This window comes from Triticum aestivum, chromosome 1D (assembly GCF_018294505.1).
Source record: "Triticum aestivum cultivar Chinese Spring chromosome 1D, IWGSC CS RefSeq v2.1, whole genome shotgun sequence".
NCBI lineage: Eukaryota > Viridiplantae > Streptophyta > Magnoliopsida > Poales > Poaceae > Triticum > Triticum aestivum.
In genome coordinates, this window is record NC_057796.1 from 460,526,632 (window position 1) to 460,597,068 (window position 70,437).

The 70,437-nt window shown below is 46.3% G+C and overlaps 4 protein-coding genes and 1 long non-coding RNA gene across 6 annotated transcripts; 2 read left to right on the forward strand and 3 right to left on the reverse strand.

The window, feature by feature from the left end:
* Nucleotides 1–6,778: 6,778 nt before the first annotated feature.
* On the reverse strand, nucleotides 6,779–11,205 carry LOC123175432 (uncharacterized). Its single transcript, XM_044590208.1, has 14 exons — nucleotides 11,170–11,205; nucleotides 10,861–11,047; nucleotides 10,652–10,773; nucleotides 10,229–10,552; nucleotides 9,895–10,022; nucleotides 9,421–9,488; nucleotides 8,986–9,042; nucleotides 8,788–8,853; nucleotides 8,534–8,686; nucleotides 8,332–8,462; nucleotides 7,987–8,253; nucleotides 7,711–7,841; nucleotides 7,081–7,128; nucleotides 6,779–6,972 (listed from the first exon to the last, which is right to left on the reverse strand). Exons 3-14 carry the CDS (start codon nucleotides 10,742–10,744, stop codon nucleotides 6,888–6,890), a joined length of 1,551 nt encoding a protein of 516 aa, XP_044446143.1. The 5' UTR covers nucleotides 10,745–10,773; nucleotides 10,861–11,047; nucleotides 11,170–11,205; the 3' UTR covers nucleotides 6,779–6,887.
* Nucleotides 11,206–11,556: 351 nt separating this feature from the next.
* LOC123182943 (uncharacterized) lies at nucleotides 11,557–13,176 on the reverse strand. Its single transcript, XR_006492376.1, has 5 exons — nucleotides 12,918–13,176; nucleotides 12,362–12,657; nucleotides 12,134–12,252; nucleotides 11,772–12,041; nucleotides 11,557–11,688 (listed from the first exon to the last, which is right to left on the reverse strand). It is a non-coding gene; the product is annotated as an uncharacterized lncRNA (long non-coding RNA).
* On the forward strand, nucleotides 13,169–16,834 carry LOC123182942 (thymidine kinase). The gene is made up of 4 exons (XM_044595643.1): nucleotides 13,169–13,883; nucleotides 14,561–14,705; nucleotides 15,968–16,089; nucleotides 16,280–16,834. Exons 1-4 carry the CDS (start codon nucleotides 13,549–13,551, stop codon nucleotides 16,533–16,535), a joined length of 858 nt encoding a protein of 285 aa, XP_044451578.1. The 5' UTR covers nucleotides 13,169–13,548; the 3' UTR covers nucleotides 16,536–16,834.
* Nucleotides 16,835–24,222: 7,388 nt separating this feature from the next.
* Nucleotides 24,223–27,416, forward strand: LOC123175448 (uncharacterized). Its single transcript, XM_044590209.1, has 2 exons — nucleotides 24,223–24,624; nucleotides 24,707–27,416. Exon 2 carries the CDS (start codon nucleotides 24,719–24,721, stop codon nucleotides 27,272–27,274), a length of 2,556 nt encoding a protein of 851 aa, XP_044446144.1. The 5' UTR covers nucleotides 24,223–24,624; nucleotides 24,707–24,718; the 3' UTR covers nucleotides 27,275–27,416.
* Nucleotides 27,417–43,213: 15,797 nt separating this feature from the next.
* On the reverse strand, nucleotides 43,214–48,030 carry LOC123182944 (U4/U6 small nuclear ribonucleoprotein Prp31 homolog). Of its 2 annotated transcripts, XM_044595645.1 has the most exons (9): nucleotides 47,774–48,030; nucleotides 47,221–47,259; nucleotides 47,052–47,114; nucleotides 46,826–46,963; nucleotides 45,330–46,222; nucleotides 45,092–45,162; nucleotides 44,890–44,992; nucleotides 44,215–44,290; nucleotides 43,214–43,680 (listed from the first exon to the last, which is right to left on the reverse strand). In XM_044595645.1, the coding sequence occupies exons 2-9, from the start codon at nucleotides 47,221–47,223 to the stop codon at nucleotides 43,570–43,572; spliced, it is 1,458 nt and encodes a 485-aa protein (XP_044451580.1). In that variant the 5' UTR covers nucleotides 47,224–47,259; nucleotides 47,774–48,030; the 3' UTR covers nucleotides 43,214–43,569. The 2 variants fall into 2 exon arrangements, with proteins under 2 accessions (XP_044451580.1, XP_044451579.1); XM_044595644.1 differs by lacking the exons at nucleotides 47,221–47,259; nucleotides 47,774–48,030 and having other exon boundaries at nucleotides 47,052–47,156.
* Between the last annotated feature and the right edge of the window lie 22,407 nt (nucleotides 48,031–70,437).

Here is a 70,437-nt window from a genome sequence, read left to right on the forward strand (position 1 = left end):
AAACGGAAAAGAGAGGGCGAATAAAACGGCAAGGGTGAAGTGGGGGAGAGGAAAACGAGAGGCAAATGGCAAATAATGTAATGCGGGAGATAAGGGTTTGTGATGGGTACTTGGTATGTTGACTTTTGCGTAGACTCCCCGGCAACGGCGCCAGAAATCCTTCTTGCTACCTCTTGAGCACTGCGTTGGTTTTCCCTTGAAGAGGAAAGGGTGATGCGGCAAAGTAGCGTAAGTATTTCCCTCAGTTTTTGAGAACCAAGGTATCAATCCAGTAGGAGGCCACGCACGAGTCCCTCGCACCTACACAAACAAATAAATCCTGGCAACCAACGCGATAAAGGGGTTGTCAATCCCTTCACGGTCACTTACGAGAGTGAGATCTGATAGATATGATAAGATAATATTTTTGGTATTTTTGTGATAAAGATGCAAAGTAAAGAAATCAAACTAAAGACGGCGACAGAAATAGCTAAGTGTTGGAACATTAATATGATGGAAAATAGACCTGGGGGCCATAGGTTTCACTAGTGGCTTCTCTCAAGAGCATAAGTATTACGGTGGGTGAACAAATTACTGTTGAGCAATTGACATAATTGAGCATAGTTATGAGAATATCTAGGTATGATCATGTATATAGGCATCACGTCCAAGACAAGTAGACCGACTCCTGCCTGCATCTACTACTATTACTCCACACATCGACCGCTATCCTGCATGCATCTAGAGTATTAAGTTCAAAAGAACAGAGTAATGCTTTAAGCAAGATGACATGATGTAGAGGGATAAACTCATGCAATATGATATAAACCCCATCTTGTTATCCTCGATGGCAACAGTTCAATACGTGCCTTGCTGCCCCTACTGTCACTGGGAAAGGACACCGCAAGATTGAACCCAAAGCTAAGCACTTCTCCTATTGCAAGAAAGATCAATCTAGTAGGCCAAACCAAACTGATAATTCGAAGAGACTTGCAAAGATAACCAATCATACAAAAAAGAGTTCAGAGAAGATTCAAATATTGTTCATAGATAAACTTGATCATAAACCCACAATTCATCGGTCTCAACAAACACACCGCAAAAGAAGATTACATCGAATAGATCTCCACGAGAGAGGGGGAGAACATTGTATTGAGATCCAAAAAGAGAGAAGAAGCCATCTAGCTAATAACTATGGACCCGAAGGTCTGAGGTGAACTACTCACACATCATCGGAGAGGCTATGGTGTTGATGTAGAAGCCCTCCGTGATCGATGCCCCCTCCGGCGGAGCTCTGGAAAAGGCCCCAAGATGGGATCTCACGGGTACAGAAGGTTGCGGTGGTGGAATTAGGTTTTTGGCTCCGTATCTGGTAATTTGGGGGTACGTAGGTATATATAGGAGGAAGAAGTATGTCGGTGGAGCAACATGGGGCCCACGAGGGTGGAGGGCGCGCTCCCTACCTTGTGGCTTCCTGGTAGCTTTCTTGACGTAGGGTCCAAGTCCTCTGGATCACGTTCGTTCCGAAAATCACGTTCCCGAAGGTTTCATTCCGTTTGGACTCCGTTTGATATTCTTTTTCTGCGAAACTCTGAAATAGGCAAAAAAACAGCAATTCTGGGCTGGGCCTCCGGTTAATAGGTTAGTCCCAAAAGTAATATAAAAGAGTATAATAAAGCCCAATAATGTCCAAAACAGAATATAATATAACATGGAACAATCAAAAATTATAGATACGTTGGAGACGTATCATGGAGCCACGAGGGGCCCACGAGGTTGGAGGGCACGCCCAGGGGGTAGGCGCGCCCCCTGCCTCGTGGCCTCCTTGTTGGTTCCTTGACGTCCACTCCAAGTCCTCTGGATCACGTTTGTTCCAAAAATCACGTTCCCAAAGGTTTCATTCCGTTTGGACTCTGTTTGATATCCTTTTTCTGTGAAACACTGAAATAGGCAAAAAAACAGCAATTTGGACTGGGCCTCCACTTAATAGGTTAGTCCCAGAAATAATATAAAAGTGTATAAATAAGCCCATTAAACATCCAAAACAGAATATATAATAGCATGGAACAATCAAAAGTTATAGATACGTTGGAGACGTATCAACATGCGGTGCCCCCATGTGTGGTTTTGGTAATTGATGACATTCTCTAAGGACTAATGGTTTCATTGAGTTATATTTGAAGAATTTGTCCATAGGCATTTCTTGAAGTCCATGTATTGGTTTCAAGGAGTTTATGAGTTGACCAAGGTGCTATTAAGGAATTATCTAAAGATTGGTCATGTGAGAGTTGAGCTTATTGCGAGCATGTCTTGAAGAAGAAGATTGTGTGATCATTCATGCTTACCTTCAAGGCGTCATCCAAATGAAGAGAGTTGGAAAGGTTCAAGGTTGATCAAGACTAAGTCAAGAGTGAATCAAGTTGATCAACTCACAAAGCGTAGAATATGTACCGAGAGGGATCAAGTGATCCCATGGTATGGTAAGCATTGTCCATTATGCTTTGTGTACTAACCCATGATCTACGTGTGAGTTCTATGTGGGGTTAGGTTTGTTTCCACGGGTTTGCATCAAGAGGAAGATCTCATACAACCCATGGAGGATGACATCAAGTGGTGATCGTCATCAAGTTTGCGGTGTGCAAGTTCAAGTGGAGCATCACGAAGAGATCATCCTTGAAGCTTGCCGTCCATTGTGGTGTCAATGGACTTGTGAAGATGTGCCAAAGAGTGGCTCACCCATAGTGGAGTATGGGGGAGCAATCAACTAGCCTTCATTGAGCCAACACAATCACGAAAGGTGGTCCAACTTGAGGGAGTCAAGATCATCATCATCTAGCTCAAGTGGACTTCGTGCAAGGCAAAGGTTTGCCCTTGATAGGTTTTATATTTTACCGGTCTCCTGGTGGTAGTGGGGAGACCGGTTATAGGATCGATTGTCGTACTATCAAGGGGGCTTCTCGATGAGTAGCTTGATCGTATCGTTTGTAGAGAGCTCAAACCATTGCATCCTTGCATCATATTTATTCGTTCTTGTTTGGTTCTTCTCATTGTGATATTTGGAGCTTATGGTCATTATTGGATGCTACTCGTCGTCATCTTTCCAACAAGCTTGAGTTTGCTCAATTCGGAGCTCATATGCAGAAGTTGTGGCAGTTTAGGCTTTATTGCATCCTCTATTTTCTCTGTTGTGTTCCTGAAAGCCTCAAGCGTTAGTACTGCTCTCTAGAGCGGTAGTACCGCTTGTAAGCGGCAGTACCACGGCCCTGTGCCGCGCGTACTACCGCTGCTTCTGGGGATGCGTCTTTTCGTGTCGGGTTTCACAGTAGTAGAGTGGTAGTACCACTTATAAGCGGTAAGCGGTACTACCTCTCCACTCGAGCGGTAATACCTCTTATAAGTGGTAAGCGATACTACCTCTCCTCCCAAGCGGTAGTACCTCTTATAAGTGGTAAGCGGTACTACCTCTCCCCAGAGCGGTACTACCTCTCTAGCAGAACTACAACTCGTGTTTTTCTCTCTCGTTGGGCTTTTGACCGTGCTAAGCGGTAGTACCGCTCCTCCAAGCGGTAGTACCGCTTGTGCACGACCTAAGCACATAACGGTTGGATTTGGGAGGTCCTATAAAAGGGGGTCTTCTTCCCCATTGAACCTTATCTCTTGAGCTCGTGTTCTTCCCCCATGGTTGACCTTCTTCGAGCTTGCTAACTCTCAATCCCTCCATGGATTCTTGCTAGTTTTTGAGGGAAAAGAGAGAGGAGATCTAGATCCACATTTCCACCAATCACTTTCTCCTCTATGTGAGGGGAACCCTTTGGATCTAGATCTTGGAGTTCTTTGTGTTCTCTTCTTTGTTCTTCCTCTCGTTTTCCTCCATAGCTTTTGTTGCTTTGGTGGGATTTGTGAGTGAAGGACTTGGGCACTCTGTGTGCCCTTGCCATTGAATTTGGTGCATCAGTTTGAGTTCTCCACGGTGATACGTGGAAGTTACAAGTTGAGAAGCTTATTACTCTTGGGTGCTTGGTGCCCTTGAGCTTGTTCCTCTTGGGTGCTTGGGCGCCCTAGACGGTTGGTGGTGTTCGGAGCTCGATCATTGTGGTGTAAAGCTCCGGGCAAGCGTCGGGGTCTCCAATTAGGTTGTGGAGATCGCCCCGAGCAATTTGACGGGTACCGGTGACCGCCCCAAGGGTTGCCAAAGTGTACGGGTTCGGTGATCGCCCCCAAGGGTTGCCATTTGTACGGGTTTGGTGACCGCCCTCAAGGGTCCCTTAGTGGAATCACGGCATCTTGCATTGTGAGAGGGCGTGAGGAGATTAAGGTTGCCCTAGTGGCTTCTTGGGGAGCATTATGCCTCCACACCGCTCCAAACGGAGATTAGCATCCGCAAGGGTGTGAACTTCGGGATACATCGTCGTCTCCGCGTGCCTCGGTTATCTCTTACCCGAGCCCTTTACTTATGCACTTTACTTTGTGATAGCCATATTGTTTCTTGTCATATATCTTGCTATCACCTAGTAGTTTATCTTGCTTAGCATAAGTTGTTGGTGCACATAGGTGAGCCTAGTTGTTGTAGGTTTTATGCTTGACAAATTAACCGCTAGGTTTATTCCGCATTTGTTCAAGCCTAAACCGTATTTATTTTAAAAATGCCTATTCACCCCCCTCTAGGCGACATCCACGATCTTTCACCCGGAAGATAGCCTGAACCTCGGGGCTCTGCGAGATGTGGAGGTGCTGCCATGGACACGACGCGTCCATTCTTTGGAGCCAAAGCCAGCGCATGCATAGGGATATGCCCATGCGGTGAAGGTCCGTAAGCCCGAGGCCCCCAAGCGAGGTAGGGCGGCACACCTGCTGCCGGTTGATGAGGCAGTACCCGCTTCTTGTGTCCTTGCGTCCGTAACACAGGAAGTTTCGGATGAGCCGGTTGATCTGCTTAAGCACAAGTGGGTTGATGTCCATGGCGCCAGCACTCAGTGGCGGAGCTTGGCCTCAATTCTAGGGGGGGGGCAGTGAGCTGGGGGGCAAATAATATATGTTTTAGGCTAATTTTCTTTGACATATAGGCCAAATGTTAAGGGGTATAGTAGAAAAATTTCATGGGCTGGGGGGGCCACCACCCAGGTTGGCCCCTGAGAAGCTCCTCCACTGGCCGGCAGAGTGCGAGGCGGTCGCCGCGGGACATCATGGACGCCCACCAAGGAGATAGACGACGCTCCAGCTTGTCGACCAGCGGCTACAATGTGAAGGCGCTGACCTTGCCACCATCACCATCACCACCACCATCCTCTCGGTCGCCACCCACCACCGACCACCATCACCATTCCGAAGAGAGCCTTTGGCTTAGGTCAAGTTCTCCCCACGAGTGAGCTCCCAATACTTTCTTGCGGCCATTATCGTTGTCCAAGAATAACATATAGCATCATCTTCAACTTGATTGTAGTTGTGAGTTTGTGACCTTGACGACCTCGTGCTTGCTTCGGTCACCTCCTCAAGTTTGTCTCTATAGGCCACCTCCTCTTCTTCCATATCCTCTTCGGCCACCTTTGAATGAGCCCAAATTGAATCATAATTGAGATCATCTAGCCCCATCGTAGCCGAGGACTCCAAAGTCGCCAAGAATTCGGTCGTGTTCATCTCCACACTACGACAGCAAAACCAACAAACTCCATCATCATCGGCCACCAAAAATCACTGTCAAATTTGTTGGCTGAAATTTAAAAGATGTTTTTTTACCTTGTTGGCATTTCGTCGAGCACTTGGGGCGGCGACCCTTCTTGCCGGCTACAGCGCCCGGATGCGCTAAAGCAGTGGCTGTAGGGAGACGCTGCACGAGACCGCGACCGTGGATGTGGCGCTCTTCGCGGTCTCCTCGGCGAGGGCCGACACCGCAACTGTCGGTTTTCTAGCTCTCTTGTCGCCGGCGGGAGCGTCGGGAGGGCGGCCGACCGTCGCTAGAGAGGCAGTCGCCACTCCGGTGGCCTTTGGCGCGGTTGGAGCTAGTGCTTGTGGCCGGTGGAGCTTTTTCATCCCCAATCTCTTTTCTCGGCGCGGACGACAGCCTGGGGGTGGTTTCTGGCAGCAACAAGCCTACGGGGTGGCGGAAGGGTCTTGGCTATCAATTCTGGCAACAGAGCCGGTCATCGGTGGCGATGGCGGCACGTGGGGGCGGTAGCGGCGGGAAGGACGCAGCTGCAGGGGGGGGGGAGAAAGAGGCGCGCAACTTTTACTCGGCCGCGCAAGCGTCGTGTATATTTAGGCGGCTTGGAGGGCATTTCCGGCGCAAGAGTAAAAATTATACTCATAGATTTTAGGAGTTCGGATAGGCGTGGCATAGAGGAGTAAAACCGAAATTTACTCCTTTATAGATTTGGGATCGGCTAGAGTTGACCTTAGTGTCCTAGAGTACATTGTCACTTCTGGTACTTTGTTTTTCATGTTTGCACATTTAGCAATTCGACATCTTATTTGGATTAGTGTTGTGCCAATAAGTTTTCGATCAAGTTTTCCGTGATGGGAGGCGGCGATATATGTTTTTGTTTCTTTTTGGTTTTGAGAACAAGATCCAGGCATGCTAACACTATAGCTGAGCCGGGCCTGGGATTTCATCTCTTGTTCCTCTGGTTCATTCTGAAACCTGACAATGCTTCATAATTGACCTTGTCAAAGAATGTTCCCATGATTTACCTGACGACAATCATTTGCAGATTGAGTTAATCTTGTACCCCTATAGATCTGCGTTGGCTCTCAATCACTGATTGTTTGTTTGAATTTCAACAGCATCGTATCATCTAAAAACTAGGGGTCCGGCAGTACAACACTTGAGAACCATCATCCAAAGCCTGACAAAACCATCCACCTCCTAAGCCAAACAAAATACAAGCACAAAATAAAACACACATTTTAGTATTTTACTCCAACTCAAAGCTTGCAGGAGGGCGCGGGGGTTCGGGGTAACGACTCGGATAAACCCAGTAGGCGTCGGGCACGGGCCAGCTGTGTGTTGATGAAACAAAAAATCCCAAGTCAGAAAGCTCAACAATTTATCTGCGTGCAACACAATGAAAATGTATTGAGACAGGTCGCAAGGATGCAAGGACCTACCTGTGAAATTCAGACTCTTCTGTAGCCTCGACAGCAGCAGCAGCAGTCCTACAACAGATTCATCAAATTTGTTTCTATTAGCATATACAAAGATAACAGGGTTAGACAGATATGTATGATGCGGTACGTTAATATTGTTAGTTATTACCACTGAACTAATATTGTTATAATTTCTAAGAAAGATGAGGAGACCTATGTAACTTTAAATCAATTCAGTGAGTGCAAAATTAAGTAAAGAGGACACATGGCTTTCTAATTCAAACTGCGAGTAACAAATCAAAGATGATAGACTAACAACCAGTCTGATCCAAATTCAGTAACTGTCGGTTGGATTTAACTGCAGAAGATCAAAAGGATCTTGCAAGCCCACTCCCCCAGCACACGAATACTGTACATCAATAGCACTTGGAGCAGTTGCACCAGACTTAAAAAAGAAAATTATCAGGAGTATTACAATTTTTTTTTTTTGAAAAACACATATCTTTATTCATTTGCAATAACAAGCATCGTTTATGAGGATTGGTACAATTTCACTCAAAGGCTCCTCAAACCAGTCAAAAGTTGAAGAAGCTAACTTAGCAAATGAATATACAGGAGTATTACATGAATATACAGGACACGCATACATACCGTTTTGCATCAAAACGCCTGATGACTTCCAGGATTATATCCCTTGGCAGATAAGGAGTTTGTTCCATGTCATAGAAGTTCATGCCAACAAAGTTCCCATCAAAATCAACAAGGGGCCCTCCAATCCCAGCCTGTATATACATGCACAACAACCAAGTTGAAACAAACGATTAAATAAGGGGAATAAAATCATATTGTGTAGTTCATGCTTTCATGAAACTATTTATCTCCAACATGCAGGAAAGACATAATTAAGAAAAGTCAGCAACAGTGTACCTTGGTAATTGTACAAGTGGACATCCGAAGCTCTTTGCAATCAAATCTGCTACTTTCACCAGTCACAGCCCCGTTCGTGGCCATTAACTCGCCTGATTCGAAGGCGCGCCCTAGAGCTACTACCTCATCAGTTTTAGATGGTTCATCAAGGTTTGCCGCACAATAACTGCAGGCACCCTCGATGCTGACAATAGCTGCATTATAGTGCAAGTCATAATGTTGCAATGTCCCGTCCACACGTCTTTCGCTCCAAAGGCACACTTCAATCTACAATAATGAAGTGGGACATAATGAGTAGCACCTCAAATGAACAAAAACAAGGAAATAATGACCAGCGGCACCAACCTTCAATCCAGGATGAATGTTGTTTTCTTCACCAGAAGTTCTAACTAAACTTGCTGAAATCAGAACTCTTGCAGTGGATCCATCGCACACTATAATTACACCTGTGCAAGCAAAATGCTTTCTTCTTTTCTCTGCATTAACAAGTGACCAAGTAAGGGAAAAGAAATATTTGAACCTAATGAGCTTACAACAGTACAATCACCCTTGTCGTGCTCCCCAGTAGAATCATATTCTACGATGAATGAAGCAAGTGCCACAACACTTAGAGACATCTTTGAAGCAACTGTCCTGGTTGGTTCACTCCAATTACCGTTGCCGAATTCATCGTCAAAACCCTCTTTCAAGTACATGCCATCTGGTTAAATAAGCATGGCACATCAGTGGATTTGCCAAAACAAAGCTGTCAAAATTTGAAACAGCCGGGAATAGTCCTCACGGTGGATACAAACTACTCACCATCAGCAAACTTTGGCAAGGGATGACCAGCAGTCCTTAGCATCTCATTTGCTCTATCCTTAAAGTCTGGTACATCAGGTTGAAGCGATCCATGACAATGCATTAGTAGTGATCAGCATAATCAAAGTAAATTCTGGTGCAACAAAGGTGAAGCAATTCACCATGCAACTGCTGGCAAAATCGAAAGCACCCACTCACCATCACCGGAAGCAGGCCAGGGAGCAAGTATACGTTCAAGTTGGTCGTCAGTGAGTTCTGCTACAGGGTGAAACAATTAGTGATCCGATGATGATTAAAAGCTTAGTAATAGCCATTGTTCGGAAGATTGTAATTTGATGACTTGCTAGTTATAGTTAGCATAATAAATAGGATAATCATGATACTGTAGATGACATTATGAGTGAACTGCTTGGATCTCCCTTTTGGTTCAGGGCTGAATGTGTGTTAGTATATCCATGCACTAGTGTGAACTGGCTAGCAGACCATGTGTTAGTATGATTAAATCCATTAACTTAAACTAGCCTTGTGCAGGGCATGAGAACCCAAATATAATTATTTGCAACTAACATTAGAAAATGATAAAGAACTGCCAGCTAGTGCATATAGTCTCAAGGGTGATTGTGCTTAGCTTACCTTTCGGACTGTCGCTATAAGATTCTTCTGTCTCATCTGTACAGCGATGATCTTCTTCACTTGCAGCCCTGAATGTAGTAATTGATGCAAAATTGAAGGGTCACCCTCAGGCAGATATCAAATAACTAGAACAAGTGAATGGCCATGATCGAAAAAACAGAGTTTGCAAAAAAGGATAAAATAAAATGAGAAACACGGTTCTAAAGGTTCATTTTCAGGCATGAACGTCAAATAACTAGAACAACTGAATGTCCATGATCGGAAAATACTGAGTTCACAACAAAATAAAAATATCGAACATGAGCAACACAGTTCTGTAACAAGAACAACACAGTGTGACATACACGAATGGATGCAAGAATAAATAATAACAACATTGCAAGAAAATGAACAGCCAATTTACATGTTGTAACAACGAAGGAGGACTATAAAAGTTGTTCGGCATAAGTGTTGGAACTTGGAACACAATCTTACCAGAACATCTCAAGCCCAAGGAGGTCAAAAATTAGATTACTTGGTAGGAATGGAGTTATTTTCCCGCCATAGTAGTTCATTCCAACAATATTCCCATCACAATCAACAAGTGGTCCTCCACTGGCAGCCTAGCACATAAAATAATTTGACACTCAGATTAGCACAAAAATGAATCAATACCACACAGGGTTTTTTTTTTTTTGCAGCTCTTGGGGCATCAGAAAGTTCACTGCACATAAAAACGATAAATGACATGCCACTAATATTATGAATTCACTGTACAATTGTTGACTTCAACTATGTAGAAAAATCAGAAGGAACATCAACAGTGCACCTCGGTGATTTTGCATGTGGAAAAATTAAGCTCTTTGTCTTGAATTGCACCAGTCAGTGGCAAATTAAGCTCTTCGTTTTGAATTCCACCAGTCAGTGACCCTCTGGTGTACACTAATTTGCCTGAGTCGAAGCACCGCCTTACAGCTAATACCCCGGCCACCGAATCAACTTGCATGTTGTCATCGAGACATGCTACACGAAGATTATGTGAGCGCAGGAAGTGCAGCAAGGAATTGGTGCCGACAACGGCGAGATCGCAAAAGGACGAATGATAGTTGAGCCACCCATCTACCACTTTGCCATTTGGAAGGCGCACCTTGATCTGTAACGATACAGCAAAAGCAACACACATGTTTAATGCATAGCCATTACCAATACCCTAAGCAAGCAGGCAAAGCGCAGAAATATCGGCAGCACAAACCGTCAATGCGCTCCAGTGTTTGTAACCTACTGATCCAAACAAACTTCCCGTGGTCAGAAAAGAGGCCCAAGGCAGTTTGCTGTGAATAACCATGCCTGTGCATTCAGATTGCAATGCCTCTCCTGCATAAGAAAATAATTATTTCAGTCATTAACTACTGGTGGTTAAATACATACACAGAAAATGTGCATATATGGTGGTATAATCACCATCAAATGAAGCAAGGGAGACAATGCTTGGAGACAACTTTGAAGCGAGTTCTTGACTGAGGTCACACCATTCGACATCAGCCTCGTGGATAGGAGATGCATGAGGTTCATGGTTCTTATCTTCACTTTGCCTCACTTGAGCCGTTTCGACACGAGCTACCTATAATGGAATCTGCGTTGGAGGTACCTATAAGGGACGAGAGGCTGAACTGAAACACACTGACTTCATATATGTACACTTCAGCGCGAATTGATTAACAGACCTATGTTAGTATAACCATTAGGAAAGAGTGGTTGTGCTTAGCTCACCTTCTGAACTGAAGCTCGATGGTGCGGGCTCCAAACAGTCCCTGCAGTAGAAACTAGTAAATTTTATCAAATGCAAATAGTCTTTTTTTTTTGCAGGATGTATTTGGTTTCAGTCCCAACTAACTGGCACAACCAATATTTTGGCATGACGACCAAAGCAAAGGCATGTCCAAATTTTTGGTAAGTTGATGTTGTTTGGATTATATTTTGGCCAAATTGCTAGGTTTCTAATTGGTTTGTAGCCAGTCCAAAGAACAATCAAATCAGGCTGGGCAGCCATTTTTTGTACAGCCAGCTTTGGTTGTGAACCAAACACATTCATAGACTTCATTATGCGTTCTGTACTTTTCACCGGTGCGATTAAAGGATTGAAGTATAGATGACATACCGTATCCCAACTTTGCACAGACATTTATAAATTTGATTGATTGGTACGAATGGGGTTATCCCTTCTTCCGTACAGAGGTTCATCCCAACAATACTCCCATCAACTCCAACAAGAGGCCCACCTCTTCCAACCTAGCCAGCACAAAAAATAGCCTGTGATGCTTGCCTCAAAGGAGAGGGTTAGAAAACTCAAGGCAGAGAAATCGACGGCGCACCGCAGTGATTTGGCACGTGGACCGTTCGCCCTCGAGTCCACTTGGACTGTCAGCCAGCATCCCACGGATGACCGATAATTTGCCTGTCTTGTACCGACAACTAATAGCAAACAGGTCACCGGAAGACTCATCGACTTGAGTTCTGTCACGGATACGTGCTGCACAAAGATGAGGGTAGGGCCCAATGGTCACAACAAGCATAGCGGGAGTCGCGCTGTAATATTGCAGATGTGCCTTCGCCGCTCTCCTGTTTGGTAGACGCACTTTGATCTGCAGTGATACGACAAGAGACAATGTGCATGCTGCTGAAAAACAAGATATGCAAGCGATGGAATGCAAAATTTAAAATTGGCAGCACCAACCTGGCATCCAGGGAGAAAAACTGAGTCTCTAGTAACCAGATCTATAGATGTGAGGAAAGATGTAGCGTATTGATCGCTTTCGACAACTATGCCCGTGCATCGAGAATGGATCCCTGTACCTACACAAGGGCACGGTCACCGCAGCTTCGGTCATGATGATGAATAAACATGCTACAAAGATGGAGAAGCAATTTGCACATATAATAGTAGTACTACTACTACGATCACCGTGATACGATACGAGCGGGACGATGCTCAAAGCCAGCTTCGAAGCGGATTCCTCGCTGAGCCCTCCTTTGATCAGATCTTTTAACGCTTCGTTCCGATGCGAGTCTCCTAGTTGACAGAAGCATTATATATTTATATATATGTGAAGGCTCTGAACAAAAATCTGTAGAAATAAGCGCGGCAGAGAAGGATTGGCAAGAGGTGGCTCACTGGCCCTCTGGCCCAGCTTGCGTGTTTCCTGCCTTGGACTTGAGCTCGCTCTGCTGCTTCTCTTGACTTTCAGCATGTCTCCGGCCCTTGAGAAAAAGGGAAATTCAATATTTAAGCCATTGAGATACTCGGTACATTATGATTTTCTTTTTGAAACAGTTACACAATCATCTCGACGTCACAAGAGCCATGCTGCTAACTCCAAATTAACCAGGATAGTATATATACAGATTAATAAGTGGAAGGGCATGCAGATGAGGAGGAACGGCCGGAGTTGAGAGAGAGATGGGCATCATCGTTCTGGGGTACAGGAGGAGAAGAGAAGAGAAGAGAAGATGGGGCTTACATCATGCCGTCCGCCGTGCTCCTCTGAGCCAGGTCGCCGGCCGCCGGAGGGCGCGCTCCTTGCCGGCTGCTGCGTGCGGGGCGGAGTTACGTTTTTTTTTTGAGAAAAAATAGGGCAGAGTTTCGTGAGGGCCAACCTGGGCCGTGGCCCGCCAAAGCAAGCCTTCTTGGAGCAGAAGAACAACTCGTTCCTAGGCCCAAGCCCACACCTGTCACAGAGTTCGACGAGATAGCAGCCCAGCGCCCCGCGCCCAGGAGCTCACAACCCTCGCAGCACTCAGCACACCGCAGCCGCCGGCCGGCCGCCGCCCCACGGGTGACCGTCACGCCGCCGCCCACCGTCCACCGTCCACCGGCGCACGCCAGCCGCCGCCCACGGCCACCCCTATAGATTCGGAGACCGGCTCGCCTCCCCGTCACCATCCATCCACGCGTTCCCCTTCCCACCTCCCCCGCCAGGCCAAGCCGCCGCCACCCTTCCCCGTCGTCCCGCCAAAACCCTAGCGAAAAATTCCCCATTCCCTCCACGAAAGATTCAAACCCCGCCCACAATTTTCAATCCTCCTCCCGCCGGACCCGATCCCACCCCCACCTACCCACCCGAGAAAACTACCCATTAAAATCCCTCCCGGATGCGCTCCATTTCTTCCGCCATGAGGTCGCTCCTCCTCTCCGGCCCCTCCTCCCCCGCCTTCCTCCCCCGCGCCACCGCCCTCTGCCCGCTCCTCTCGCTCCCTTTCCGGCCGGATCTTTCCCGCCCCAGGCCCCTCGCCCCCCCGGCTCGGTCTCTCTCTAAGAAGGCAGCGCCGACGGCGGCGGCGGCCAGGACTCGGTTAGACGGCCGTGTTCCGGCGATGGAGGCCCGGGAAGCGCAGTCCGGCGAGATTCACGTCATCGTCGGCCCCATGTTCGCTGGCAAGACCACCGCGCTTCTCCGCCGTGTCCAGGCCGAGGCCGGCACCGGCAGGTACTCACCCCCGTCCAGTCTCCCCTCTCTTGTTTACTGATTCATTTCGCTGACTGCCAGTGAACCCCGGTTCCTGTCAGTCAGTCAGGGTTTCTGATAAGACCAAAGAAAAATCAACGCTCAGAAGAGTGTGTATTAAGCCAAGTACTCCCTCCGTAAACTAATATAAAAGCGTTTAGAATACTAAAGTAGTGATCTAAACACTCTTATATTAGTTTACAGAGGGAGTAGTATATAATACTAATCTCCTTCTTATATAAATCTAATTGTCAATAGCTTGCATAGAAAACTGGTGGCCTGTCAGAGGTTCGCTGGTCACTGATGGAATAATTCATGATCTTGGCTAAGTATATAATAACTAATCCTCTTCTTAGTATAACTCTAATTGTCAATAGCTTGCATAGAAAACTGGTGGCCTGTCGGAGTTTCACTGGTCAGTGATGGCATAATCAATGATCTTAGCACACTCAAACTGATATTTTCTTTCTTTCTGAAAAGGCTGTTATGTTATGAGTGATTTTCTTAGTCAGCAAGAAGATTGTTATTGGAGAGATTTTGATGAAAAACAATGCTTCTTGCTCTTTCTGTCTCCTGAATTCCATGCTTTTTGACTTCACCATTTATGTGGGACAATTCGTTGTGGTAGAATTTTGACATCTTTGCCCCTTGCAATACAGGACTGTGGCACTCATAAAGTCTGACAAAGACAATCGATATGGATTGGATTCTGTTGTGACCCATGACGGCACAAAGATGGCATGCTGGGCTCTACCCGAGCTTTCAACTTTCCAAGATAAACTAGGGAGAGAGGCTTATGATAAGGTGTGTCAAACACTTTCAGCCTTCAATTTGGTTAATCATGCTGTGCACTGTGAATTACTACTGCCATGCAAATATTCTAGTGGTTTGAATGGATGCTTCAAACATCACTCTGCTATTGTTTGGTAGCCTTATTTCTCGCGCAATTTATCGTTTCTTGCACAAAAATTATACCTTTACAGTGCTTTCTCAACAAGGTAGAAAAGAGAGTGATCTAGATTGTTGCTATCTGTGCTTGTGCTAGCAGTGAATTCATAAAAGTAAATGTGCCATCAAGCATTATTTGAAAAGGAGATCTGTATGTCTATGCAAAATGCTATAATTTGGACCTGCCCAGATGGAAAAGTTTAATATTGGAGTGGTAGTTGTATGATCTTGGGGTGCGTTTGGTTGGATGCCACTATAATGCACAGTTAAGTTAGCGAGCTTTTACTTTGTTATGCTAATGTCTAGTTCTCCGAACTTGTCATGTTTCACCTCGTTTGACATATAACCCACATTTCAAGGTCAATTTATTTTGTCACACTGAGGAAGGTGAATCCACCCAGTCTGTGGCTACGAAAGTTGCTTTTGGTCTTGGCCTGAAATAGTAGTACTGCTCCTGTTTTCCATTTAGCTGAGATTTGTGAATAAAGAAGTGAACATTGAGTAATTGTGGCAAGGTAGCTGACTGGAAAACTTGCTGCGTCCAATCAAAATATGTTATGGTTGACTTTTCATGGTTGCTGGTAGCCATTTGTTTTTCAATAATATATTTGCAAGCCTGTAGAAATTGCCAAATGTACTTGTGTTTATTTGAACAGTCTATGCCTGAGAAGCCATTACTGATCAAACAACAAAAAATTCGATCTACAAGCATCCTATGTTGAAAATTGACGAGCTTGTATTCAGAGGACCTAGTTTTGTCACATGATAGCAGGAGGCAGTTGTCATGCTTAGTGTTCATCTACTTACCTGATTTAGTAAATTGTCAATGATATGGATTGACTAGCTAATCTGTTATTCAGCCATTCTTAAAAAAAATCTGTTTGTGTGCGAACTTTCTTTTATCTGGTTATCATCACAACTTATCGTACAGTTGCTACGTGAGATGGTACCACCTCCTATCTGTACCGTTGCTGTGGGAATTGGCCTGGAAGCTTTAGCCAGCCAACGCTGGTTGAGATAAGAGCTGTTAGTTTTTTCATGTCATTGTGTAGCATGGTGGTATTGAAGCTGTTGGATTTGGTTGTCTGTAAGAATCTCATCAAAATTTGCTGCTACAGGTAGATGTCATAGGTATCGATGAAGCCCAGTTCTTCGATGATCTTCATGATTTTTGCAGCAAAGCTGCTGATCATGATGGAAAAATCGTTGTGGTTGCAGGGCTAGATGGTGATTACAAAAGGTACTTGCTGAATGATTTATCTCGTAAAACTTATTTAGTTTCCCTATGACTTGGCCATTTGCTGAATCTCTGTACATCCCCTAAAAGGCTGTTAAATAGATAAAATCATCCAAATGGTCCATATTTCATTCAGAAGGTATTGCAATTTTTCTTATCATGCCTACTGTTTGATGATTGAGTTGTTTCACAGGAACAAGTTTGGCTCAGTACTGGACATCATTCCCCTGGCTAACTCGGTCACCAAGCTAACAGCACGGTGTGAGCTGTGCGATCGCCGGGCGTCCTTCACATTGAGGAAGACACAGGAAACCAGGACCGAACTCATTGGTGGAGCCGATGTGTATATGCCTGTGTGCAGGCAGCACTACTTGGACGGGCAGATTGTCATCGAGGCCACAAGGATTGTTATGGATATTGAAAGATCCACGGAAGTAGCTCGCTGCTAGTTAGGGGTGTGTGTGGCTTATCCAGAATATCCCTCTCTTCAGTGTGTCATTCATCCAACAGCGTGTTGAGATGTGCTACCAGTGTGTACCTGTTATTGATCATCTGTGGCAGCATGCCAGCCTGAGTTTCAGATTATGAGGCGTTGCCATATTACCATAGGAGAACTTAATTAAGTTGCGATTTGAGCAGATTGTAAATATTTACCAGTTGGGAATGTTGGTGCAAATAGCTCTTCTTTTAGAATACCCACCTGTTGCGACACAATGGGTTATAATACAGTTTCTGGCTGGGAAGGGAATGCTTAGTAATATGCGTTTGTTGGTTACAAACATTGGTTGGCATGAAATTGTTTGTCTCTATGAGGTAGAATGAGAAACTGAAGAGGTAACAAATGGTTATGTATTTATTTGTGAGCATGTCTTATACACTGTAATTTGGATGCTCCAGTTTGGAAATATTGTGTGTGCAGAAACAATCTTTTGGTATACACATCAAGTGTTAGTCGAAATGACACGATCTGCACAGCTTAGGTTACCTTACCTTTACCTTTGGTTGGACCCAATTCTGCACAGCTGTTCTGCTATCCGTTTTGCCTCGAGCTGTGCTTGCGTTTGTGACTGGTGATGATAACGCAGTGCCGTAGTGCTATCTAGTACTATTCTGTCCCACAATATAAGACGTTTTTGCTTATATTATGAGATAGAGGGAGTATTTAACAAGATTGCAAGAATTATGGAGCAGAGGGAGTACATTTTTGCTACGTTTTGCTAGGTATAGACATAGCTGTGTTTGCTTCGAACGTAGTTGTTTGCACGTTCAGAATGTTGTGTGATGACTCGAATTTACATTAACTTTCTGCTGTGGCAGTGTGGATCTATCACTTGAGAGAGCGGCTTCATCTTGGAAGCAAGGAGTCCATTTTGCTTCCAGCATAAGTGGTCCCAATGTTGAACTACTCTGATCAAAGCCCCAGCGTTGGCTGCTGCTCCTTTCTTTGTGCGGGTTTTTTGTCCGATATTGTTTTTCTGTTAGAACTCAGGATTCCTTGACTGTATAATTTTCTTTGTCAATTTGTTTCGAGCTGATGATGTAAATGTCGAAGACGGAACAATGTAAACTTTTTACCAAATCAATCAGTTTTGCAGTCTTTGCACTTGTCACTGAAATCAATAGTACGGGTATATGTATCTACACATTGGAAAAATGATGTGTAGCCCAATGTATCAGCTACCTAAAAGAAAATCATCAGCAACAAATTTTTTTAAGAGTATCAGCGACGACTTGGTACCAAACAAGTATTATAGTAAAACCAAAAAGGAAAAAGAAAAACGAGTGCTAGCAGACGCTGGGCCGACCGAGTCTGGCTGTGAGTGGGCTTCGAATTCATTTTCCTGTGACCCGCCACGCTCCCACGCATTTCCCCCAAAACCGCCGCCGCCCACCTCTGGTCTCAAAAAATGCCCTCTCCGATCGCGTCGGCTCCGGCGGCGGCGGCCTAGCGCTGGGCGTCGACGCCAGCCGCCTCCTCCTCCTCGCGTGCTCTTCCATCCCCGCCGCATAAACCGCCAGCCATGGGGGTGGAGGCAGACGCTACTGGTTCTAAGTCGAGGAAGAGGAAAGCAAGAACACACGAGGGGGACGTCGCGGAACCTACATCGGAGGACCGTGGACAGCCCCTTCCCGGATCGGATGCAAACGGAGGAGGCGCCGGCGTCGACCGCATCAGCGACCTCCCCGACGAGGTCCTCGGGGACATCGTCTCGCTCCTCCCCACCAAAGAAGGCGGCCGCACCCAGGTCCTCGCCTCCCGGTGGCGCCACCTCTGGCGCACCGCCCCGCTCAACCTCGACCACCGCTCCTTCTTACACGACGAGGAGGGCCTCGATGTCATCATATCGCGCGTCCTCGCCGCCCACCAGGGCCCCGGCCGCCGCTTCTCCGGCCCCGTCTACCACCTCGCCGGCGACCGAGCGGATGCCTGGCTCCAGTCCCCCGCCCTCAACAACCTCCAGGAGCTCGAGCTGTGCAGCTTCAGCCACAAGTTACCGCGTCCACCGACAACGGTGCAGATGCCGCCCTCGGCCGCCTTCCGCTTCTCCGACACGCTCTATGTTGCCGTCATTGGAGATTGCCACCTTACCGACGACAACATCACTCAGGCGCTTCACTTCCCCAAGCTTCAGAAGCTCGCGCTGCAGCGGGTCAGCATATCCGAATCCTCGCTGCACACCATGATTGCCGCTTGCCCCGCTCTCACTAGTAGAAAAAGGGCTTTAGTCCCGGTTCTGGAACCGGGACTAAATGGTCGTTACTAAAGCCTTCCTCTTTAGTTCCGATTCTTACACGAATCGGGACTAAAGGCCCTCCACCTTTAGTCCCGGTTGGTAACACCAACCGGTACTAAAAAAAATTACGATTTTTTTTGAATTTTTTTATTTTCAAATTTCTGAATTATTTTAACCTCTAATCTCTAATCACTCCTCATCACTGCTCAATTTAACCTCTAATCTCTAATCATCCCTCATCATTCCAAATCATCTAACTTCCCGGACGGTCACCCATCCTCTCACTACTCCAGCCTGAGCACGCTTAATTTCCGGGGTTCTATTCTCCCTCGTTTCCAAGTCTGCACTTGTTGTTTTTCCAACAATAGTAAGATGTCAATCGTATTAACCCTCAGGAATTTAGCTTGAGCATGAAGTCACACATTTCACTGTTTGAGTTTGAAACTATTGTTCTAAAAAACAATAATTATTTAGTAACACTAATATTTCTTGAATAAGTAGTTTGACCATAGTTTGACCACAGTTTGGCCAGATTTGACCAAAATTCAAAAAAACTGAAATAATTATTTAGTAACACTAATATTTCTTGAATAAGTAGTTTGACCACAGTTTGACCAGATTTGACGAAAATTCAAAAAAACTGAAATAATTATTTAGTAACACTAATATTCTTGAATAATTATTTAGTAACACTAATACTTCTTGAATAAGTAGTTTGACCATAGTTTGACCAGATTTAACAAAAAATCAAAAAAAAACAGAAATTTGAGCATAACTTTTTTTCCTTTTAGAATTTGAGGATTCTAAAAATTTGCAAATAGACCGTAGGCTGTCAAAATCGGATGCGAATTTTCGTGCTGAACATTTTGATATATTATACGTTTTTTTCTGACATCGTATGCAAAAGTTATAGCCGTTTTACATTTTCCCTACACTTTTTGCAAAACATGTCCAAATTTAAGTTTTAAAATTTTCCTAACTAGTACATGTAGTAACATAACTACATCTGGAAGGATTTTAATTTTTGAAGTTTTTATCATTTTCTTTTGCTTTTTACAAAACTGAAAAGGCGATCCACGGCGCGGGGGGGGGGGGGGGGGGGGGGAAATGGGACCTTTAGTACCGGTTCGTGCCATGAACCGGTACTAATGCCTCAAACCCCATTAGTACCGGTTGGTGGCTCGAACCGGGACTAAAGGTCTAACCTTTAGTACCGGTTGGTGCCACGAACCGGTACTAATGGGCATCGCACCCTTTAGTCCCGGTTCGTGGCACCAACCGGGACTAAAGGTCCCATTTGAACCGGAACTAATGCCTGTACGGTGCCCTAGCCGCTCGAACCGGGATTAATGCTCACATTAGTCCATTAGTCCCGGTTCGTAATGCAACCGGGATTAATGCTCTTTTCTGGCCGAACCAAAGCCCTGTTTTCTACTAGTGTCTGGAGTGCTTGCTTATTCAGAATAGTGGCGGTTTCCATTGTGTCAGAATCAACTCCATTAGCCTTAGAAGCATTGGTGTGAGCGGTCATAGCAATCGGACAGAGAACAAATTTAAGGAACTCATCGTCGAGAATGCCCCTTGCCTTGTCTTGAAAGCTTGCTCACACTTGGTTCATGTGAGTGCCATCTTATATCGGTAATCTCCGCGCCTAAACTGGAGGTCATAGGCTGCCTTTCTACTCATTATGGTATTACAATCTCGTTAGTGTGCCCTTCCTACTTGCTTTCAATGTGCTGCTGAATTACACGTTATCTGCACTTATAGATGGTCTAATGACGTCTTTCATGCTCCATGAAGCAAATGGGTGTCGATCGCCTGACGACGGCGGTGCGCACTGTCAAGATTTTAGCTATTCTTATGCATTCTCTTAGTCTTGATGCTGTTCTTGACTTGATGAGATGCTTTCCGTGCTTGGAAAAGTTGTACATTGAGGTGATACTTCTTCTGTGATGATGGTTCATAGTATTGACTGCTCCCTTGATTCATTTACCGTTCTGAAATGATTGGGTTTTTTTTTTGTTCATTTTCAGTCAAGCGGACCAGGGATTAGCAACCTATGGCGTCGTAAACACCGGACTCTTATAAGATCACTTGACATCCGTCTGAAGACTATTGTATGGAACTATTATCGGGGAATTAAGTCACATGTTGACTTGGCCACATTTTTTGTACTAAACGCTCGCGTGCTAGAATTAATGACTTTTGAGGTTAATGTTGAAGATTTCAACGAGGATTTTTTTGCACAACATCATAAGAAGCTTCAGGTGGATAGTAGGGCCTCAAGAGGTGCTCGGATTCGTTTTACTACCGATTGGTGCTATAATTACCATATGAAGTTTAATGTCCATGATTTGGGCCGAGTTGATCCCTTTGAAAGGACACACCCTTTGGAAGGAGATACCACTTTTGAGCTTTGCTAACTGTTACTCCCGCCGTCCCATAATATAAAAACGTTTTTGACATTAGTCTAGTGTCAAAAACGTTCTTATATTATGGGACAGAGGGTGTTGTTTGTATTATCTCCTTATATCGCAGTTAAGCATGCTGTTCATAATAATATATGTTAGTTCTGTTGAAACCAATTTGTATTCAGCTCGTTTAAGTTTGTATTATCTTGGAACCTTACGGCAGTTAAGCATGCTATATATTCATGATGCTGGTCCTGCTGAAACCAGCTTGATGAGAAAGCACATACACTGTTTTGTGCCCTTGAGTGTCAAGTGTATCCATTAAACCGTTGTATCATTTATGAAGCCGCACGAATTGATATGCTTCTGAGTGTTGGTATCACTCACCTTGTGGTGCTAAAAGTCATGTCAGTCATTAGTTTTTTGCCCCCCTTGCCCAATGGCATGATTTGTGGTTACTTGGACATTCTGAATGTTGCATGATGTCTCTAGTTTGCATCAACTATTTGCACTTCCACTTCCACCTGGGCTTTGTCTTGGAAGCAAGAAATGCATTTTGTTTTCTAATGCTGAAAGTAACTGTGGTGCTAAAAGTCATTGTTTTTTGCCCCTTGCCCAATGGCATGGTTCGCGTGGGATGTGGTTAATTTCTTGCACATTCGGAATGTTGCATGATGTCTCCGGTTTGCATCAACTATTTGCAGTTGGGCTGGGACTTCATCTTGGAAGCAAGAAATGCATTTTGTGTTCCTGACGCTGAACTGCTTTGTTTGGCAAAGTCTGCTCCAGCGTTGGCTGCTGCTCCTCTCCTTGCGCGGCTTTCTAGCCCTCTTTCATTTGCTGTCACAGTTCAGAATTCCTGGATAGTACGTATTAATTTGTTTGTCGATTCGCTTCATGCCGACGATAAATGCGAAGCTGGAACATTGTAAACTGCCACAAACCCCCTCCTCTTGTTTGCTTCCGGTTTATGGAAAAAATACATCGAGAACAGTCCTTGGACAAATACAGACACACATTAGATGACAAAATATGTACGAAGCGTGCAGATGGATGCGGGCGACTTGAGAGTCCGCGCGTTGGAGATGCCTTAATGTGTGGCCATCGTCATTACACAAGTAGCAAGTACACAAATCACACTAGATAGCCGCATCAACTTGAAGGGGATGTAAACCTTTTTTTTTCTCAAGAGTGATTTCAAGTCACGATTGGATGTTTTCAGTCACGGTCCAAACATTTTGCAGGGAAGTGACGGGTGCCCCTAGTCCTCCATCTGCTATGAGAATGTCAAACTTTAAGCAAGGCCTCAGGGCATCTCCAAAGCCGACCCCTAGAACACTCATATCCGTTCGGACGCAGCTATTTGGACGCAACAAGCCATCCAATGACAAACTTCATTGGTCCACTGAGCGGTCCAAACCATAATCTTTTCACAAACCAGAACCAAATGAGGGGGGATTTTGCGGGAGTCCGGACACAAGCCATGTAGAATCCGACACCCAGTAACCCATCCAAAACTAAGGCGGAGCCTGCGCTTGTAGATGGCCGCATTGTTTCTGCGGCAAAATCCCCCACTCTCCTCTTTCATCCCGCCACTCTTCATCCAATTCCCGCCTTTTTTCGCAGCCGCTGATGCTTGGACCCACAGGAGAAGCTGCCGGAGATGGCGGTGGTGCAGGATCCTACGATCACGCTCGTCCGGAAGATCAACTCGGAGATAGGTGAAATTGTTGCCTCAAAACGAAAGCAAAGACGACACCGCTCAAGAAGCAGAAGGCCGACGGAGGCGAAGGTGGAGTGGTGGTGGACGTGGAGGTGGAGGACGTGGTGGGGGCCGGAGCCTGGGATGTGCGGCCCTGCTGACGTTGCCGAACCGTGCAGATACCACCATGGCCGGAGCATTATAAAGCTTCATACTACTACGCCTCCAAATAGGCCATGCTTGAAGCTTTGGAGGGGACCTTGCAGATTGACGGTTTAGATGACGACGCAAGTAGGATGGTGCAAGCCGTCCGTTTCAAGAGTTGAAGCAGCAGAAGGAAGAGTTGGCGGCGGGGACAAGGCGGCAGAGGAGAAGGCGACGGCGAAGAAGGAGTTGGCCGAGACGGCGGAGAAGGAGGCAGAGGCGGCGACGACAAATTGAGCATGGAGACTCGGATTGCATGCCTGGCAGGTCCAAAAATCCAATTGTTTGTACGGACTGCCGGATTGATATTCTTTTGTGATCGGGCATGTAAAAACTACGCATACTTATCCCTTTCTGGTTGTGATCCGGTGCGTGCTATGTGATCGAATGGATTTGAATTTCAAAATTGACCATACTGACGGATAGCGTTGAATGGCCGGCTTCCGCATCTGCGTCCGTGGACCGGTTCCCTGTCCGTGGTGTCTGGTTTGGGGGGTTGGAGATACGTGAGTCATGTCGTAGTTTTTATTATCTCTTTAGATTATGGGAAAAGCTTACCTTCAGCCGGTTGATGCATGCGCGAGCGTCCGCCGCTTGCATAGCCGCCAGATCAATCCTGATCAAGTGGACACGCTGGCCACAAGTCAGTCCCGCGCGGCCAATCTTTTTCTTGCAATAAGGGTCGTCGCCGTCATGCTCGGTTGGAGCTAGCAGCTGGTCGCGGGGCTGAGACGGAGGAGGAGCAACAACTCCGGCGAGCACGGCAAGGACTAGTTTCCCCGACGCCGGCGGGAGCGATTTTGCGGTGGTGGGGGCTGGCGCCGCGCTGGGCGCAGCTATATCAGGATGTCGGACAGGGGAATTTGTTTTCGAAACTGAGCGGTTATTCCAGGAAGTAAGCAGGTGGTCACGGGCGTGGTGGTTAGATCTGACAGCTGTCAGAGCGCTGATCCAACGAAGCTCCATGCGGCGGATGTTTCTAATACATCCGCCGGCGGACGCGTAGCGGCTCCCTTAGATTATTCATTCCTAGACTTTTCTTTTGTCTAGAAATACCGAGCTCTTGTTACGGACTCTAGGGATCTAACTAGGGTTTAGTCATTCACAGAAAAAAACACACTAGGGTTTAGTCTCGACGTGGCAGATCAGGACGTCCAATAAATAACGCCCCTCTCCTTCCCCGGAGAAAATCCCGCGAGGAAGAGATCAAGCCCGCCGCCTTCAGCCGAAGATCGAACACACGCCCGAAGAAGATCCACCCTCTGCTTCGTCTCGTCGGTATGGCAACATCCCCACCCCCTTCAATTCAATTTGCTACGATTTGCCGCCTGTATTCTTGTCCTGCTCTTGTCTTCTCTTTTCTGTCGCTCCCGTGTGTTGTGTTACCCGTTTCGCTCGGTAAAGATCGCCGCCGGAGGCCGGACTCGCCTCGACCTGCCCGCAGTGAAGATCTTCCCGGACGCGATCGGTTCCTTCACTCTCCTTGGTAATTAAGCAGGCCCTCGCGTTCTTTCATCGATTCCTTTTCTTGATGCGAACGATCGGATCCGCCTTATTCAAGATCGCAGGGTCACATCACGATGAGTAACGCCGCCATGCCGGACAGCAAGCGTACGAAGGCGGCCGTCATCGTGCCCGGTGTCAGGTCCACGGTTGCGGAGGACAGCATGACGGAGGTGCTGCTGCGGCTCCCCGTCAAGTCCGTGGCCAGGTGCCGCGCCGTCTGCCGCTCCTGGGCCGCGCTGCTCTCCTCGGACGAGTTCTGCGCCCTCTACCGTGCGATCGCCAGGGCGGCGTCGCCGGCGCCCAAGCTGCTGCACTTCTCCCCCACCGCGGGGTTCGACGCCACGGCGGCTTACGCGCGCCCGCTTTCGACGACGAGCCCTACGGACGAGCGGCTGTTCACCCTCGACTACGCCCGCGGCAACCGCGTGGAGGTGCTCACGCCCGCGCCGTGCCACGGCCTCACCCTCCTGTACAACGCCATCGCGAGGGCCTACTACGTCTGCAACGCGGCCACGCGGGCCGTCACGCGCCTGCCGCCGTCGGACGAGGCGGCGCCGGCGCACTGGCGCAGCTGCAGCACCGGGCTGGGGTTCGACGCCCGGACGCGGGAGCACAAGGTGGTGCGGCTGGTCAGAAGGGCGTACCCTCCCCGCGGGCCGCAGCAGGACACGATCAGGTGCGAGGTGTACACACCTGGAGCAGGCGGTGGTAACCGCTGCTGGAGGCCGCCTGCCTCCGGAGGGGTGCCCTTCGGGCTGCGCAGGGCCGCGGCCTCCGCCGTTGCGAACGCGAACGAGCAGAGGCTGACGCCCGTGTTCGCCGGGGGGTTCCTGCACTGGTTGATCGAGCCTCACAACGTCTTCACAAGGCCGAGGTGCGCCATCGTGCTCTTCTCCGTCGCCGACGAGACCTTCGGATGCGTCCGGGAGCCTTACTTCCCGCCACCAGATGTTCGGCCGGATCACCACCTCCCGTTTCCCGGGGGTATAGTCGGCATGCCCCGTCCCGAGGCGCCGGCGGGGCACCTGACGGCGATGGACGGCCAGCTGTGCCTGGTCCGGGACCTCCGCGGCGACCCTTACAACAGCGCTCTCGAGATCTGGCGGCTGCTGGACTACACCTCCGGCGAGTGGTCCCTCGACCATTGGATCGACCTATCATCGCATCCCGCGAGGAGAGAGCTACGCGATCCGCAGACCGTGAGAGTCATCGGCTCCGTCGGCAATGGCGGCGGGCCAGGGGAGAAGAAGAAGATGGTCATCACCACCTGCATGCACAAGGTGCTCGAGAAGTTCGAGAAGAAGGTGCTCACCTACGACCTCGGCTCCCAAGCTCTGGAGACCATCCTTTCAGTCATGGAGACGAACACGTCGTGCAACGGATATGACAAGCCACCTCTTTCGAGGTTCAGCCTATACGAAGAGGGCATGATTGCACCGGTGCACAAGACGGAGGAGGAGATGGCGCTGTCGTCTGCTCCGGCGAAGGCGGCGAGAGAGATCCTGCTCCGCCTCCCGGCGAAATCGGTGGTGCAGTACAAGGTGGTCTGCAAGCAGTGGCTCGGGCTGATCGAGAGCGAGAGCTTCTTCCAGGCGTACTCTGAATACAGGAACATGGGCAAAAGGCCGAAGCTCATGCTCGTCGGCAAGGGCGCCGGCGGGCAGTCGGCCTTCAGCTTCGCCCCCTTCGATCCATGGCTCGGAGCCGGAGAAGCTCCGGCGGCTTCTGGCCATGGCGGCGCGTTGCTCGACGAGAAGGTGGTCTGCTCCAAGCCCTGCCACGGGATGAACCTGGTGAGCACGGCGACGCGCGACTACCTCTACAACCCGGCCACCGGCTTCCACAAATCCTACCCCAATACCAGAATCCCGAGGATGTACGAGGAGGTCGCCGGCAGGAGCGTCGGCCTGACCTTCGACCCGCTGTCGCGCCAGCACGCGCTGGTGGAGATCGTGTACCGCACCAGGGACTTCAGCTCCCGCCATTACTTCGCGGTGAGCGCGATGCGGCGGTGCGGCGACTACGGGCACCACTCCCGGGACTACGTGCTGGCGCCGCCGCCCCTGCCCATGGCGGACGACGCGCCGCCGGCCCGCGTCGGCGGGGCGCTGTACTGGATGAGCGACCCGCGGCTGGGCCGGAGCCGCGAGCGGGCCGTCGTGTCGTTCGACGTGGCCACCAGGGCGTTCGACGTCGTGCCCTGCCCTCCGATCATCGCGGCGTGGAGCGGCACGAGCCCTTGCCGCGCGTCCGTGGCGGAGCTCGGGGGAGCGCTGCATGCCGTCCTCGCGGACCCGGCGGCGAACAGCTTGGACGTGTGGAGGCTGGAGCGCGGCGTCGGCGGCTGGGGCAGGGCGTGCGTGATACGGCTGGACGGAGCGCCGCCGGGGTACGACCTCGGGACGAACGACGTGGTGCCGCTGGCCGTGGACCCGGACGACGGGAGGGTCCTGCTGAGCGCCGGGAGGAGGATCGGGCTGTATGATCCGGCCGAGCAGACGGTTCAGGACCTGCGCTCGCTGGAGGCGATGGAGGATGGAGCGGCGGCGCTGGTTCCGATGGTGTACGAGGAGAGCTTGGCCTGCTATCCTTGCCGCCTGGCCAGAGCAAGACGGCTGTCGCAGAGCTGATACACACGTCGTCGTTATTGTGTGATCTTTCTTAGTGTTCTTTCTCGATCACTATTTAGCAATTCCAGCATCATCATTTAGCTCGGTTATCTTTGTTAATCATTCTTTTATCTTGCTCGATCGAATTTTAGCCAACTATACAACACCGATATTTGATGTGATCTTTCTTGGTGTTCTTCAATCGTTATTGTGTTGTTTTGTGTTTTGCTTCCCGTAAAAGCTCATATGATCTTTAATAACCGGCCAGTGGGAAAAAAAGAGAAAAAAAAGAAAAAAAAAAGAGGGGAAAAAAAAGAGAGAAAAGGGAGCAAAAGGAAACAGAGAAGAAATATTTGCACAGTGCCGGCCGGTTCACAACTTTTGGAATATCTCCTGCTGTTCAAAACTTTTACTTTTTGCATATACATGGTAATTGCTGCCCATCTTCTGCTCTTGGTTGCCATACACTGCGTTTATTCATCACTTATATCTAGCTACATAGAGCTATTATATTTTCATCGGTTTTTACTTGCTCGATTCAGTATCTGGGCTTAGATTATTTTATCTCTTACTAGTCGACTGCCATCACTAGTTAGGAGTTTGAGCAATGATTCAACTTGCATTACTTTTTTGCTAAATTGTGCCACTGATATTGTGAGTTGAGGAAACCTTAACCAAGCTCCACTTCCTATATTGTATCTTGGTCAGTCGACTTGGCAATCGCTATATCCAACGTTTGGTAACTTTTGACAGCGCCAAAGGCCGACAACCACTGCAGCACAGTAAGAACCGGTAAGAGCTTGGTAATTGCTAGAGTGTTGAGAGAATTTTTCCCACCACCTTTGAGTAGTACTATAGGAACATTATACTTGTGATTTTCTTTTTGTGTGGTACTAACCATGGCAGCTTGTAGAACGGTCGAACAGTTGGGTTGCCTCTACTGTGGGGGAGATAATTTACTATATATTGATACAGAACACTCTTTCCCACCACAGAAAGTACGGCGAACGTCACACGATGTACATCATGGTAGAAACACACATCCTCAGATTACCTCTTTGCCAAATTTTGAGGGTAAATATGACTCCGATTCATATATTAATTGGGAAATTGAGGTAGAAGAATATTTGGTAGCCATGATTTTTTCGAGCATAAGAAAATAAATGATGTTACTAAAAGCTTTTTAGAATGACTAACTCACATTTAGATGTTTTTTAAGGATGTCACGTCTATGTTGTCCACCATATGATTATTGGCTTTAAGATTCGGATTTGTGCAAACTGTTGTCGTTTTCTTTGACGTGAACTGTTGCTTTTTGTTGTCGCTAAGGCCCGTGTCGCACTCATCGGCCTTTCCCTTTTCCTGTACAGGATCTCAGCTTTTATTTTTTGTTATATACACTGGTATGCGCTGTCATTTTTGTTTCTTTTTTTGTCTGCGCCTAGGCCTTTTTGTACGGGCAGAATTGAATGAGCCGGGCTGCGTTATTTTTCGCTTTCTTTTTTCTCCTTTATCTATTAAATTTATTTGTTTGTAATTTATGATTTTTTAAATTCGATTATTTTTGGCGACATCAGTTTTATGTCCAGCCGTCCGATCTATTTGTGCTTTGATTTTCATGCTCGAGCGATCGCAGCGTCGCGATCGATCCGTGTCCCATTGTATCGTCTTGTCAGGCTGGGAGGCCTACAACGGAGCGCGACTATTTTTTTGTTTTTTTTTGTTGGGCCTCCATCGCCTTGGTTTGATATGGGCCTTTTTTAGAATACGAAGAGTCTAGTCCCAGAGTACATTAGATCGATACGACAGTCTCCATCGAGTCTGTCACTCTCCTTTCGCCTGTTCCCTCCCCCTGTTGTCCCGTTCCCCTTCCATTTTTTCGTTTATTTTTGTTTCGAAATCTGAAGAAAAACATCGACTCGCAACTACAGAAGGAGGGGGGTGGTGTATGTGTGTTTGTTGATCGCCCTAGTAACAAGTCTACAATCGACTCGCAACTGAAGGTGTACCATCAACCCACAACTGGGGGGCGGTGTCTGTGTGTGTTTGTCGCGATCCCCAGTTGCATGTCACCCATTGACTCACGACTAAGGATGTGCGTGTTTGTCGAGAGCCCCCAGTTGCAGGTCAATCATCGACTCGCAACTGGGGGGGAACGGGGCATTCTCAATGTGTGTTTGTCGAGGGCTCCCAGTTGCAAGCCAAGCATTGACTCGGAACTTGTGAAGGGGGAGGGGAGTGTGTTTCTACGGGTCCAGTTGCATGTCAACCATCGACTCACAACTAGGTGTGTGTGTGTGTGTGTGTGTGTTGGGGCCCCCTAAGTGCAAGCCGACCATCGACTCGCAACTAAGGGTGCTTTTTGTGTTTGTCGTGGTCCCTAGTTGCATGTCAACCATTAACTTGCAACTATGTGTGTGTGTGTGTGTTTCTATGGTGGCCCCCAGTTGTATGTCAACCGTCAACTCACAACTTGGGGTCTGTGTGTTTGTCGAGGGTCCCAAGTTGCTTGTCAACCATTGACTCGCAACTAGGGGTGTGTGTGTGTGTGTGTGTGTGTGTGTGTGTGTGTCCAGGGTCCCCGGTTGCATGCCAAGCATCGACTCGCAACTAGGGCGTGTGTGTTTGTCGAGGGTCCCTAGTTGCATTTCAACCATCGACTCACAACTAGGGGTGTATGTGTGTTTCTTGAGGGACCCTAGTTGCATGTCAACCATCGACTCACAACTAGGTGTGTGTGTGTGTGTGTGTTTTCCGAGGGTCCCTAGTTGCATGCCGAGCATCGACTCGCAAGTGGGGCGGTGTCTATGTGTGTTCATCGCGGTCCCCAGTTGCATGTCGCCCATCGACTCGCAACTAGGGGTGTGTGTGTGTGTGTTTGTCGAGGGTCCCTAGTTGCATGCAGAGCATCGACTCGCAACTAGGGGGTGTGTTTTATCGTGGCCCCTAGTTGCCAGCCGACCATCGACTCACAACTGACAGTGTTTGTCGAGGGTCCCCATTTGCATGATGGCCATCGACTCGCAACTAGGAGTGTGTGTGTTTTGTCGTGGGTCCCCAGTTGCATGCCGTCCATCGACTCACAACTAAGGGTATGTGTGTGTGTGTGTGTGTGTTTGTTGAGGGTCCCAGTTGCAAGCCGACCATTAACTCGCAACTAGGGGGTGTTTGTGTTTGTCGAGGGTCCCCAATTGCATGACGACCATGGACTCGCATCTAGGGGTGTGTGTGTTTGTCGAGGGTCCCTAGTTGTATGCCGATCATCGACTCGCAACTAGGTGGTGTGTGTGTGTGTTTTTTCATGGGTCCCAGTTGCATGTCGACCATTGGCTCCCAACTAAGGGTTTGTGTGTGTGTGTTTGTCAAGGGTCCCCAGTTGCAAGCAGACTATCGACTCGCATCTAGGGGTGTGTGTTTGTCGAGGTTCCCAGTTGCAAGAAGATCACCGACTCACAACTAGGTGAGTCTGTGTTTGTTTAGGCTCCCCAGTTGCATGTCGATCATCGACTCGCAACTAAGGGTGTGTGTGTTTGTCGAGGGTCCCCAATTGCATGTCAACCATCGACTCACAACTAGAGGGTGTGTTCGTCGCGGGTCCCCAGTTGCATGTCGAACATCGACTCGCAAATAGGGGTGTGTGTGTTTGTCGAGGGTCCCCAGTTGCAAGCCGACCATCGACTCGCAACTAGGGGTGTGTGTGTGTGTGTGTTTGTCGCAATCCCCAGTTGCATGTCACCCATCGACTCGCAACTAAGGATGTGTGTGTTTGTCGAGAGCCCCCAGTTGCAGGTCAACCATCTACTCGCAACTGGGTGGGAGGGGGGCATTCTCAATGTGTGTTTGTCGAGGGCTACCAGTTGCAAGCCAAACATTGACTCGAAACTTGTGAAGGGGGAGGGGAGGGGATTGTGTTTCTACGGGTCCAGTTGCATGTCAACCATCGACTCGCAACTAGGGGTGTGTGTGTTTGTCGAGGGTCAACAGTTGCATGTCAATCATCGCCTCGCAACTAAGGGTGTGTGTGTGTGTATGCGTTTGTTGCCCCCCCCCCAGTTGCAAGCCGACCATCGACCCGCAACTAAGGGTGCTTTTCTGTGTTTGTCGTGGGCCCCAGTTGCATGTCAACGATCAACTCGCAACTAAGTGTGTATGTGTGTGTGTGTTTCTATGGTGGCCCCCAGTTGCATGTCAACCATCGACTCACAACTTGGGTGTGCGTGTTTGTCGAGGGTCCCCAGTTGCTTGTCAACCATCGACTCGCAACTAGGGGTGTGTGTATGTGTGTGTGTGTGGAGGGTCCCAAATTGCATGCCAAGCATCGACTCGCAACTAGGGAGTGTGTGTTTGTCGAGGGTCCCTAGTTGCATTGCAACCATTAACTCACAACTATGGGTGTATATGTGTTTCTTGAGGGACCCTAGTTGCATGTCAACCATCGACTCGCAACTGTGTGTGTGTGTTTGCCGAGGGTCCCTAGTTGCATGCCGAGCATCGACTCGTAACTAGGGCGGTGTCTGTGTGTGTTCATCGCGGTCCCCAGTTGCATGTCGCCCATCGACTCGCAACTAGGGGGTGTGTGTGTTTGTTGAGGGTTGCTAGTTGCATGCTGAGCATCGACTCGCAACTAGGGGGTGTGTTTTATCGTGGCCCCTAGTTGCCAGCCGACCATTGCCTCACAACTAACGGTGTTTGTCGAGGGTCCCCATTTGCATGACGCCCACCGACTCGCAACTAGGGGGGTGTGTGTTTTGTCGTGGGTCCCCGGTTACATGTCGACCATTGACTCGCAACTAAGGATATGTGTGTGTGTGTGTGTGTGTGTTGAGGGTCTCCAGTTGCAAGCCGACCATTAACTCGCAACTAGGGAGTGTTTGTGTTTGTCGAGGGTCCCCAATTGCATGACGACCATGGACTCGCATCTAGGGGTGTGTGTGTTTGTCGGGGGTCCCCAATTGTATGCCGATCATCGAGTCGCAACTAGGTGGTGTGTGTGTTTTATCATGGGTCCCAAGTTGCATGTCGACCATCGGCTCGCAACTAAAGGTGTGTGTGTGTGTGTGTGTGTGTGTTTGTCGAGGGTCCCCAGTTGCAAGCATACTATCGACTCGCAACTAGGGGTGTGTGTGTTTGTCGAGGTTCCCCAGTTGCAAGAAGATCACCGACTCGCAACTAGGTGAATCTGTGTCTGTCGAGGCTCCCAGTTGCATGTCGACCATCGACTCGCAACTAAGGGTGTGTGTGTTTGTCGAGGGTCCCCAATTACATGTCAACCATCGACTCGCAACTAGGGGGCTGTCGTCGAGGGTCTCCAGTTGCATGTCGAACATCGATTCGCAAATAGGGGTGTGTGTGTTCGTCGAGGGTCCCCATTTGCAAGCCGACCATCGACTCGCAACTAGGGGTGTGTGTATTTGTTGCGATCCCCAGTTGCATGTCACCCATCGACTCGCGACTAAGGATGTGTGTGTTTGTCGAGAGCCCCCAGTTGCAGGTCAACCATCGACTCGCAACTGGGGGAGGGGGCATTCTTAATGTGTGTTTGTCGAGGGCTCCCAGTTGCAAGCCAAAACATTGACTCGGAACTTGTGAAGGGGAAGGGGGAGGGGAGTGTGTTTCTACGGGTCCAGTTGCATGTCAACCATCGACTCGCAACTAGGTGTGTGTGTGTGTGTGTGTGTGTGTGTGTGTGTCGAGGGTCAAGAGTTGCATGTCAACCATCGCCTCGCAACTAAGGGTGTGTGTGTGTGTGTGTGTGTGTGTGTGTGTTTCGAGGGTCAAGAGTTGCATGTCAACCATCGCCTCGCAACTAAGGGTGTGTGTGTGTGTTTGTTGGGGCCCCAAGTTGCAAGCCAACCATCGACCCACAACTAAGGGTGCTTTTGTGTGTTTGTCGTGGTCCCCAGTTGCATGTCAACCATCAACTTGCAACTAAGTGTGTGTGTATGTTTCTATGGTGGCCCCCAGTTGCATGTCAACCATCGACTCACAACTTGGGGTGTGTGTATTTGTCGAGGGTCCCCAGTTGCTTGTCAACCATTGACTCGCAACTAGGGGTGTGTGTGTGTGTGTGTGTGTGTGTGTGTGTGTGTCGAGGGTTCCCAGTTGCATGCCAAGCATCGAGTCGCAACTAGGGAGTGTGTGTTTGTCGAGGGTCCCTCGTTGCATTTCAACCATCGACTCGCAACTAGGGGTGTATTTGTGTTTCTTGAGGGACCCTAGTTGCATGTCAACCATTGACTCGCAACTAGGTGTGTGTGTGTGTGTGTGTGTGTGTGTGTGTCTGTTTGCCGAGGGTCCCTAGTTGCATGCCGAGCATCGACTCACAACTGGGGCGGTGTCTGTGTGTTTTCATCGCGGTCCCCAGTTGCATGTCGCCCATCGACTCGCAACTAGGTGTGTGTGTGTGTGTGTTTGTCGGGGGTCCCTATTTATATGCCGAGCATCGGCTCGCAACTAGGGGTGTGTTTTATTATGGCCCCTAGTTGCCAGCTGACCATCGACTCACAACTAACGGTGTTTGTCGAGGGTCCCCATTTGCATGACGGCCATCGACTCGCAACTAGGGGGTGTGTGTGTGTTTTGTCGTGGGTCCCCAGTTGCATGTCGATCATCGACTCGCAACTAAGGGTATGTGTGTGTGTGTGTGTGTGTTTGTTGAGGGTCCCCAGTTGCAAGCCGACCATTAACTCGCAACTAGGGGGTGTTTGTGTTTGTTGAGGGTCCCCAATTGCATGACGATCATGGACTCACATCTAGGGGTGTGTGTGTTTGTCGAGGGTCCCCAGTTATGTGCCAATCATCGACTCGCAACTAGGTGGTGTGTGTGTTTTGTCATGGGTCCCCAGTTGCATGTCGATCATCGGCTCGCAACTAAGGGTGTGTGTGTGTGTGTTTGTCGAGGGTCTCCAGTTGCAAGCAGACTATCGACTCGCAACTAGGGATGTGTGTGTTTGTCGAGGTTCCCCAGTTGCAAGAAGATCACCGACTCGCAACTAGGTGAGTCTGTGTTTGTCGAGGCTCCCCAGTTGCATGTCGACCATCGACTCGCAACTAAGGGTGTGTGTGTTTGTCGAGGGTCCCCAATTGCATGTCAACCATCGACTCCAACTAGGGGGTGTGTTCGTCGAGGGTCCCCAGTTGCATGTCGAACATCAACTCGCAAATAGGGGCGTGTGTGTTTGTCGAGGGTCCCCAGTTGCAAGCCGACCATCGACTCGCAACTAGGGGTGTGTGTGTGTTTGTCGAGGGTCCCCAGTTGCAAACCGACCATCGACTCGCAACTAGGGGTGTGTTTGTTTGTCGAGGGTCCCCAGTTGCATGACGAGCATGGACTCGCAACTAGGGGTGTGTGTGTTCGTTGAGGGTCCCCAGTTGCATGAGGACCATCGACTCGCAACTAGGGGTGTGTGTGTTTGTCGAGGGTCCTCAGTTGCATGTCCAGCTTCGACTCACAACTAGGGGGTGTGTGTTTGTCGAGGGTCCCTAGTTGCATGTTGATCATCGACTCGCAACTAGGGAGGGTGTTTTCCTAGTTGCAATCCGACCATCGACTCGCAACTAATGGTGTTTGTCGAGGGTCCCTAGTTTCATGCCGACCATCGACTTGCAACTAGGGAGGGTGTTTTATGGTGGCCCCTAATTGCAAGCCAACCATCGACTCGCAACTAGGGGTGTTTGTCGAGGGTCCCCAGTTGCATGCCAACCATCGACTCACAACTAGGGATGTGTTTGTTTGTCGAGGGTCTCCAGTTGCTTGTCAACCATCAAGTCGCAACTAGGGGTGTGTGTTTGTCGAGGCCCATAGTTGCATGCTGAGCATCGACTCTCAACTACTCACAACTAGGGGTGTGTGTGTGTGTGTGTTTGTGGAGGGTCCCCGGTTGCATGCCGAGCATCGACTCGCGACTAGGGGGTGTGTTTGTCGAGGGTCCCCAGTTGCAAAAATGTTTTGTAGTTGTAGAGGTGATTTACTCTTGTAACATTGTTCTGAAGTACCTCTTATTTTTCAACTCCACCCTCGATATGCAATTGGAGGCCCGATTAATATTTTTCTTAGTTGCACCTCCACCCATGATACACAACTAGGGTTCATATTAAAATAACATGTTTCGAATTTACAAACAATGTTCATATTCATGATTGTTTTAAATCCACGTACATTTTTTAATATGTGAACATGGTTCTAGTTTTTTGACCGTTTTTTATTTTTCCTCTTCTATTGTTTTATTTATTATTAGAAGTCAGCGTACATTTTAAATTTTTTCATTGAGTATTTTCTAAAAGGTTCACCATATATATGTTAAAAAACATACACAATACATAGAAAATTAGTTCAATGTATATTAGAAAAAGGTCATTATATACTAAATATTTGTTCAATGTGTATTATAAAAATGTTCACCATAATTTGAGAATTTGTTCAGTGTGTATTGAATACAATGTTGACCATATATGCAAAAAAATCAGTGTGTATTTTAATTTTTTAACATATATTAGAACTGAAAAAAACTGCACCTAAAAGAAAAAAGAAAAAATAGAAAATAAAAGAAACAAAAGGAATACAAAACACAAATCGTTACTACGTACGATCAGCTACAGGCCGTAGAGTGAGCAAGCGTGTGACAGGTGTGAGGCACGCTGGGCCTTTCCTATGCGAGGTGCTATGGGCACGTTGTTCACACAAAAAGGAAAAGACAAGGCCCAGTCGATACAATAACAAAAAGGGAAAACAACAAACAAACAAAAGGCTATAAACAGATGATGATTTCAACTTAGATGTGACATCCTTATGTCACATCTAGATGAGTCTTAGACAGACCCAAAGCTTTTTTGGTTTTGCTTCAGTTTGGTGCAGAAATTACTGTAGGGCAAATACAGATAATAGGCCTTATACTTGGAAAGCTTTAAAACTTGTTATGCGAAATCGTTTTGTTCCTTCATACCATGCTAGTGATTTGCTTAGAAAATTACAACGTTTAGCACAAGACAATAACACTGTTGAAGAATATTATGACAATTTGTGTATTGCTTTGTTTCGTTCTGGCTTAGAAGAATGTGAAGAAGATTTTCTGAATCGATTTTGGAGAGGTTTAAACCATGATATACAAGACATAATAATGCATGAAGAACTATATTCTATCGACCATTTGTTTCTTCTTGCCTGTAAAGCTAAACAGAAAATAAGAGGATGTATCTAGATCAAATGTATTAAATAGATTGATTTGGATACAAAATAGAGTATTACCCTTTTTGATTGAGGGCATGTACAATGGTTGATAAGATAGTTTTGTCTTAAGTCTTGCATGTAATTTAGAGATGACAGAAAAAATGTCTACAATGGGTCATCTCTTACCCTTATCTTCAATAACTAGTTATTCCTAAAAAAATGGTGAGACATATTGTGCCAAGAGATCATCTCTTGTAACCATTTTCTTATGAGTTATCTCTCCTCCACCTCATCATTTATCCTACGTGACACTCTTAAGATAGCACCGTTGTACATGCCCTGAAGGGGTAATTTCTAATCTACATCTTTAACGTGCGTGAAATATGTGAACTTTTTTAGGGGGTGTGCCTAAGCAAAGTTCTCTTTGTTTTGTTACTATTACTATTGATTCTTAGGGGAACTATTACTATTTGTTTTACAACATCATCTGTGTGTATATTGTTATTGATACATTTAGTTTTGCAACTTATAAGCCGGTTAATTAGGAAAACCCGATGAAAACTCAAAATACAAGGAAAAACAACACTGGAGCTTATAGACTGTCCATGACTACGAAACATCCAAATGCCATCATGCATCACCTTGTTCCAATCTGCTAGATAGCCAAATTGTACAGTAGCTTTTCGACATATGCACCCTAGCCAGGGCCCCACTTCATTGGCGCAATTTGATTTGTCACCTCTTTGTGACGCCCCCGATTCAATCGTACACTAATCATACACGCAAACGTGTACGATCAAGATCAGGGACTCACGGGAAGATATCACAACACAACTCTAAAAATAAAATAAGTCATACAAGCATCATAATACAAGCCAGGGGCCTCGAGGGCTCGAATACAAGTGCTCGATCATAGAAGAGTCAGCGGAAGCAACAATATCTGAGTACAGACATAAGTTAAACAAGTTTGCCTTAAGAAGGCTAGCACAAACTGGGATACAAATCGAAAGAGGCACAGGCCTCCTGCCTGGGATCCTCCTAAACTACTCCTGGTCGTCATCAGCGGCCTTCACAAAGTAGTAGGCACCTCCGGTGTAGTAGGAGTCGTCGTCGACGGTGGCGTCTGGCTCCTGAGCTCCAGCATATGGTTGCGACAACCAGGTAGAAGGGAAAGGGGGAAAAGAAGGAGAAAAGCAACCGTGAGTACTCATCCAAAGTACTCGCAAACAAGGAGCTACACCACATATGCATGGATATATGTATAAAGGGCCATATCGGTGGACTGAACTGCAGATTGCCAGAATAAGAGGGGGATAGCTAATCCTGTCGAGGACTACGCTTCAGGCCACCTCCATCTTGCAGCATGTAGAAGAGAGTAGATGGTAAGTTCACCAAGTAGCATGGCATAGCATAATCCTACCCGACGATCCTCTCCTCGTCGACCTGTGAGAGAGCGATCACCGGGTTGTATCTGGCACTTGGAAGGGTGTGTTTTATTAAGTATCCGGTTCTAGTTGTCATAAGGTCAAGGTACAACTCCGGGTCGTCCTTTTACCGAGGGACACGGCTATTCGAATAGATAAACTTCCTTGCAGAGGTGCACCACATTTCCCAACACACTCGATCCCATTTGGTCGGACACACTTTCCTGGGTCATGCCTGGCCTCGAAAGATCAACACGTCGCAGCCCCACCTAGGCTCAACAGAGAGGTCAGCACGCCGGTCTAAATCCTATGCGCGCAGGGGTCTGGGCCCATCGCCCATTGCACACCTGCACGTTGCGTACGCGGCCGAAAGCAGTCCTAGCCCCATTAATACAAGCGTGAGCTTACGGTCCAATGCGGCGCGCACCGCTTAGTCGCTGACGTCAAAAAGAGCTTCGGCTGATACCACGACGCCGAGTGCCCATAAACTGTTCCCGCGTAGTTGGTTAGTGCGTATAGGCCAGTGGCCAGACTCAGATCAAATACCAAGATCTCGTTAGGCGTGTTAAGTATCCGCGAACGCCGACCAGGGCCAGGCCCATCTCTCTCCTAGGTGGTCTCAACCTGCCCTGTCGCTCCGCCACAAAGTAACAGTCGGGGGCCGTCGGGAACCCAGGCCCACCTCTATTGGGATGGAGCCACCTGCCCCTTCAGCCCCCATCTCCGAACAGTATCATAAGTAATGTAACAGTATAAAGTATATAGCATATGCCCGCGATCACCTCCCGAAGTGATCACGGCCCAGTAGTATAGCATGGCAGACGGACAAGAATGTAGGGCCACTGATGGAATACTAGCATCCTATACTAAGCATTAGGATAGTAGATAAAGGTATCAACAATTGTAGCAACAATGACAGGCTATGCAGCAGAATAGGATTAACCGAAAGCAGTAACATGCTACACTACTCTAATGCAAGCAGTAGAGAGAAGGAATAGGCGATATCTGGTGATCAAGGGGAGGGCTTGCCTGGAAGCTCTGTTGTACAGGAAGAAGGGTCGTCGGTGACGTAGTCGTACTCGGTGGCATCAGCGCTGGTCTCGGGGTCTACCGGAGAAGAAGAGGGGGAAGAAACAGTAAATACGAAGCAAACAAAGCATAACAAAACATAACGAGGCAATACGCGGTGTAGGTATGCCCTAACGCGGTAGTAGGTGATACCGACGAAGGGGGGAAACATCCGGGAAAGTATTCCCGGTGTTTCGCGTTTTCGGACAGATGAACCGGAGGGGGAAAGTTGCAAGTTTGCTATGCTAGGGATGTGTGGCGGACAAACGGGCTGCGTATTCAGATTCATCTCGTCGTCCTGAGCAACTTTCATGTACAAAGTTTTTCCATCCGAGCTACGGTTTATTTTATATTGATTTTAAAATATTTAAATCATTTTTAGCATTTATTTAATCATTTTAATTCAACATTATCCAGAATAGTGTTTGCTGACGTCAGCATGACGTCAGCAGTCAACTATGACCGTTGACCGGTCAAACTGACGTGTGGGTCCCACCGTCATACACTGTTAACTAATTAACCAATTTAATTAGTTTAAATTACAGATTAGTCAGGTTAATTAATTAATTAGGCTAATCTAATCAGGATTAATTAAGTTAATTAATTTCACTAATTATTTTAATTATTTTTTATTTTTTATTTTTTTAAAACATTCAGTGGGGTGGGGCCCCCTAGTCAGTGGCCCATAGGGCCAAACTGGCGCGGGCGATTCGGGCGCAGGGGCGCTGCGGTTACGGGGCATGGGCGCCCGACAGGGCGCCCGGGGGCCGGCGAGGCGTGGAACGGAGGGGAGCGGATGGGCGCCGGCACAACGCCGGTGAGGCCACGGCAGGGCGAGGCCGTGGCGATGAGGAGGCGAGACCAGGTCGGACGCGCGTGGTGGTCGCCGGTGATTGGGGGCGCGGGGCGGCGAGGAGTAGCAGCAAAGGGGAGCGGCAGCGCGTGCAAAAGAAAGACGAGGCAAGCAGCAGCGGGTGGCCGCGATGGAAGCGGGAGGCGGCGACGCAGCGGGCACGAGAAGCAGTCGGCGAGCACGCCGAGCTGGACGAGCGGGAGGGGCAGCAGAGCGGGCAGCGGGGCGCCGAAACGCGCGAGGGAGAGAGGAGGAGGGGGAGCTCACTGCGGGTGTAGGGGACAAGGCAGCGTGCTTGTGGAGGCTCGGGGTGGCCGGAGTCGGTGGCGGCATGCGGCGGCCCGAGGAAGAAGTCCAGCACGGGGCGGCGTCGTTCGGGGGAGGTGCCGGCGTCGGGGTCGAGTGGCTCCGGGCTCGAGGCGTTTCCAGCGGGGAGGAGGACGAGGAGGCGACGACGACGGTGGGGCGGTCCGACGAGGAAGCGGCGCCGGTGAGGTAGAAGCGGGGCGACGGGGTCGCCTGCCTCGATCCAGATCAGGACCGAGAGGAGGGGGCGCAAGGAGAGAGTGGGGGATCGTGGGGAAAATTGGGCGGGTTAGGGTTTCGGTCGTGCGGACCGGGGTTAGTAGGCTGGGGCGCGGGGTGGGCCGGCCTGGTCGCTAGGCCAACTGGGCCGTGGCCCGGTGGGGGGGGGGGTTCTTTGTTTTCTTTTCTTTTTATTTATCCTTTTCTATTTTTCAAAAAAATGTTTGGCACCTAATTGATTTTTATAAAATATGGGAGCTAGCTCATAAATTGCAGTGCATTAGATCCTAGCACCAAAAACTAGTTTGGGTGAAATACTATTTCATATTAGATTTAGATTAATTAAAAGGTTATTAAATAATGTATTCAGCCACTGTTTGAGGTTGTTTAAATGACTTATCAAATTTCAATAATGTTGTTTACAATTTTATCCTAGCCTCTGATTTATCTACTATTTATTGAACATTTCAGTTTTAATATTGGAAAACTTCTATTGTTTGCTTGATTTTGAATTTTGAATTTAAATCGGTTTTGAACTAACGCGAGATCAACAACAGTAATTGTGGTGACGTGGCATCATTAACAGGGAATTACTATAGCGTAATTATCCGGGCGTCACAATTCTCCTACACTACAAGAAATCTCGTCCCGAGATTTAGGAGCGGGAGTAAGGGGGAAGGGATCTGGTTACGTAATTCTAACGATTCTTCTCAGTCATAGTTGCTCTTCTCGAAGAGGTCGATCCATTACATTGATTTCTTCAGTCCTCTTCTTCAGGTCATCATGATGAAGTCGTCGTCCTTCCTTCAGGATCTGCACCGTACTTAAATAGATTGATTTGGATACAAAATATAGTATTTCCCTTTTTGATTGAGGGCATGTACAATGGTTGATAAGATAGTCTTGTCTTAAGTCTTGCATGTAATTTAGAGATGACAAAAAAAAATGTCTACAATGGGTCATCTCTTACCCTTATCTTCAATAACTAGTTATTCCTAAAAACATGGTGAGACATATTGTGCCAAGAGATCATCTCTTGTAAGCATTTTCTTATGAGTTATCTCTCCTCCACCTCATCGTTTATCCTACGTGACACTCTTAAAATAGTACCATTGTACATGCCCTGAAGGGGTAATTTCTAATCTACATCTTTAACATGCGTGAAATATGTGAACTGTTTTAGGGGGTGTGCCCAAGCAAAGTTCTCTTTGTTTTGTTACTATTACTATTGATTCTTAGGGGAACTATTACTATTTGTTTTACAACATCATCTGTGTGTATATTGTTATTGATACATTTAGTTTTGCAACTTATAAGCCGGTTAATTAGGAAAACCCGATGAAAACTCAAAATACAAGGAAAAACAACACTGGAGCTTATAGACTGTCCATGACTACGAAACATCCAAATTCCATCATGCATCACCTTGTTCCAATCTGCTAGACAGCCAAATTGTACAGTAGCTTTTCGACATATGCACCCTAGCCAGGGCCCCACTTCATCGGTGCAATTTGATTTGTCACCTCTTCCTCCCATACAAACTCATCATCCTCCCTGGACCAGCCCAAGTTGTCGAAGAGGAGGCGGGGTGGATACGGAGAGGAAAACTCAAAACGACGACCGTCTAAGGAGCAAAACCCTCGTTTTTTCACTATGAAAAACATTTTGTACATCCGCATTTACCCTTTTTTTAAAACAAGAGGAAATAGCATCTTCCCTTATAAAGGTAGGAAGGGCGATTAGTTTTTAGGGCAATTAGTTTGTTCTAAATTTGTCTTTAAGGAAATTAGTTTGTTCTAAATTTGTCTTTAAGGAAATTAGTTTGTTCTAAATAAAGGGGATGGGTGAGCCAGTGGGCTTGCTCATAATTGGGCTATGGGCCAATTCCTCATTGCCAACAACTGGAGTTGCCGTCACCACGACATTCCATAGGCCGATCCTACTCGGTGCGGCTGTGCAGGTTGTTGGTTAGCGAGAAGGTTCCAGAACCATCCCGTACCATTTTTTTGTCCTTTCTGTTTTTCATTTTCGTTATTTTCTTTTTTTCATGTTAATTTTTTTCCACAATTATTTATATTTTTCATTCTTTTTTCTTTCTCTTTTTTTCATTTTGCGAACATGTTTCAAATTCGTGAACATTTTCTGAAATCATGAACATTTTTTGTTTTTGAAAACATTTTTTTAAAATGGTTAAAAAAATTAATTCACGAACATTTTTTTAAATATGAACATTTTCCGAATTCAAGAACATGTTTTTTTGAAATTGTGAACATTTTATTTAAACTCATGAACAATTTTTGAATCAACGAACATTTTCTGAAATTTAGGAACAAATTTTATAATTCATGAACATTTTTGTTAAATGCGAGAACATTTTTCGTAATGAATAAACATTATTTGAACCAGTGGATGAAAATTGAATCAATAAACTTTTTTTGTTATTCATGATCTTTTTTGAATACATAAATGTTTTTTTCCAAAACAATTTTTTTTTATCCACAAACATTTTTATGATTTCTTTAACATTTTTTGAAATTTGGAATTGTTTTGAAATCCCGAATAAGTTTGTAGAATAAAAAACGAAAAGAGAAAATAAGAGTAAAAGGCAAAAACATAACAAAGGGGGCACGGGGGAAGGAGAGGGTGCGCGCTGGCTCATTGGCCAGCGAAAGAGCCCTCTAAACGATACCCTCGAAATTCCACTTAAGAAAAGAAAAAAAACGAGTAGTCTGGTAATATTTACTGGTCGAAAACTCATAATAATACCCCTAAAACACTAAAAGAACTCAGAAAATATTTACTGGTGGTGTTGTTTCTTCGTAACTATCTCATGATCATGTTTAATTAGGACCTGCCATTACCAAACGCCGCAGAAGATGAAGCAGAACTGCAATCATATTCATCAAAAAAAAAAACACAAATACTCGTTTAAAGCTCAACTCGCACTGTGGTATGGAATGATCCAGCATGGCGGATGATTCAGGCAAGACATTTCAACAATTCACTTCCAGCGGGTTTTCTAGAAAGATTATCGACACTCGAAGCATAGGTAACGTTGGGTACTGCCTGACTTCAGACCTTGTGATGTTGTAGTGCGCTTTCTGTACTTACATTACAAAACCCCACGATACAACTGAGAATACAAGCTGATCTTGTGCAAGTGCATGAATCCCAGGAAACTCTTGAGCGTTGTGTGCAGAATGAGATGGAATCGCTGGGACCAAGGAACGATTCCCTCTTCTTACCTCAGGCACTTTTCATCTTCAGATTCCAAGCTCGGTCATGGCCTATTATTGATCCGGGAAAATGTGCCCGTCTCAGAGAAATAGGTGCTCTGGGTTCCACTTCCAAGATGGTTGCCGTGGGCATGTGGGTTTGACAGCTCTATTCCCTGCAGGTGAAAGCAATGGTATATTAGAAACAAGGAGTGATTGATGACAAGGATCTTAGGTTGACCTGTTTAAAAATAATGAAAACTGACTGAAAAGGTAATATATAATGACGTTGAAGATGCTACAACCTACTGATTACCATCTATCTATACACAAGGTGCTAAATGTATAAAAGGCTAACAACAGCAAACCATCCAGCGCCTGGTTTACAAGAAAATAAATATGCAATGACGTACGGTAGCATAGGTAAAACTAACAACATAGCAAACTATATTGTCCATGACGACTTCACAGAAGCAAAATCTAGCAACTTTCTACTGGTGCAGCAAAAAAAAGGGTAAAATAAACCATGGTTGAACTGCCTGTTCCGATCCCTCAAACATGAGCAAGGCAAGCAACAGCTAAGCAAATACTACAAGATAAAAATTACATAGCGATCTAGAGTAGGCAGCACTGTAGCAGCCATAGTCCCATGTTCGACAGCTGGATCAGCCAAATATCATGCATAACAAACCAGGGAAAAATAAACTCACCTGAACTGGTGTAAAGGCCAAACTAGATGTCAGTCCAGATGTTGCACCGCCACTACCATAACTCCTCTCCTTGAATCTGATATTAGAAAGTAACATGGAATCAGAGAGAGAGGTTGCAGTGCATGAATATCATAAAAGAGGTCGTGAATCAAAATATAAACAACAATGCGAAGATACTTAAGAGAGTTCGTTACTGCAGCATAACGGTAGCCAGGCTACTGGAAATGGTACATGGTGCAAATAATCTGTAACATAAAAAAATGCGCGCAAGAACCTAAATATGCAGGGAAACATAGATATAAGGATGGTATAAAGCATAAAGAACTAAATATTAAGCTCTGGGAAGTGGGAATCAAGGTGGGTATAAACACAGTGAAGAGAAAGCTGTGCGAACCAGTTCTTGTTGATGTATGTCTTGATAGCTTAAAATTGAGGATCTAAGTTCCAATGTTTGCACATTTTCCTCTAATAGTTTGAACCAACTTGTATTGAGTTTAGAAACAGTCAGAAAGAACACAGTACACTACAAGTTATACCATGTTTTGGGGAGTAAAAGGGCATAAAACCTCCATTGCGGAGTCAAGGAGTAGTCATGTGCTTTATGCTTTAACATCATATGGCAAGGAACAGAAAGGAAGAAAATAAAATACTGTGGGAAGAATTAAGAAGGCATACTTCTTTGCCACTTTAGCAGCAAGTTTGTTTTGCGCAGCTGAGACACGTAGTTTCCCACTTCCGGCCTGCCCAAGCATTCCATAACCTTCCCCCAAACCATCACCTGGTGATAACAAGATGTGATCATGTCAATATTAAGGTAAAGTGAAACTAAACTAACTAACAAAATGTCATTCCAGCAGCCCTGTCAAAACCAACTGACCTAATGAGCTCTCCTCTGGTATACCAAACTGCATTCGGTTTGCAAGCTTCATCATATCAGTCACCGCATATCTGCAGAACCAAGTTACCAAAATTATGACAAGATACCATACTGTTGATGTGATGAATCAAGTTTCAGCATGGAATGAAAATTAGCAAGTAGTTCAAAGGAAAAATAAGCATGAGGTTGCTCAATATGTTTATTTGCAAAAAAATAAATTAGGTTGAGAAAAGGTTACCTTTCTTTCATTTTTCGAAGGCGGCGACCCCCTCTCTTCTTTTTAGGCTCGGAATCTGGAACAGGAAGTGGTTTTGGAAGCTTTGCAGGAGGTGGTTCTTGCCACTTCTCGATCTTCTTGCGAATTTCTTCTAACAAGTTGCGACCAGCTTTTCCAGTTGGATCACCTCTAGTTGAATCAATTCTTGCTGCTAGAGTTGCCTTTGCAGCTATGACCCTGCAAGCACGGGTCCTCAGGGCTGGAGGGGTGCTCTGAAATACTTCGGCTTGTTCAAGATAGCCAACACGAAACTGAGATGTGGCACTAGAAAATCCAGCAAGATTTTTCTTCTTTGCTCCAAGTAGCTGAACATTGCAAGCAGGCATTTTTGCAAGTGCTCCCAAACCACCAGCAATTCCCATCAATTTTGCAGCAACAGCACTGCCAACAATTGCAGATAGGTTTGGTGCGATGTAACCCATTTTACCCTCTACAAAATCAAGCACCTTCTTCTTTGCAGCATCAAGATTAAGGGCTCTGTCACATGCTTCAATGGTTTTTACCAAATTCTCCTGAGAAAGAGGCTTCCCACTAGTTGTCGATGCTGTCACAGAGACAACCATTATAACTGCAGAAGGCAAGAGCCCTTCCAGATCTACTAGTGTTATATCCACCTCATTTGCAATCTTCTTAACAACACGGGCATAATCAATCGGATGATGAACAAGGGATTCCAGTTCAGGAAACTTCAGCCTATACTTGTCACGGATGAAATTATGTATTATAATGAGCTCATTCTCAATATCTACTGATAAGGCATTGCAATCTACAATAAGCTGGTACTCTGGATCCTCCTCCAGGATGAACCCTTGATTAGACAAATATGTGTCTTTCTCAAGTGCTCCTTCAACTTTCTGCACACAAAAAAATGGAACTGTCTATTAATCTATTGTCATGCATGGGGTGAGTTGAAGATTTTTGCAGACTAAGGCTAAAATACAGACGAACAGTGCCGCATGCCCTATATGGACTCAAAATGAATAGACCATATTTTCCACATGAACCATTTGTGACATTGAGCATGAACTGAGGATTGGTCGGTTTGCTAGCAGCACGAGTGTGCACGCTGCGTTGCTGCTGACCTGCATTTGAGGCCTAGCCTCTGCAGGTGAATCAGATCATCTTACCACAACATTAAAAAAGGTCGTGAGGGACTAGTCTCTGGTTGGTCTTTTTGTTTATTATTGTACACTAAACAAACTAAATACTCCATTTGCACCCTAAGAACATCTAAAGTAATATTCAGGAGTCAGACATGAAAAGAACAATCAAGTGTGTCCCCGAAATCCATATAATATGTGTTATTTAAGATTTCGTTTCAAACTAGTAAACACTGTTCTGGTGGAAAACATTGTGTAGCATCTTATAACAGAGTTATTACCCTAACCACACAAATAAGGTTTTACTTTTTGCAAGATATAAACATAGAGTGGAGATTTATGAGTTTGATCACATACTTGCATTATGTCAGAATAACGTTGTGTCTTCTGCAGTTTTGAGACGCTGTCAAGATCATCATAATTAAGAGACTCAAGGTCAGGCATATCATCGTCACCATCCTCATCCATACCCACTGCCTCAGCATTGTCTTCCTCCTGAAAAGTTTGACAATAGATTAAGGAATTGCCTACAGATATATCCTTACAAAACAAGGTTACGCAGTAGACACAGAAATCAACTCACAGGGTAGGCTTCATTGTCTGAAAGTTCGTCGAGATCGGCCAAGAAAGAATCAGCAAGGCTTGCCTGTGAAGTGGCACCATTTAGAAACATGACATGAGACCAATGCCGAACATAAATTGCAAATTCATAAGATTGCCTAGCTGCTTAACAGGAGGTGAACTGAACTCACCATTATCTCGTCCAAAGCCTTCCCCTCGGCAGGCTAGACCTATAAAAGAAGTTGTTGAAGAGGACGGTCAGCTCAATCACAACAAATATGTAGTGCCGGGATAGGGGCTCCCAGAAAGGCAAAAACTACAGATAGGGTGTGGGATACTGCTAATAAAATACTAATGCACAAACAAACATGGATTAATCTAAAGCTTATGACCAAAATTCTGTTACTAGTTACTACTAATATACAATAAGCCTGTGCAAACTCCAAACTGCTGTTATGTTTTTGTTTGTGGTGGTGAAATTTAAGATAACTAGACACTTTGCTTTGGTCATCAATTGATCGGGTCAGTGGCACAAACGTTGAGCCCTTAACGGACAACCCTCGAAACTGTGGGCGGATCTTACAGAATAACCCTAAAACTAATGAAACCCTACAATTATCAAGCCGAAATCCACCAATTATTGGCCGCGGCAATGGCGAGACCAACGTCGACAACGAAACCCTAGGGGAAAGGAGGGAGGGGCGGGGGGGGGGGGGGGGGGGGGGGGGGGGAAGAGATCCTTACCGGAGAGAATATCGGAATAACGGTTGCGCTGGATGCGCTGGAGAAGGGGGGCCCGTGGGGGAAGCTCGTCGGCGGCGGTAGGGACTGAGGCGGCGCCGACGGCGTGAGGAAGCGGAGGCGGCGATAGGGACTGACGCGGCGCTGACGGCGTGAGAAGGCTGAGGCGGCGGTAGGGACTGAGGCCCGTGGGAGAAGCTATGGAGGAAGGGGCCGCCGGGGGCGAGGTCGGCAGATATACGCGAGGGGAGTCAAACTATCTCTATAATTTATCATGATTTTGTGAACTTAAAGTGTATGCCTATGTGTTGTTATTATAATTATCTGTTGTTTTTTAACTTTTTTATGTGTCACTTTATAGGCAAGTATTTTTGTTTATGAGAATGTGTTGTTGTTACAATATGTTGTTGTACATTGTTGTTTAAACTTTGTTGCTATTAATAATTTATGATTATATGTTGCTTTTTACAACTATTTTCTACTCAACTGATGTGTTGCAAATGCTAGTATTTTTACCCGCGGGTACCCATATACCCTGTTGGGTGATGGGTATGGGAATTTTTTTTACCCTTGACGGGTATGGGTATGGGTGATGGGTAAGTTCAGGGTGGACGGATAAGTGTATGGGTAGCTCCACCCGTACGCATACCCTGCGGGTGCCATCCCTAGTCGGGGCACGAAAAACTGCCCGATCAGAACCCGCATCCCGCCCCGGCCCGCAAAAAAATTTGAGGGGCGCGGCAAAATCTCGGCCCCAACCCGCGAATACGTGGGTTTCCCCCTCGCCGCTGCGGTGCCCTGCATCACAGAGAAGCAGTTGGCGGGAGGGACATCTCAGCCCGCGCTCCTTTCCTCACCTCCTTCCGCCGCCGACCGCCCTTGCTTCCGCCCGTCCGCCGCCGGTGATTCCGAGCAAATCTGCGAGCGTAATCGCGCCGCAGGGCCGTCCCCACCCTCCCGCGCCGATATGCTGCACCGACCCCTCCGGATCCGGCAAGAAGAGCCGCCCCTCGCCGCTGTTGTCGCCGGGGTTCGACCGCCGTCGAGCCCGCCCCTCGTCGCCGCCCGGTTAGTGGTTACTTTGTGATATTTGCGAGCGGTGTGCCTAGTTGATTGACGCGGCGTGCGATTCTTGTCCATGTAGATGCAGTTGAGCCCGTGCAAGAAGTTCTTGCTCTCCGATTCGTCCGATTTGGACGACTCGGATGTTGAGACCATGCTTGCGACCTTTCGGCAGCAGACATTAGTCATGGCACTTGCCGTGAAGGAGCACGAAGACAAGAACCGGAAGAGGAGGCGAGGATCGACCGTCGGGGGTCTTTGCATTCCTCGGAATCGCCATCTTAGGAATGAGATGTTGATGCAAGACTACTTCACGGAGAATCCTACATATCCACCGCACCTCTTCCGGAGAAGGTACCGAATGCGCCGATCCCTCTTTGTGAAAATTGTTCAAGCTCGCGAGGCAAATTGCCGGTATTTTACTCAAAGAAGAAATGGTGCGGGTTTAAAGGGATTTAGTGCATATCAAAAAATCTCCGCAGCTATGCGGGTGATTGCATATGGTGTTCCGGCTGACTATGCCGATGAGTACCTTCGCATTGGTGAAGATACTACAATTGAGTCAGTGCGTACATTTGCAAAAGTGATCATCTGTGTCTTTGGTCCTAAGTATCTTCGGGCACCCAACGAGGATGACACAAAGAAATTGATGACATCTAATGAGAGGAGAGGTTGTCCTGGTGATACGTCTCCAACGTATCTATAATTTTTTATTGTTCCATGCTAATATATTATCCATCTTGGATGTTTTATATGCATTTATATGTTGTTTTATATGATTTTTGGGACTAACCTATTAACCTAGAGCCCAGTGCCAGTTTTTGTTTTTTCCTTGTTTTGAGTTTTACAGAAAAGGAATACCAAACGGAGTTCAATTGACGTGTCAATTTTTGATGATTTTTTATGGACCAAAAGAAGCCTCCGGAGTAAAAGAGTTGGGCCAGAAGAGTCCCGAGCCATCCACGAGGGTGGAGAGCGCGCCCTACCCCCCTGGGCTCGCGCCCCTATCTCGTCGACGACTCGAAGACCCCCCTGACGTGAGACCGACGCCAAAAATTCCCGAAAAGAAACCAAGATCGGGAGTTCCGCCGCCGCAAACCTCTGTAGCCACCAAAAACCAATCGGGACCCTGTTCCGGCACCCTGCCAGAGGGGGGAATCATCACCGGTGGCCATCTTCATCATCTCGGCGCTCTCCATGACGGGGAGGGAGTAGTTCACCCTCGGGGCTGAGGGTATGTACCAGTAGCTATGTGTTTGATCTCTCTCTCTCTCTCGTGTTCTTGATATGGCACGATCTTGATGTATCGCGAGCTTTGCTATTATAGTTGGATCTTATGATGTCCCCCCCTCTCTACTCTCTTGTAATGGATTGAGTTTTCCCTTTGAAGTTATCTTATCGGATTGAGTCTTTAAGGATTTGAGAACACTTGATGTATGTCTTGCGTGGGATACCTGTGGTGACAATGGGGTATTCTATTGATTTACTTGATGTATGTTTTGGTGATCAACTTGCGGGTTCCGTGACCTTGGGAATCGATGCATAGGGGTTGGCACACGTTTTCGTCTTGACTCTCCGGTAGAAACTTTGGGGCACTCTTTGAAGTTCTTTGTGTTGGTTTGAATTGAATCCGAGATTATGTGATGCATATCGTATAATCATACCCGCGGATACTTGAGGTGACATTGGAGTATCTAGGTGACATTAGGGTTTTGGTTGATGTGTGGCTTAAGGTACTATTTTACTACAAACTCTAGGGTTGTTTGTGACACTTATAGGAATAGCCCAATGGATTGATCGGAAATAATAACTTTGAGGTGGTTTCGTACCCTACAATAATCTCTTCGTTTGTTCTCCGCTATTAGTGACTTTGGAGTGACTCTTTGTTGCATGTTGAAGGATAGTTATATGATCCAATTATGTTATTATTGTTGAGAGAACTTGCACTAGTGAAAGTATGAACCCTAGGCCTTGTTTCCTAGCATTGCAATACCGTTTATGCTCACTTTTACCACTTGCTACCTTACTGTTTATATATTTTCAGATTACAAAAACCTATATCTACCATCCATATTGCACTTGTATCACCTTCTCTTCGCCGAACTAGTGCACCTATACAATTTACCATTGTATTGGGTGTGTTGGGGACACAAGAGACTCTTTGTTATTTGGTTGCAGGGTTGTTTAAGAGAGACCATCTTCATCCTACGCCTCCCATTGATTGATAAACCTTAGGTCATCCACTTGAGGGAAATTTGCTACTGTCCTACAAATCTCTGCACTTGGAGGCCCAACAACGTCTACAAGACACTGGTACGCGTCGGTCCTAAACAAACGGTTTTTAACCCCTTTCCGCGACGGCATTTGGAACCGTCGCCAAGTGAGTGTGTGCGATAGGGTGTCCTTTCCACACGACCTAGAAATCGTCGGGGATAGGCCCTCCTGGGACCCAAGCTGGGGCCGTGTGCGATCGGGCGAGGCATCGAAACCCAATTATTTCCGTAGGTATGTACATCCCACACGGTAATCCGAGAAAATCATTTCCGTAGGTATGTACATCCCACACGATAATCCGAGAAAATCATTTCCGTAGGTATGTACATCCCACACGGTAATCCGAGAAAATCATTTCCATAGGTATGTACATCCCACACAGTGAATCCCAGAAAAACATTTCCGTTCGTATGTATATCACACACAGTCAATCCAAGGAATACGTTTCCGTTCTTATGTACATCCCACATAGTCAATCCAGGGAAAACGTTTCCGTTCGGATGTACATCCCACACGGTTTTATGTATACGCTCGTGTGTGAAAGGTGTAACTATCACACACGTTCTGTCTTGGTTAACTGTTTGCTTTCATTAACTACATCACACACGATTTGATGTAGAAAACTGTATGGCATTGGGCTATCCATCACAAGCACTTTACTGCCAGAACCGTTTGCAAAGTTCCATGACCGTATGTTCTCTTTTTATTTTTGCCTGTAATTTATTATTCTAATTGGAAATTTTGAAATACGCAACGTGCAATTCAAATTCTCAGCACAATGGTTCAACAACGAATCCATAAATAAAACTGCCAGTACAATATGTTCAGTAATTACAGGATTAGGCAACAATTAACTATGATGAACCACAGTATTTAAAGGCGGTAAAGGTGAAGAGACAAGTGTAAATCATTTTGACTGCCGATGGTGTTGAAGAAGCAGAATGCCCATAATGTGCCTTCCTGCATGCCATAGGCACGAACCACTTTTGTCCAACCCCTTGTGACGATCGCCCGCCCATCCTTCACCGCCTTCAGGAAGACTTCTAGAGCATTATCATGGTAGCATGAATTATATACTTTAACTTTAGTTGCCTCCACTCCGGTCATGTAGTTTGCAAGGTAATCATCAGTAAATAGCTTCGAAAACCACTGAAAAGAGAAAAATATCAGATACTGAGGTCTAATAGAGTAACTTGTTGTGGGCAGGGGGAAAAGGCAACACATTACTTACCATCCTAAAGTTCACCGTTGTCTTCAACAAAGTGTAAATAAAGAGCTTAATTTCAATCACCCGTTTCTTTCGCCTAACAATCTTTCTTGGTTTCCTCACTTGACACTTGTTCATGAATATCTCCGCAAAAGGGATCGAAGCGTGGATCAGTACCCCTCATATATGTACCTACAAGCAACCAATAAATGTTAGAAGCTAAACTGAGATTGCACAAATGATGTAAAATACAACTACGTATGTTCCTAAGTACAAGTATTTTTTTTGAGATTTCAATATGAACTACATACGGATGTATATAGAATTATAGATATAGTTTAGATTAGAATCTAGATTCAATCATTTTGCTCCTTATGTAGTCTATATTGGAATCTCTAAAAATACTTATATTTCGGAATAGATGGTGTATAAGACATGGGATGCAGCTAACCTCGACGGCAAACAACAGCATCGCTCATTGTAGCCCTGTGTAAGTACATGGAAAGCCAATGTTAACTACAACAGGGTTAACATCCATCAAAAATAGCAAATGGTAATAAAACGGCAGCATCTGTAGTGATATCTTCATTTCGAATGAGTAGCACGGTAGCAAAGGGACGGATTAAAAAATGGATACGACTGTTAATTGCAACAGGATTAACAACATCCTAATTCATGTTTTGTAAGTTTGTAGCCATTGAAATACAACTCTTTAAAAATGGATACAACTGTTAATTGCAATAGGCTTAATGGCCATTGAAACCGGTACTGATAAAAATGCAATTGGCGGAGTTAAACATCACAGGGCAGGTGCTGCCAGTGGCGGAGCCAAGAGTATTTTCTAGGTGTGGCGTAGTTCACGAAAGATAAATGTGTCGTTCCTACTCGTTGCCTTGCTGGCTGGTCTCTAGCTGCGCTCCAAGGAAACAGATTCATAGTGTGTCTCGAATCAACTTTTCTTTTTAGCAAAATGTCTCCAATCAACTACGTGTGAATTGACAATATAGTATATGCAATATTTTTGTCAAATTTTAGGTATGGCAGCTGCCAAACCTTTCCATATAGCTGGATCCGCCACTGGATGCTGCCAGAGCAGATAATGGCCCAGTTGTCTATAAAAAGGTAGGGAAAATAGCTCAAACGTGTTAGGCATGTTTACTACAACATGCTTAATACATCGACAGTACAAAACATAGCCATTAATTACAACTGGTATTGGTAAGATTGAAATGGTGGGTACATACTTGGTAAGTCCTGAGAGATAGTTGCTGGGGCACTTCATCTTGGCCAGAGCCCGCCCAAAGTCAGCGGCGGCGGAGGCGAGCTGTTCCTCCGGGTCGAAGCGTGGATCAGTGCCACTAACATGTGTACCTACAGTCAACCAGTAAATGGTAGAAGTTAAACTGCAATTGCACAAATGATGTGAAATACTGTAAGACATGGGATGCAGCTAACCTTGACGGCAAACAACAACATCGGCCGTTATGACCCTGCATAAGTACATGGGACAAGCATGTTAAGTACAATAGGGTTAGCATCCACCAAAAATAGCAAATGGGGCATCATCTCTAGTATATCTTCATTGCGGAGAGTAGCATGGTAGCAAATGGACAGATTAAAAAATGGATACAACTATTAATTGCAACATGCTTAACAACATCCTAAGTCATGTTTTGTAAGTTTGTAGCCATTGAAATGCAATGTTTAAAAATGGATTCAATTGTTAATTGCAACATGCTTAATAGACATTGAAACCGGTACTGATAAAAATGCAATTGGCATAGTTAAACATCACAAGGCAGGTGCTGCCAGAGCAGAGAATGGCCCAGATGTCTATAAAAAGGTAGGGAAAGTAGCAAAAATGTGTTAGGCATGTTTAATAGAACATGCTTAATACATCGACCGTACAGAACATAGCCATTAATTGCAACTGGTATTGGTAAGATTGAACTGGTGAGTACATACTTGGTAAGTCCTGAGAGGTAGTTGCTGGGGCACTTCATACTTTGTTAAAAAAATGGAACTCACCGGAAGGAATAGTAGAACAACATTGTACTGGCCATCATAGCAACAAAGATGGAGATCCGTGAGTCCTTCTGAGCTGAAGTTAGTTTGTTCTTGTGGGCAATAATGTAACCATCCTTCAACTGCTCCCTTCTTAAGAAGAGAGGCTTGGATTCTTTATCCTGGCATAATCAGAACTAGGCACTTCACGTACTCCATATTCTTCTTCAGAGGAGGATGATCCTGTTGTGCAAAGACAAGAGGACAACTAAATGCTAGCATCCCTGTTTGCTCGAAAAAAAGGAAAGGAAATATTTAAAACAACACAGATGAAGCACTTCTCAAGGACAATGCCACTTTCTCATGACAATATCTAAACAGTAGCACAACACCAATAGAGATGACAGAGCTCAGTCATATGGATGAAATCCGTGGGCGAGTACCAACCTTTGTCAGGAGGCTTATTGTGTAGAGCATACAGATCAAGCACTTCTCCGGAACCATCTGTTGTTATCTACTGTGGTTGCCATGCTTACTATATACTCCTCGATTAGTTTAATGTTTCCAACATCTTCTTGTGCAGTTCCACTAAAAAATATGGTATCTTCAAAGAAGATCTCTGTTTGCACAAGTAGAGATAATTACATATTACATTAAGAGTGGCATCAAATCAGTGGCAAAACAATTGCTCGTTCCAGCCATAGCAATAAATTAAGATGCAAAACTATATCATTACTTGTGTCATCACAGTTCCAGTGCTTCATTACAGCACCGGGAGTTGATTTTTGTTTTTCTTCCGCTTGTTCTTCCCCTTCATCACTTGGTTCAATAACAGACAAGCTTCGCCTTCAATGTAAGATTTGGCATGTCAATTAGGGAGCACAAGTATAGCACTAAACAACGACGTTAATTTTCAGATGAAAGTGGAAAAATAGAGGCCAACAGTTGTGAAATATCCTTATCTTACCCTAATGGGATATTACGGTGCACATACAAATTCGAAGTCTTGTCTCCATTTGTGCAGTTCCCTAAAATCAAGCAACATTGGCGTACAAGTAGTACAACATATGAAAGCACACTGCACAATCATGTGAAAGAAGGCTAGTACTGACCTCTCATGATGCGGAATTCAAACAACTCACAAGAAGAAGACCTGAACCAAATTTTCCAACACGGATAGGAAGTAAGATCTCCTCTTGTGCAGTTCCACTAAGATCAAGCAATCAAGCAACGTTGTCGGTGTGACATTTTGGTTGAACTGCACAAAACACTCTTAAAACAAAAGTGTTTTTTTAGTGCAACAAAAGGTCACAATAGCAACGAGGTGAAGTAGATAAACCTGTTTACACATAGGTGCAAAGGAAACAACTAGTGGTCAATAACGGCGGATGACACAGAAGCCCACAAAAAGAAGCATCTAACTTATCTAAATGGGAAAGAAAGCAAGACAGTAGCATTTCTCAAACGGTGGCATTGATTAATATTAACAGAGAGATTATATTAACAATAAAATTCGTTAAACATGTAATTTGTTTTTAATTATGGCATTGCATCAATTTTCCAGCGGCATTATTAGAGGGTGTTAGTTTATAGGGACATTTTGATGTAGGGACTAAAAAAGTCCGTGTCAGTCCCATCTAAACCAAACAGGAGGGACTTTTAGGGACTAAAGAAAGAAGACCCCGAGGGAGAGTCTTTTTGGGACTTTTTCCAACAGTTGCCCCTGCCCCGCGTCGCAGCTCGTCTCTATTAGTTCATTACTAGGGGTAACATGGTCTTTTAGCATGTCATTTAATAACCTCTAGTCCATGTTTAGTCCCTGGAACCAAGAAGGTAGGGACTAGGGAGTTTCTAACCAAATAGGGCCTTAGATTAACAACAGCTAAAGAGTTGCACGGGACAGTGGACGCACCAGCACCATGTGCATCTACCGATGTATGAAGGGGTGATGCACAGTCTGTTGCAACAAAGAACAAAAACAACCAAGGAGCATATTTGTGTTGGTCCCAGTTTTGTTATCTTTAGATACCTTTCCCTATGTGAGCGCAACAAATCTAGTCCCGCTCAAACTCTACAGCCTTGTCCCCCAAAACAAAAGATCAGTTCGTTACAGATGTGCATACTGCGTTTGTCATTGTTTCCCCTTTTCGACCAACATAGGTGCTGGATAGCCACTCTGTACTAGTACTTCCCCCTTCCTTTCCTCTTTGAACCATGTCCTAGATTCATGCTATACAACTTTCCCCACTACTTTCCTGTGTGATCCAACACCTAGATTCGAGTGCAAAAGCGGAAAAAGCCCACATGCAGCTAGAGCAATGCATGTGGAATAAGTAAATTATACCTTAAGGTTCTTGGGGTGTGGTTCGGTGGGCGACCGGAGGCCGTTCGGCACACACTATGTACGACGGCGAGGAAGAAGGGGTCGGAGGCCCTCCCGCGCCGCCGCTGGGTGAAAGAGAACAATTGCGCCGGTAGTGGGTTCCCTCCCTCGCCGACGGCGACAGCGTTAAGCCTCCTTCCCTTCCCGGCGGACGGATCCTGCCGGCTCTTTGAACCAGCAGTGAGGGGAGAGAGAAAGGCCAATGAAGTCTTGTTTAAATCTGGAGAGGGTGAGAGAGAGTGAAGAGAGCAACTACAAGCACTGAGGCTCTAGCGTGTATATATATACTGGAGAGTGTGTGTGAAGAGTGCAAACCCTAGAAAACAAGCGTCGAGGCTGCAGCGTATACGTGATGAGGTGATTATATGGTCACTACGAGATCGTATAGCTCCGTATCCATCCATTTTGACTAGTCAAAGAATCCTCCTGGCACCGCCCCAGATCACTCTCTCTCTCTGTCATGTGGGGCCTACCTGTCATTGGGTGGAAGAAAGAAGTCGAACAAAAACAAAACTATGCTCAAGTGTAGTTATCGAACCCGAGACCTCAAGTTTGATGAGCGAACAAGCTAACCAGCTACACCACCCCCACGTTATGTTTAATGAGAGGAAAATAACCTTTAATACATTCCTGCATTCGTGTGACAAGCATGCCGTGTTTTTTTTGCTGGGAGTCATTGGTGGTAAGGTCTTTTGGGATTTAAAGCAGTGTTGGTAGTACAGAAATAATGCAGCCTTAGTCAGCTTACTTTTCTCCACGTAGTACGTTGGGTCCCACCAGTCAGAGGGTGAAACAAACAAATTAATAAGAAAAATTAAAAGCGCCAGCGGTGTATCTTACCTCACACATCTCGCTACTGCTCGTGAACACTGTCCAATTGATCCATCTGTTCGCTCACGTACTATTTTAAGTGAATCCTTATTATAACATGCACACATTTTTGGGCACTTGTATTCGACCTAAGTCAGTGTGCCACCGTATCTCATACTACTCCCTCCGTCTAGGTGTAATAAGTCACGTTAGAAGGTGCAGCGGGACCAAGGTGCAAGTAGATTTTTTTTTCAAAACAAGGTGCAAGCAGATTGGAGCAGATGGAGAAACTTGACCGGTCCTTCCTCCAATCAAAGCCCTGATTTCTGTCTCTAAACGCAACAATTAATCACAACAACTAAGAGATGTCGTTTTAGCTACCATGCAGGGCCACGTATTAACTCGCATGCATCCACGCAGAGTTGCGCTCCATGCATTGGGTTTCCGGGGGAGATAACAAGGCAGAGTAAGGAGCGTTTGGTTACATTGCTAGGCTGGTCATAGTGGTGAGTAACTTGGACTAGTAACATGCATATGCTACTAGTCTATGTTACTACTTTCGTAGTAGGTAGTAACATATGGATGGTAACATGCAAGTCTTCATTAATTGAGATATACTCATTTTACCTCGGTGTGTGTGTGTGTTTAACAACATGTGTGTGTTAAAGAGAGCGACACATCGACCTACTCCTACAGAGAGATGGTGTGTAGTGTACGATTTAGCCGCGAGAGTTGGTGCATCCTCTTGTTTCCGGGCGTCCGGTTGGGACAGCTGCCACGCCCGCTTCTGACCAGCCTGGCCCACCCAAAGCCCCTTCATCGCCCGCGCGCGCTTCCCGCCCGAAACGGTCAGCGCCGCTCCAAAGAATCGGTGCCGCATTCATGCTCGGGCAGAGCGGGCGCGACCTCTCACTGGTGCCTGCGGTGAAGGGAGAAGCGGATTCAAGAGTGATGGGTGCTTCGTCCGTCCAACTTACTGCTGGGTCTATGTGATTTGACGGCTCATTGGTCATTATTACTGAGGTGGTAGGACTGCTGGATGTCCCACGCTTTTGGCGAAAGGAGGTACTACTAGATTACAATTTTCTCCATTCTCAGCGGAGGAGTGCGAGAGCAGTGAAAACACGCAGGCTCAGTGATTACATGGCCCACCTCACACTATCACCATATTTTCTGGACACCGTGCGACACCTAATTCTTTACATAGTACTAGTATAGTACGTACTGTAATTTATCAGCGAGATAAATTTGTACAATGCTATGAAGCTTCCAGCTTCTGTTTCATGTATCTTGCGTCCAAGGTTGCCCGTTGCAACATTTCATCAAATACAAAGGAGACTAACATGCATGCTATTGCATCTCAATGATTGACAGATCATAGCCAATATGTACTCCCTCCGTTCCAAAATAAGTGTCTCAACTTTATGCAAACTTTAGTACAAAGTTGTACTACTACTAAAGTTGACACTTATTTTGGAACAGAGACAGCTAAAGAAAAAAATGATCCACGCAGTCCCTAGCCCTTGAACCGTAAACCCTAACCAGGCTTTAATTTGCTGGCAACGTTGGAGCTTCTGAAGAAATGAAGTTTGCAACCCTTTGACCATCGGATCATTTTGTGCAGTTTCACCAAAATCGAGATGAGCATCCCTATGGCAAAGAAATTGAAGAAGCGTGATTAGAATAAGATTACTGGGACTAGTTGATGAGACATAAACTCATCACAAATACAGTACGTAGAAGCCAGTAGAGGTATGTGCGGGGCAAAGAAGTAGAGAAATATCCACATGGAGTGATGTGGGCAGCTGGAGCAATGGTGCAAGCCGGCTTGTAAAGGGAGTTGTACCTGAGGGATGTCGGGACGTAGCTCAACCTAGAGGAGGGCGGCGGGAGGAGGCAACTGCCCACGTCGCGGCAGTGAGCAATGGACGAAGGCAACCTCACCGGCTTTGTGAGAGAGAACGGCAGGGGACCCCTGATCGGGACGTGCCGACAGTGGGTTTTCGCCGTCGGCGACGGCGACCGCATCTACACTAAGCATCCACCCCTTCCCCCGGCGGACGTGATCCGCCGGGATGTTAGAGATGTGGCCACAGTCGTTTTGTGCGAGAGAGTGTGAAGACTGAAGAGAGCAACCCCAGCAAGCAACCGTGTAGGCTCGTCCTGCCTATGTATATAGTGGAGCGGTTTCCTTTTCTCTCCATATGAACCTATTTATATTGCGTACGTGCCACTGAAGAAAAAAAAACTTTATTTATAAATGACGCGGCACCTACTACTCGTTCTCCTATAAACCTTGCGCTTGGCATCTCCAAAATATTAACCTTGCGATTGGCTCTTCACCTCTTCGGGAAGTCGAGCAATAATGGTACTGCAGTATATATCGTTCTGGCTATATGAGACCGAATGAATTGCTGCACGTCCACCACGTGGTCGAGGGGCGAGGGAGAGTGCATACTATTACGTCCGTTTCAATATGGACTACATACGAAGCAAAATGAGTGAATCTACACTCTGAAATACGTCTATATACATCAGTGTTTGGAGTATGTACTAGTAGTTCATATTGAAATCTACTAAAGGACATATATTCCAAACAATATGATAATCTCTCTAACCAAGGTAGGGACGAGGAGTAAACGGAGGGAGTAGTAAAATTTTCTCCTCGTCCTGCGAGCCACCGCGCACGTGGGCGAGGGAGCGGGCGTAAGGCGTACTAGTAAGCAAGCTTCACCTCATCCAGCGAGCCACCACGCCTATGGGCGGGGGAGACGGCGTACTAAGCAAGCTTCTCCTCGTTCTGCGAGTTGACGGGACACATCAAAAGTACTCCAATGTATAGAGCCTTGCCTCTAAGGTAGGCCCCACATGGTTTGCCTCTTTTTTAACATAACGCGTCAAGTCGAAATTTGTTTGTTCACCCATGGTAGACGATCCTCCATCAAGTGGACAACCAGTACACGCGTCAAATTACCACGCGGGCTGCCTTTTCGTACAGAAATGAGCTCCACCGTGTACCCGCGCGGGTGTGGTTGGGAAAGAGACGGGAGTACGTGCGCCGTGCGTGCACCTCTTCTCTTCGTGCACGTCCCCCACCTACGTGGGTGTGTGTGAGAGAGATACAAACCTAGACAGATAGCGTGTGCGTTCGTGAGTGTTTTTTGTTTTGGGGGGGTGATTTTGTGAATGTATTTGTGGGAATATGTGTGGATGACATCTCAAACAAAATTTTGCATGCAATGTGTGTGAAATAGAGGTAAATCCATATCATATAGAGAGGGCCAGAGGGGGCGATCCGTGAGAAGAGAGGGAGGGGTCAGAGATATCGATAGAGTCGAAGAGAGGAACAAGTGGGTGGGTGCGAGATGGATGAAGAGAGCCATCGAAATTGTGTGTGTGCAAGTCAAAGATATAGGGCGAATGACCTACCAGAACGTCAGAGGGCACAGGGCAGGTTTGTGTGTGGCAGGGAGACATGACTAGAGCGCTCGATGTATCGGTGTGTGTGTTTGGGGTGGGGGGAGGGGGGAGGCAGAGGCCTAACTAAAGAGGTAGAACGACTCGTATATGTGTTGAGAAGGAGAGACCCAGCTATGTCTTGAGGGAGATGGGTCGACATCCATACATAACTGAAGGACGGGAAATATGTTGGGACAGAGAGAGAGAGAGAGGGAGAGAGAGGAGATAGGGAGGGAGGGAGAGGGGTAGAGTGTTGGATGGGTGATGGAGTTGCTTCTCGAAGATGTTGGGAGAGGCCTACTAGACAAACTGAGGGTAGAACTGCAATATTATCAATAAGAGTGGGGATGTGTTTCTGTGTGTGCCTGTGCGTGATAGATCTGTCGGGACGCATGCATGGATGATGAAGGGGAACCATGTGTTTGCTAAGTAAACCTAACTAGATCGGTAGATGAATTGTTGTTTGTCGGAGGAAGGGAGAGACATAACTAATGAGGTAGATCGATCGACGCATGGGAAAAACGAGTTATAAGGACCTAGCTAGCTATATGTATAGCGGGAGATCGGTCGGTGTACATCCATTTGTTAGAGGCAAATAAGGCCCAGCGAGATGGATAGACAGAGAGAATGGAGCTAGGAGGTGGTGCGAGAGGCCGAGCTACTAGCTAGATAGGGGGAGGAGTGTGCGGTTGTGAGATCGATGAAAAGAGGGGCGAGAGTTTACATGTGTGTGGAACCGTATGAGGGACACGAGGCATGGACACAGAAAGGAGGAGATGGAAGGTGTGTGTGTACGTATGTTGTAGGCAGACGCTTGAGAGGTTTATCGATCGGTGTGTGTCGGAAAGGAGTTGTGGAGACTGTGGGAGAACGACCTAAAGAAAAAAAATGAATGTGCGCAATGGATAGAATGCTGAGGGAGGGCGTGTGCATGCACGAGAGAAAGTTAGTGCTAGCCACAAAGGTTAGAGGATTGTGTGGGTGTAAGAGACTAACAAAGATCATAATTTGATATGAAAGTGGATTCATATATTTGAATAGGAGATCATAGTGTTATAAACATATGCATGCATGAATATAGCGGTGATACGCGTGCTGTGGTTTTGCACATGTTATACCATAATGTGATAATGCATGGCGTTTGCAACTCACAGCTAAATGTCGAACAATCTAAACCGTAGTATATATCGAACAATCTCACATTTTATTTGAATTTGTGATAATGTGTGGCGTTTGCAGCTTACAACTAAATATCGAACAATCTAAATAATACTATATATTGAACAATCTCACATTTTATTTGAATTTGTGGTAATGTGTGGTGTTTGCAACTCACATGTAAATACTTGTAGGCGCAGGGGGCGGGGCACCATACATTATGTGATAAACACAGTATACATATGATACATGGTTTAGATTATGAAGATCTAGCTAGAGCTTGAAATGTACTGTGATTTGAAATCAACATAAAGTGGATTCAAAAAATCGAGTTCGAGTTCATATAGTACACATAGTTCATATCTAACTCGAGAGTAATCATGTGGTGTGCTGTGAAGATAATACACAAACGATGGTTTAACTTAACAATAATGATGATTGTAGAACTTATTAAAATAAAGAAACGAATTCAAATGGTTAGACTTCACAACAATCATTATTGTAGATCTTATTCAAATAGAGAAATGAATTCAAATTTAGTTCATATTGAAGCGGTAGTATATACGTTTGGAATGCACTAAAACGTTCATTTGAGTAGCAGGTTGCATGCATTATACACGTAGCGAAATATTTTAATTGAACATAACATGAATTCAGAGTTTTGAATGGCATTTGTAGTGCGAATTGATTTGGTACAGTACACGGGACTAGACTCTCTTGTGTGGTGCAAATTGATTTCTTTTTGTTTTTTCGTCGACAGAAGTGCGACTGATTTGGTACAGTACACGTTAGGCTTGTCCGAAAATTTCAACCCGCGCCTTGTTACCCCGAAATATTTAAGATATATCTTTGTCTCGTTGTGCTCCGAAAACTCCCTCCATCTCAACCCGCGCCTTGCTATTCCAAAGTTACAACGCGCACGAAAACTTCCACCTCCTGTGAAATCCCAACACGCGAAATGCCTGTGATACCCCTGAACCGAAAGAACCGCCTAGCTCAAATCGATGGGGGTAATTTCGTAACTTACCCCACATTTCGGACAAGCGCGTCCCTAAGCCATGGTTCCCCACTCCCATCCCATCCGCCCACCCATTCGTGCATGGAGGCCGCGAAAACCCGCGAAGCCCCACACCCTCCTCCGTCCGCCACCCAGCCAGAGCCTCTTCCCCGGCGATGTCGTCCACAGCAACACCTCGACGTCCCTCATCCATCGTACCGGATGAGGATCCATCGTCGATCTCGTCGTCCCGCCGGTTCAGCCACCCTGTCCTCCACCTCCAAGGAGCTGCCCGGACGTTCCCCTCGTCTTTCACCCCACCTCCATTCCCACACCGCCGTCTTCACCTGCACCACCGGAAGAGCATCACCATCACCGTTTCCTCGGATGAAGCTGAGGCCTAATCGGCGCCACCAAAGAGGTTGTACACTAATCGCAGCATTTTCTTCTTGATTCGATCTCACGGTGCTGCCGGCGCTCGGTCCCGAGCCTCCACGGCGCGGCTCCATCCATGGCGCCATCGTCGGCCACTTCCTCCACGACATCGCTCCCTCGGCGGCGACGTCCACATCAGTAGGAGCTGCTGCTGCTTTAGCTCTCGCTCGCGCTGCTGCTCTGCTCTTGCTCTCGGTCCCCTGCTTGGTCTGCTCTTGCTCTTGCTATTGCTCTTGCTCTTGTTCTTGCTCGCGCTGCTGCTCTCGCTCTTGCTCTTGCTTGCGGTGCTGCTCCAATTTAGCTACAGTTCAGTCGACTGAATCGACTTTTGGGTCAGTCGATTTTCAGGGGGTGTGGGTGCTCGCCGGAGTTAAGGAAGAACCAGCCGCAGCGGGGAGGGGGGCTCGCCGGAGAGGTGCCCCACTATCTATCTTAGGGTTCAGGGTGGGGGCGGTGTTCGCCGACGGTGGTGGGGCGGTGGCGTGGAGATCGCTGGAGAAAAATCTCGGCACGGGGGGGGGGGGGCTAGAGGGATGGCCGGGGCGGCGGCGGATCGGCGGTGGTGAGTGGTTTCGGGGCGGCGCACCGCCAGCCGCGGGCGGCGGTTTGGTCGGTGGTGGCTGGCGGCTCAGGGGGGGTGGAGGTTGATGTTGAACTACATGCCCTTGATTTCGTATCCAACAGCTGGAAAATCGATTGACCAGAGATGAAAAATTCAGTCGACCAGCTCTCGCACGCGCTGCTGCTGCTACTGCTTTTCTGCTACTAGCTAGTGCGTTCAGTTTCGACAGTAAAATTTAGTTTCGACAGTAAAATTCAGTTTCGACAGCAAAATTCAGTTTCGACAGTTAAGTTCAGTTTCAACAGTTAAATTTAGTTTCGACAATTAAGTTCAAAGATGAGCGGTTGATGTATTTTACATCTAGCACTTTGTGGTTATGTATTTTACGTCATCTATTGGAGATGCTATTAGAATTCCACTCAGGTTAACGTTGTCTCTCCTTTCCTGCTTCAGCCTCGGCGTCGTACAACTCAGCGGAGCAGCTCCAACGACGAAACCCTCCATCACAGCGGAGCAGTACCCCGGGCTCCATCTCAAGATGACTAAGATCTTCTTCCCCTCTAGCGACAGCCAAGTCAGCCGGATCATCCTCACCGACCAACCCAGTCACGCTGAGATCGACATGGCTTCGCCAAAGAGGTTGTACACTTGGTGCATCTCTTTTTTAATCTACATGTTATATATATTGTCCACTGAGCACACGCAGTAACGTGAAATACGATTAGTTTCTCCTACTATATGACAAGCAGTGAGGTACCAGGCAACTTAGCTATCCGTGATGGACTCTCTTGAATGCCATCATTATTTATCTCTGCGTGTTTGAGTTGTGCATTTGTCGATGGGCCTGGGAGTTGAGCTAGTAGGGCAGTGGCCTGGGTCCAAAGTAGCAGAAGTAGGCAAGTAGCACAAAAACATTTTTTGAGTGTAGCTTTTCCTTGCTCAAGCCTGCCTACTAGAATCGTCAGTGCTTGAAAGGAAAAGTGAAGGAAAAGCATAGGAATTGGAAAGTTTCCTATGGTACTACTATTCATGCATTTGGTTCAAAGGAATGGAGCAAAGGAAAACTGTAGGATTTGTTCCTTTAGTGTCTCCTTGAAAGAAAAACCGTACGGATTTTAATTTCCACTTGTCCTCCTTTTCAAATTCCTATTCATGAAGCACAAAACTAAGAGATAGTAGCATAATAGCATTATAACTGCACATTTTCTTGTGGTTTGACTTAATCTCACCATGCTTCTTTGCATCCTGTGATCTTCCAATTCTTGTGAACCAAACACCCAGATTGCCAGAAATCCTGTGTTTTTAAATTCTCTGTTTTGCACGTGCATTCCTATCCTATTACTGTGTATTTCCTATCCCTGTGTTGTTAGAATCCTCCAATTCAAACGAGCCCTTAAAGAATTACTTCTCTTATAGATAGTTCTCAAAGAAAACCTTGTGTGGTTTGTCCCGCTCCTGCTGCACCGTCGTCCACCCAAGCTCAGCTGCTCCAACGACAGAAGGGTCTAGCACAGTAGGGATCCGGCCTCCCGACTGTCTTTCGTCGCCTCAGATCTTCTTCACCGCCGCCAACAGCCATGACAACTGCATTATCATCATCAACCGAGCAGATGACCTCAAGGACTACACGGGTCCGCAAGAGAGGTCGCACTCTTCCGTGTCTGCTTACGTTATGCATCGCTTAATATTACATGCTACTTTATCGTCCTGTTCACCGATTAGTCTCTGAGTCAGCTCCAAACTAATGGTCAAACTTGAGTTTTTAAATGGTTGTGGGGTACATATCGGGGCCGCAATCAATAGTATCTATCTACTATCTGGTTAATCTCTAGTGTCTACTATGAGTTTCATGTTGGGTGGGAAACAAATAGTAAAGAAGCCATTATCTGTATTTTTTAACTGAAGCCATTATCTGCCCGCTATCATTGGTTTTGGGTCTATCAACAGGTTGCTACCATCACTATGGATTTCTGCATGCACTCCTTACATAATCTCACTATGTTTTATTCCTATGCATGTCAGTTATTGTACACAATGGAACTGAACATGTAGATCAAAAGAGACGAGCCTTGCTTGGCAATAAAATTTCATGCAGACGTCGCTCCATGGTAGGCGAAAAGGCAACCCCCCTCCACCCATTTCGGATTGTAATCGAGAGGAAGATATCTGTTCTGAGGGGGATTCAGAAGGAGAAGACCACTCCTATTTACCCCCTGAGATCTTCGCTCTAACTTGGCATGCTGATGTTGGTTATATCATGCATATGGTGCCTTGCATTGCTTACTTTATACATCAAATACGTCAAATGCTTAGTTTAGACATACTTTGTGCGAATGCCATCTGTTTAGTTTATTCATCATTTATGTGAATTATGCAACGCCATCTTGTTTAGCCAGGCATCATATATGTGAATTTTGCAATGCCATCCTGCTTAGCCAGTCATCTTATATGTGAATTATATCAGGCCATCCTTTTTTTTCGTTACGTATTACATTTGTCAACAATGTTAGTACATTCAACTACTCTTCGTGTGCATCAGCCATTTGACACGGTGATGGAAAATTCTGGAGTGAAAACAAGGTCTTCAGAGCAGACTATGCTATCTGACGAAGCGCATATCTCGCTGTTTACGGATAGCTCCTCAGAGGAGGATTCAGAGACAGATGACCAGTCCTATTCCCCCCCGAGGTGTATGCTCTAACTTGGCAGGGTTATGTTGCTCATATCGTGCGTATGGTGTCTTGCATTGCTATGTCATTTGATTAGTTTAGACATGCTTTGTGTGAATGCCACCTGTTTAGTGTCTAATTACCATATATGTGAATTATGCATTGCCATCTTGTTGCAAGACATTATATATGTGAATTATTCAATGCTATCTTGTTGCAAAGGCATTATATATGTGAATTATGCAATGCCATGCTGTTGAGCCAATCATCATGTATGTGAATTATATCATGCTATCATTTTTTCGTATTACGTGTTCCATTTGTCGACAACGTTTGTATATTCAACTACTCTTCCTGTGCATCAGCCATTTGAAGCGGTAATGGAAGTATCTGGAGTGAAAACAAGGTATTCAGAGCAGACAATGCTACTTGCTGAAGCACATCTTGCTGGGTACAGAGAGCTCCTTAGAGGAGGATTCAGAGACTGATGACCAGTCCTATTTCCCCCCTGAGGTCTATGCTCAAACTTGGTAGGGTTATATTACCCATGTCATGTATGTTGTCTTGCATTGCTTATTTTTTTACATCATATATGGATTGCCATCTGCTTACTTGCTTACTACATAAATCATATATTTGAATTATATCATGCCATCATGTTTACATACACAGCATCTATCTGAATTATGGCATGGCAACCCATTTAATAAAGACATCATATAGTTATATCATCTCACCCTGTTTAGTGTTTACAGTCATCATATTTTGAATTATGTCATTCTATCCGGAAATTATATCATGCTATCATGTTTCCATAGGCGGCATGTATGTAAATTCTGGCATGCCAACCTATTTAATAAACACATTATATAGTTATATCATGTCATCCTGTTTACATAGTCATCATATTTTGAACTATGTTTTTCCATCTTTTTTAGTTAGCCATCATAATGTGAAATTGTGTCATGCTATCCTGTTTAGTTAGCCATCATATATGTGAAATTGTGTCATGCTATCCTGTTTCGTTAGACAACATAAATGTGAATTATTTCATGCCCTCTTTTATTCCCCACTATCCATTGCACCTGTCTATCATACAATGTCTGTACATTCAATTACTTTTCTTGTTTATCAGCCATTTGAATTGAAGAGGGTGATGGCAGTATCTAAGGGAGTAACAACATGGTCTTCAGAAAAGATAGTGCTACCAGTTGATGCAGATAGAACCACGGTTGTACTTGCCCAAGAACCAGCCCCACCACACATAACCCAGACTCTCGCAGATTGTACCCCTACCCAGTTGGACAGAGAACTAGCTACACCCCTTCTAACCCCAACCCCAGCAGATAGTAACCAAGTTCCAGTTGACACAACACCGTCTCCACCACAGAGCACCCAAACACGAGCAGTTAGTAAGGGAACTGCAGTGCCCAAAGCACGAGGACCGCCACTCCGAATCCCAACTCAACGCTTAAAGGAGAAGAAGAATTGTTCTCAGGTCAGGTTCTTTAGCTATGGTTCATATTCCTGCCTTTGATCTCCATCTCCAAAGCACCGTCATGATCACCATCGTCACCAGCTTGACACCTTGATCTCCATCGAAGCATCGTTGTCGTCTCGCCAACTATTGCTTCTACGACTATCGCTACCACTTAGTGATAAAGTAAAGCAATCACATGGTGATTGCATTTCATACAATAAAGCGGCAACCATAAGGCTCCTGCCAGTTGCCGATAACTTTTACAAAACCTGATCATCTCATGCAATAATTTATATATCATCACTTCTTGACCATATCACATCACAGCAAGTCCTGCAAAAACAAGTTAGACATTCTGTACTTTGTTGTTGCAAGTTTTACGTGGCTGCTACGAGCTTAGCAAGAACCGTTCTTACCTACGCATCAAAAACCACAACGATGTTTCATCAAGTATGTTGTTTTAACCTTCAACAAGGACCGGGCGTAGTCACACTCGGTTCAACTAAAGTTGGAGAAACAGACACCCACTAGCCACCTGTGTGCAAAGGACGGCGGTAGAACCAGTCTCATGAACGCGGTCATGTAATGTCGGTCTGGGCCGCTTCATCCAACAATACCGTCGAATCAAAGTATGACATGCTGGTAAGCAGTATATGACTATTATCGCCCACAACTCTTTGTGCTCTACTCGTGCATATAATATCTAAGCATAGACCTGGCTCGGATGCCACTGTTGGGGAACGTAGTATTTCAAAAAAAATCCTACGATCACGCAAGATCTATCTAGCAGAAGCATAGCAATGAGCGGGGAGAGTGTGTCCACGTACCCTCGTAGACCGAAAGCGGAAGCGTTTATTAACGCTGTTGATGTAGTCAAACGTCTTCGCGATCCAACCGATCCAAGTACCGAACGCACAACACCTCTGCGATCTGCACACGTTAAGCTCGGTGACGTCCCTCGAACTCTTGATCCAGTTGAGGCCGAGGGAGAGTTTCATCAGCACGACGGTGTGGTGACGGTGATGATGAAGTTACCGGCGCAGGGCTTCGCCTAAGCACTATGACGATATGACCGAGGTGTAAAACTGTGGAGGGGGCACCGCACACGGCTAAAGATCAACTTGTGTGTCTATGGGGTGCCCCCTTCCCCCGTATATAAAGGAGGGAGGAAGAGGAGGCCGGCCCTAGAGGGGGCGCGCCAAAAGGGGGAGTAGGACTCCCGGTCCAAGTAGGATTCGGTCTCCCCTTTCCTATTCCAACTAGGAGAAGGAAGGGAAGGAGGAAGAAGGGAGAAGGAAGGAGGGGCCCCCGCCCCTTCCTAGTCCAATTCGGACCAGTCCATGGGGGGTGTGCGACCACCCCTTGAGGCCCTTCTCTCCTTTCCCGTATGGCCCATTAAGGCCCAATACTTCCCCCGGCGAATTCCCGTAACTCTCCGGTACTCCGAAAAATACCCGAATCACTCGAAACCTTTCCGATGTCCGAATATAGCCTTCCAATATATCAATCTTTACCTCTCGACCATTTCAAGACTCCTCGTCATGTCCGTGATCTCATTCGGGACTCCAAACAAACTTCGGTCATCAAATCACATAACTCATAATACAAATCGTCATCGAACGTTAAGCGTGCGGACCCTATGGGTTCGAGAACTATGTAGACATGACCGAGACACCTCTCCGGTCAATAACCAATAGCAGAACATGGATGCTCAAATTGGCTCCTACATATTCTATGAAGATCTTTATCGGTCAAACCGCATAACAACATACGTTGTTCCCTTTGTCATCGGTATGTTACTTGTCCGAGATTCGATCGTCGGTATTGTTGGGTAACGTAGTAATTTTAAAAAAAATCCTACGTACACGCAAGATCATGGTGATGCATAGCAAAGAGAGGGGAGAGTGTCGTCTACGTACCCCCGTAGACCGTAAGCGGAAGCGTTATGACAACACGTTTGATGTAGTCGTACGTCTCCACGATCGACCGATCCTCAGTACCGAACGTACGGCACCTCCGCGTTCATCACACATTCAGCTCGGTGACGTCCCGCAAACTCACGATCCAGTAGAGCTTCAGGGAAGAGCTTCGTCAGCACGACGTGTGGTGACGGTGTTGATGAAGCTACCGTTGCAGAGCTTCGCCTAAGCACCGCTACGATATGACC

Excerpts from the sequence above, each read along its gene's own strand:
- LOC123182942 (XM_044595643.1), top strand. The coding sequence starts at position 13,549 with ATGCGCTCCATTTCTTCCGCCATGAGGTCGCTCCTCCTCTCCGGCCCC. Across the intron at positions 14,706-15,967 it reads GGAGAGAGGCTTATGATAAG|GTAGATGTCATAGGTATCGA; the intron begins GTGTGTCAAACA and ends TTGCTGCTACAG. Across the intron at positions 16,090-16,279 it reads CTAGATGGTGATTACAAAAG|GAACAAGTTTGGCTCAGTAC; the intron begins GTACTTGCTGAA and ends GTTGTTTCACAG.
- LOC123175432 (XM_044590208.1), bottom strand. The coding sequence starts at position 10,744 with ATGGTTATTCACAGCAAACTGCCTTGGGCCTCTTTTCTGACCACGGGA. Across the intron at positions 9,489-9,894 it reads CTTGGGCTTGAGATGTTCTG|GGCTGCAAGTGAAGAAGATC; the intron begins GTAAGATTGTGT and ends TACTACATTCAG. Across the intron at positions 6,973-7,080 it reads GAAGAGTCTGAATTTCACAG|CTGGCCCGTGCCCGACGCCT; the intron begins GTAGGTCCTTGC and ends ATCAACACACAG.
- LOC123182944 (XM_044595644.1), bottom strand. The coding sequence starts at position 47,141 with ATGTTTCTAAATGGTGCCACTTCACAGGCAAGCCTTGCTGATTCTTTC. Across the intron at positions 44,291-44,889 it reads GCTGCTAAAGTGGCAAAGAA|ATTCAAGGAGAGGAGTTATG; the intron begins GTATGCCTTCTT and ends TTCTAATATCAG. Across the intron at positions 43,681-44,214 it reads TGGCCTTTACACCAGTTCAG|GGAATAGAGCTGTCAAACCC; the intron begins GTGAGTTTATTT and ends TTTCACCTGCAG.
- LOC123175448 (XM_044590209.1), top strand. The coding sequence starts at position 24,719 with ATGAGTAACGCCGCCATGCCGGACAGCAAGCGTACGAAGGCGGCCGTC.